General features: G+C 37.4%; 1 protein-coding gene and 1 long non-coding RNA gene across 2 annotated transcripts; one reads left to right on the forward strand and one right to left on the reverse strand.

Annotated features, from left to right (window-relative positions):
* Nucleotides 1–36,284: 36,284 nt before the first annotated feature.
* LOC144999748 (uncharacterized) lies at nt 36,285–44,557 on the reverse strand. Its single transcript, XR_013660989.1, has 4 exons — nt 44,254–44,557; nt 43,581–43,647; nt 41,261–42,442; nt 36,285–36,400 (listed from the first exon to the last, which is right to left on the reverse strand). It is a non-coding gene; the product is annotated as an uncharacterized LOC144999748 (long non-coding RNA).
* Nucleotides 44,558–49,960: 5,403 nt separating this feature from the next.
* Nucleotides 49,961–52,548, forward strand: LOC145002803 (protein FAR1-RELATED SEQUENCE 5-like). The gene is made up of 5 exons (XM_078961997.1): nt 49,961–49,970; nt 51,207–51,299; nt 51,356–51,699; nt 51,799–52,232; nt 52,305–52,548. Exons 1-5 carry the CDS (start codon nt 49,961–49,963, stop codon nt 52,546–52,548), a joined length of 1,125 nt encoding a protein of 374 aa, XP_078818123.1.
* Nucleotides 52,549–72,089: the final 19,541 nt, after the last annotated feature.

The raw sequence follows: 72,089 nt of genomic DNA on the forward strand, positions 1-72,089 counted from the left end.
TATGACAATCAAGTTTGGAACTTGGTTGTCCATGTACCAGGACGTAAAACAGTCGGGTGCAAATGGATCTTCAAGAAGAAGACAGACATGGAAGGAAAAGTGCATACTTATAAGGCTCGACTGGTTGCGAAGGGTTTTACTCAAACTCAAGGTGTTGATTATGATGAAACCTTTTCGCCGGCAGCAAAGATTAAGTCTATTAGGGTTATGTTAGCCATTGCAGCATTTCATGATTATGAAATATGGCAAATGGATGTCAAAACCGCTTTCCTTAATGGAAAGTTGGCTGAGGATGTGTACATGAATCAGCCAGAGGGTTTTGTCAATGCAGAGTACCCTAATAGAGTATGCAAGCTTGAGAAATCCATTTATGGATTAAAACAAGCATCTCGTAGCTGGAATCTTTGTTTTGATGAGAAGGTAAAAGAGTTTGGCTTCTTGAGAAGCGAAGATGAGTCTTGCGTGTATGTCAGAGCTAGTGGGAGTATAGTTAGCTTCTTGGTACTGTATGTGGATGACATACTACTCATAGGAAATGACATCCCAACCTTGCAGGAGGTTAAGTCCTGGCTTGGGAAGTGCTTTGCTATGAAGGACCTAGGGGAGGCTACCTATATCCTAGGGATAAGGATATTAAGAGAAAGGAGTAGAAGACTAATTGGACTTAGTCAGAGTATCTACTTGGATAAGGTGTTGAAAAGGTTCAACATGGAGAATTTCAAGAAAGGAGATTTACCGATCCAAAGCAATACCAAACTGAGTAAGACTCAGAGTCCGAGTACAGAGGAAGAGATAGCTGAGATGAGCCAATTACCATATGCTTCCGCAGTTGGCTCGATCATGTATGCCATGACTTGTACCCGTCCTGATGTGGCATTTGCTTTGAGCATGGTCAGCAGGTTTCAGGGGAACCCTGGCAAGGCTCATTGGACCGCGGTAAAGAACATTCTCAAGTACCTGCGGAGGACTAAGGATTGGATCCTTACCCTTGGTGGCAGTGATGACTTGAGAATATTAGGGTATAGTGATGCTGGTTTTCAAACTGATAGGGATAATTTCCGCTCTCAGTCGGGCTGGATATTTACCTTAAATGGAGGGGCAATTTCTTGGAAGAGTTCCAACCAGGAGACGGTGGCTGATTCGACTTGTGAATCAGAGTATATAGCAGCGAGTGAAGCAGCGAAGGAGGCGATATGGCTAAATAACTTCATCGGAGACCTTGGAGTTGTACCAGCTATTAAGGAACCTATAGAGATTTTCTGTGACAACAATAGTGCGGTTACCTTAGCCAAGGAACCAAAAGATCATGGCAGATCCCGACACATTGACAGAAAATATCACTTCATAAGACACAAGATTGAAGGACTCCTTGTGACAAGGAGGATATCGTCGGATGAGAATCCTACAGATCCCCTTACGAAGGGACTAACGAGGGTTAAGCATTTTCAGCATGCGAGATGCATCGGGCTGAGGGACGATATTAGTTTTACAGATTAGATAGTTTTCCTGAAACTTGTAAAATGTAATCGACGTTTGATGATGAATAAAATTTGTGATTTATTTATGAGTAAAGTGTTACTATCATTGTCAATTATTTACTATTGTTTCAGTTTTGCATGTTTTGACTTCCAGAATAATTAATTTATTCAAACCTCCACAATCGATCATACGTCGGAAGTAGGTATGAATCAAGATTGTCATGAATTGGGTTTGTAGATGCCTTAAAGGTGTTTAGACATGGCAATGGTTTCTGCAACATTCATGAGTACTCATAAGTTATGAGTATTGGTATAAACCCACGCTCACTTGTATCACTTCATGGAATTTATCTCGAGTGATCGTGAGATGATAATATCATATAAATCTTTAAACCTAGAGATATGAGTTGTTACCTATGAGTTGGTTGTGCATTGATTGCACGTAAACGCATCAGTAACTTGATATTATAAAACGTACCTTTATGTACAATTCAATAAGTAGTAGAACAAGCATATCAGTCGAAGTTTATCTGTTCCTTCTAGAAATAGAAGCGATATCTGGGCCCTTCGATGATTTTGTGTTGACCCATGTACCAGGCCTGGTCAGAACTAAACCGATGTGTTCAGTGAAGTTCTTCGTCAAACAAATCGGAAAATTGAGAAACAAATGCTAGACAATAAGCAAGACATAGTTCCATGTGTTTGTCCGGCTGATATCATGAGAACAGAGGATTATGTGATCACTTATCTAAAATGGCGCTTCATAGTTCGACAGAGTCTTCATTGTTCGAGGGAGTTTTCGAGAGCTACGATTGTTGGTTGGTTCCAGAAGTTATAGGCAAATATAGTTATTAGACTTATCCAAGTGGGAGTCTGTTGGATAAGGTGTCTAAGTCCATAACTTATTTGGTATATACTTGACCCGACCGGCATGGTCCATTTGGGTTGCATCTCATCCAAACTATTATGGATAATTTTATGAGAGTTATACACATATGTTTATTAATATATTATGAGTTATAATATATTAATATGAAGTTACGTTATTTAATTAGTTTTAGTCTTAAATTAATTATGAATTAATTTAGAGATTAAAAGGAATACTAATTAAATTATGGGCTATTTGTTTTATATAGTGTGGGCTAATACTCATTTGTTAATGGGGTAGGCTTATGTGGAAGTCCATGGATGATCCATGGAGCTTTTAACCCATGGATCCTTGGAAAAGGAAAAGACATGGGTTATTAGGGTTTCATCCTAACCATGCACACTATATAAGCATGCTTATGGAGCATGAAATGGAGCCTAAGAGAAAACTAGTGAACTAGTGTGTGTGTGCATGTGTGTGGCCGATTTTATACAAAGTGTATACTCTCTCAAAGTTTTCCAAGAGTTTGTGGTGTTTGTGATTCCATTCGAGGCATTCACACTATTGGTGCTTGGCCCTCAAACTCCTTAGAACCAAACTCACCCAAAGGTATGTAATCTCTTCTAACTCTTTTATGTTGAAATGTTCCCCATGCCATGTTAGATAGGTTATAAACCTTGGAAAATTATTATTTTGCATGTATTTAGACAAACATAGATCCAAGGTTTATTAGGGTTGCATGCACATTTAGGAAGTGTTAGATTGCTCAAAACCCAACAACCTTTACTTTTGAATCACCCTTCATTCCAAATTTAGTCAGCAGATTTTTGGTGTATGCTTCTTGGTTTATAAAGATACCTTCTGGTCCCTTTCTAATATTCAAACCAAGGAAAAAGTTAATTGGACCCATTGTGCTCATTTCAAATTTAGTCTCCATCAACTTTCTGAATTCAACGGTTAAGCTAGGATTCGTGGAGCTGAAGATGATGCCATCAACATAAATCTGAACAAGCTTCAAATGTTCGCCTTCCTTCTTTCGAAAGAAGGTTGGGTCAACCGAACCTTGTTTAAACTTGGACAATTTTAAAAAGCGAGTAAGAGTTTCATACCAAGCTCTTGGTGCTTGCTTTAGTCCATAGACAGCTTTATCCAGTACATAGCAATGATCCGGGTACTTTTCATTTACAAAACCAGGTGGTTGATCAACGTAGACAGTTTTTTCAAATTCTCCATTCAAGAACGCACATTTGAAATCCATTTGGAAAACATCGAAGTTCTTGTGAGCGGCATATGCGAGAAAAATTCGAACATATTCTAACCTTTCCACAGGAGCAAAAGTTTCTTCATAATCAATCCCTTCTTCTTGACAATAGCTTTTTACAACCAACTGAGCCTTGTTACGAATGACATTACCTTCTTTGTCCAGCTTATTCCTAAACACCCATTTCAAGCCGACAACAGAGGCATCTTTCGGTGTAGGAATCAATCTCCAAACTCTCTTTCATTTGAATTCATTAAGCTCATCCTGCATTGCTTGAACCCAATCAGAATGGTCTTTTGTCCATTTTACTAGCGGAGGATAGCTTGGATAATATTCTGGATTTAGTTCTGCTTCAACTTCAATTTCAACATCTGACTGATCCCCTTCACCTTTGTTAGTAGAATTATCATTTGTTTTCTCCTTCTCCCCCTCAACTGGCGAAGTGAAGTCTTTGTCTTCAGCAGAATTGGTAGTGGGTTTCTCCCCCTCGATTGGACTATCACTTGTTAATTTCAGTTCAGTTGTTTGAGTATCATTTGAACTATTAGATTTTGGGGCAGAATTGTGATTCTCCCCTTCAATAGGAACTCCAGATGGTTTGAAAGTGGTAGAGTTCTCCCCCTGGAACGTTGAATCGGTGTTTGAAGTACTAGGTGATGGTTTATGAGTAGGTGTTTCGGTTTCCATTGATTTGGCAGCTTCGTCTATTACTTTCTTCAGATTATCTACCTTGTTGTCTGCTGCTGTTGCCTCCGAATGTATTTCCTTTTCTGGTTCATCGAACCAAATGTATTCATCAAACAGATTGGATATTGGAACCGAGACCTGTCCAGATGCTGAAAATATGTCTCCAGAAGCACCTTTTATTCTTTGAACCTTCTTCATGTAATTATCATCAAAGGTGACATAATAAGTCTCTTCTATTTTTTTGGAACGCTTGTTTAACACCTGATATGCTTTTGATGACAGAGAGTAACCCAGAAAGATCCCCTCATCGACTTTAACGTCAAACTTATTTCGGTTTTCTTTAGAATTAAAGATAAAGCACCTGGAAGCGAAAATGTGGAAAAACTTGACATTTGGTGTCCGATTGTTTAAGATCTCATAAGGAGTTATCCAGAATCTCTTATTGAGGAATGACCGGTTCTGAGTATAACAGGCAACAGCAATGGCATCAGCCCAAAAGTATAGAGGTAGAGAGGCATAACTGAGCATGGTTCTAGCTGCTTCGCACAACGATGTGTTTCGTCTTTCAACAATACCGTTTTGCTGTGGTGTATAAGGGGCCGAAAAATTGTGTGTTATCCGCTTATCAGCTAGAAAGTCTTCGAAATCCTTGTTTTTGAATTCCAGCCCATTGTCACCTTTGATCTTTCTCACTGTCTTCTTTAATTGAACTTGCACTTGCTTGATGAACATCTTCAGCTTGGGAGTTGCATCTGATTTCTGTTTAAGAAAGAAAACCCACGTGAACCGTGAAAAATCATCTACAATAAGTAGAATGTACTTACTTCCACCGATACTCTTTATAGCATATGGTCCACACAAATCGATATGTAACAATTCAAGTGCTTCCACGATCTTGGTATTAATGCGTGTAGGGTGGCTTTTTCTACTCTGCTTGCCCATTTCACATGCTGCACATAAATGCTCCTTTTTAAACTTGAGAAGAGGAAGACCTCGAACATGATCACCAATCACTAATTTGTTGATATCTTTGAAGTTCAGGTGTGATAGACATCGATGCCAAAGCCAACTTTCATCAGTGTTTGCCTTTGATAGCAGACAGATAGCTGGTGTCCCTCGAATAGGATTAAGATTTAGAGGATACATTTCTCCTTTTCGTGCAGATTTCAGTAGAACTTTCTTGGTTTGTTTTTCTATTATCTCAGATCCTGTATCATCAAATGATACCTTCAAGCTGTGCCCACAACTAATTGTGAGACACTGATGAGGTTGTGCTGCAATCCCTCTACATAAGCCACCTTTCTGATAGAGAAGTCTCCATTAGTTATCATCCCGTATCCTTTGATTTTTCCATAGGAGTTGTTTCCAAACTTCACAGAACCACCATCCTTTAGAGACCGAAACTCCCTTAATTCCTCCTTTCTTCTTGTCATGTGATGGGAGCAGCCACTGTCTGTACACCATGCGTCGTCAAACTGCTCGTCACTGATTACCTGCAAATTCAAGCGGATTTAGGAACCCAAAGTTTCTTGGGTCCTGGTGAGTTTTTCACAGAGAAAGGAATAACAATAGAAGCATCAACAAAATAAGTTCGTTTAACAAGATTTGTTTGATCTTTTCTTTTGATGGTAAACACCTTGATTTTTGTTTTATCTTCTTTAAATCTTAATGTATCTTCATTAGATGGTTTAGTGTTTTTCGTTTGATTCTTAGGTTTAGGGGAGGATCTCCTATGTTCATCTTGGAACCTGGAGGATCCATGTCTAGAATTAGGATCGAAACTGGTGTTAGGACCGAATCTGGTGTAAGGATCGAATCTGGTGTTAGGATTGAATCTGGTGTTCGGACCGAATCTGGATCGAGAGCCGAATCTAGGTTTAGGACCGAACTTGGGTCGAGGACCGAAACTGGGTTGAGGACCGAAACTGGGTTGATGACCGAAATTGGGTTTAGAACCGAGACTTGACTTTCGGTTTTGGGATTTGGAATAATAGGAATTAGGACTGAAATCTTCCTTTGACATTTCCTTTCCTTTATCCATGGATTCTTTCTAGGAGGCTCACAGTTAGGATTTCGAGAATTCCAATGTCTTTTCCGTTCATTCAGATTCGAGGCATATCGTTGATTTCTAAGTCTTTTCTGTTCAGCTAGCTGCTTCTGATATTTGTGAACATTGAAGCTGGCCTTTGGTTTCTCCTTATGAGTTGCAGCTATCTTGTCTTCCATTCTGGTTTCGGTGCGTTCCTTAGTTTGAACTTCCGGTGCTTCCTATCTCTTGAGTGGACCTTTCGGTTCTTTCCTCTCGATTGGAACATCAGGTTGCATTGATGGTTCTTCAGGAACATCTTTAGTTCTGCTTGTGCTGGGAATATCAAAACTGGAAGGTTTAGATGGGTTCTGGTATGTATCATCCTTTGACTCTCCATGTGGTTTTCTCAGACAGACCCATAGTTTCATTTGCATTGTCAATGGGAGCAGACCAGAAATAGTCTTCACATCCTTCAGCATTATCCTCTTCAACTATTGTCCTTAATTCTGTTGTTTGTCTTTGAGTGACTCCAATCACAACATAAACTTGGTTTGGTACGGTCTGTACCTTCTGATATATCAAGGCTTTTTCTTTGAGTTTCGGTTTTTGTTCCTTTGACAGACGACCAAACTCAACTGAATTTTCTGAAATAAGAGGTTTTTCGCTCTTGGCTTCAATTTTCACAAACTCAGAACAATCAACAACATCCTCTACTAAGATTTCACTCATTTCACTCTCCGTTTCAAATTCCGAAGAATTATCTATGTTTATTTTATTATCCTTGACAATTTTGGCATTTGATTCATCGAATGTTTGTATAGTTTCGGTTTTAATTTTCAGCCTATCATTTTCATCTAAGATATCTTTTAACATACTTTTATGTTCCTTAGAATCGATGAAAGTTTCTATCTTATCTAAACCTAGCCTATATGACATGGATGTTTCTTCAGAGGATACTTTTGATTCACACTCTGCTATAACATCATTTTCCTTAAATTCAAGAAAGGGCAAAATCATTTTATGTTTTTTCTTTCCAATTTCGCAATTAAGTTGTAATTGAGCAATATTTGTATAAAGACACTTAGCAATTAAACCGAAAACATTTCTTTGTTTTAACAATTTCAAATTGTCTCTTTGCAAATAAATACTCTCATCCTTAGCCCTAACTAACTCTGCTTCATTCTGCTCGATCCAGATCCTTCTCTCCTCACTTTTTGAAGACACCATGTCGAGTTGGTCAGTTAGGTTAGAGTTTGCTAAGCGGGTTTGCATGAGGCTACTACTTAGGTTGTTAAATTTAAAGTTTAGTTCATTTAATTTGTCACACCCCAAAACCAAGAACGGCGGAAACGTTCTGGGGCGGAGGACGTCATGTAAGTATCACAACACAGTAAATGTAAATAAGCAAACAACATCATCCATTGCATTAAATATATAATTTTAATACAAGTGTGTTCTGTACATTATAGACACCAAAAATAACGTATATCAAAATAATAAGATGAGTCTTGAATGCGCTCCATTTTCTCAAAAGCTGGCCTCGGTACCTGTCTACTGATGATCTGAGAATACAAGTTATTTTGAAAGAGTTTATCAACATTAAGCTGGTGAGTTCATAAGTATTTTTGTGTCGGTATTTGTCATCCAAATGTTTGAACATGTATAAAGTATAAGTTTGTAAAATGTACGTAAAGATTTGCAATTATTTGTAAAAGTTTGAATGTCTCAGAAAAACCTATATTTTCTATTAAAGTAGCCTTCTACGAAGGCTTAACTGTTTTGTATGCTCATTTGATGTAAAAGTGTGTAATTTCCCAAATGTAACTATCATTTAACAAAATATAGTTTGTACATAAACGTTTAATTGAGGTTATCACTAAAAATATGTAATGGGTAAATTATTGTAGTACTGTAGCCTTGTATTATAAGAACTACTACTGTACTAACTACCTTAAACCGGATTTATATTAAGGCATTACGTGATAAATTGCACCATACTATCGACTAGTAACAACGACAAATGAATGGTCGTAATAACGGAATGACGTTTGGCACGCGCAGACCTGAAGGTCCGGCTGTAGCTAGCAGCAAGGTGTAGGATTGTCAATCCAGTATAGATCTATAGGCAAACTCACGCTCTCCCTTCAAGAGAATTCTGGCTACAACTCGAGCCATGACAGTTAAGTCATGCTCCGATTTAAATCACAATAATAAAGTATTCATGTATATGTACTGTTTCTCGTTCTAGTATATGTATATCTATTGTTTCTAGCATCATTGTACATGTATTGTTTCTAGTATATGTATATGTATTGTTTCTAGCATCATTGTATAAGTATTGTTTCTAGTATATGTATATGTATTGTTTCTAGTATATGTATATGTATTGTTTTTAGCATCATTGTGTATGTATTGTTTCTAGTATATGTATATGTATAAGTATTGTGTTACCCCGATGGTAACTAACTATTGATGTACTGATAAATATGAATATGGAATTACTTTTATGTCTATACATGTATATATGATATATAACTAATGTTGAAACGACCTTCGGATGGTCACCCGAAATCCCACCAGACCACATCTCAGTGCGCGAAAAGGAAATAGGGCGGATGGCCTTCCTAAGCCCTTTAAACATTACTTATATATATACATATATGGGCATGCAATTTATAAGAAGTAAAACAAAGTTTAATAAAAGCATTTGATAAGTAAAAAGAGTTTGTAAAACATTTGAAGTGAAACAGTTTGATAAACAGTTTGAACATTGGTAAAAAAAATCGTTGTTTTCCTAGTTATTAATCACATGTGATTAAATGCAATCACATGCGATTGAAGCAATAACTATAAGTATTTGACTTGTATTCCCCCCATAAAGTATTTAAAACATTTAAAATCATTTCAAAGGTTGATTCAAGGGGTATGAACTCACTTGTGGTGAGTCGTTTAAATTGCAGTGTCGGATACCGTGTTAAGTGTCAAATGGAGACTTGTTCACACGTTCGAGCCTAGTTATCATATAATAAGAATATATGTAACCAATTAGCCACATAATAACTTAAATAAATAAGTTAAGACACTTAGGAAACATGTAAACACTTTTATGAGTGTTTAAGGTTCAAATGGTTGCATCTAAGTTGCTATGGGACAAGGCAAAAGGGTTTGAAACATCAAATGGCCTTGCATAGGAGTTCACCACCCAACAAACCCCACACCTTGGAGTTTACGGCCGTAAACTCATGGGTTTATGGCCGTGAACTCCTCAAAGGGTGGTCTTGGGTGTTTTATGGTGCTATCTTGATCCTAGAACACTCCTAGCTTTGTTGGAATAACACATGAAGTAGTTTAAGGCTCTAGAATACCCCATAGTGGAGTTTTCGGCCTAAAGTCCATTCACCCTAGAGTTTACGGCAGTAAACTCCTATGGGGTGATGGCTTTTAATTGTTTTGAGGCTCTTACACATCAAGGATGGCTTCCATGAATTTATCTAAGGCTAATGGGGACAAGAGGCACACTTTTGTGCTTTCACTTGGAGTTTACGGCCCAAGATATGTTCCTTGGCCGTAAACTCCTTTCAAGGAGTGATTTTTATGTGTTCTACTCTCCATTCTAGTCCCAAGTACTCAAGGTAAATTGTATTAAGGCCTAAGGTGTGCTTGGAATGATTTTTACCCTTAGAAAAGGGGTTTACGGCCCAAGATCCTTCCTTGGCCGTAAACTCCTATAATTCTATCATTTTGAAGTGTTTTGAAGTCCAAACTAAGCACAAGTATTAGTGGTTAAAGTCCTTAGGCTCAAGGAGGCAAGTTAGGGCATGTTTGACCCTTAAAAAGGGGTTTACGGCCCAAGAAAGTTCCTTGGCCGTAAACTCCTCTAACTTGTTGATTTTGGATGCTTTCTAGTCTATAAAGATCATACACAAGGTGCTTTACACGTTGTCTAACACGGAATCGGGACTAGGAAGCCTTAAAGTTCCATTTTGGAGTTTACTCCCCAAGAACATTCTTGGGCAGTAAACTCACGGATCTTGTATTTTGGACATGTAATTGATGTTATAAAGCATATAACAAGTATTAAAACACGTTTAGGAAAGTAGACTCACAATCTGGGATGAAAACCCGAAGATCCGTCAGAGAGAATTGGCTTTTCTCTAGTTAGAATTGTGAATAATGAATTAATTAAATTCAGAAATCTATTTATAGTCCTGGAATATTTTGACAGAAAATATTTTTATTCCAGAAGTCGGACTATAACATTATGAAACTTAAAATGTTCAAGTTTCACAATTACAGGAGCATCCACTCTCCTGATACGTCCAGAAACGTAAACCCTAATGTACACAAACTTGTTCGGACAAGTCTGAAATTTACAGAAATTGGACTAGCTTCTATTGAATAGATAATGTTCGTACAATGGAAATTTCGGGTTGTCACATAATTCTTCTAGATATTCAGTTTTGGGAATTTTAATAGATTCAAGGATAGAATGTACCTTTTTGATGAATCGATTGCAGTCGTTGATCTTCTCACTCATCGGCTTGGCTGCAAAACACTTGTTTTCAGTCATGTTCGGTTCTATGTATGCACTTTCAGTTGATGAACCAGTAGTGACGATAAAGCATTTTCCACCAGAACTTTCATTCTTTCCCACAAACGCCTTTCCATGAGTGGGTCTTCTAACCTCTTCGTCTTCAGAGTCTGTTGACTAGACTTCTACTCCACCGAACTCATCTTCCCCTGCATTTTCTTGTACAATTAGAGCATTCATCGAGCTGTTGGAAGCCTTTTTCTTCTTGACTTCTTCAAGTTTACGCATGTAATACGCTTCATCATCTTCACCCTCTCTCTTCTTATCCATCTTTCTTAACATGCAATCTTTGGCAAAGTGGTTCTTGCCGTGACAGTAGTTGCAGTCGTATCCAGAGTCTCCTGCAAGCTTGTTTTCCTTTTTCTCTTCCACCTTTTGAGAAGAGACTTTTGGTTCCTCTTTTGCTTTCTCATAACTATAGCTTCCCTGCCAATTTCAGTTCTTATTGGTGGGAAATTTTCTTCTTGCGAATTTCTTTGGATTTGTTATCATTAGAGCATACTCCTCACTTGTAAGATCACATTCTGACATGTCTAACTCTTCTTCTTCCTCAACAACACTTTTTCCTTTAGAGACAAGAGCCAGCGATCCCATGCCATAGACCAATTTCAACTCCTTAGTTACAACACTTTCATGTGACTTTAGTATTCCAACTAGTTTCGCCAGTGAGTAGGATTTGAACTGTTCATGCGCCTTCATAGTGGAAACCACAACCATCCATTCTGGTCTGAACCCGTTCGTGAATGTAACTTTCTGTTCGATCAGCTTCCTTTCAATTCCATACTTGATCGTCTTACTTAAAAGATGATTGAACCGATCAAAGGTTTGAATGAGCTTCTCTTCAGGTTTCTGTTCAAAAACTCCAAATTCTGACAACAACAGAGTTTGAATGGAGTATTCCAGATCTTCATCAGTTGAGTAGAGTTCCTTCAACCTATCCCAGATCTCCTTAGCAGTTGTGCATGAACCTACAAGTCGAAAGGTGTCAGATTGTAAGGTAAATCTTATCATTTGCATGGCTTTAACATTACACAAGATCTTGTCCTTCTCATCTTGTGGCATCTTCTGAACATCTGTCACCAACTTGTTCTAATCTTTCTGTGTCTTGACGATCGTGTTTGTTTCCAAATGCACAAACGGTCAAGGAACGATAGCTTCCCAGATCAGATAGCCATTATCTTCAGATCCAACCACGTAATCTTCAAAGTGATGAGCATATACTTCGTAGTCTTGAGTGTAGAGCATGGGAACTCTAGTTGTAGATCCGATGCTATTTGAGATGTTAATTGGGTTTGTGTGCGTATCGTCATGAGACATGGTGAGCTGCTAGAATCTTAAATGTAAACTTGAGATTAGGGTTTTATCAAAAGCTGAGTAGTCGTCGTCAAGAAGACGACGACTTCGATAAAAGCGGAAACCCTAAATATTTGTGAATACAGAAGAAAAGTGTATTGAAGAACACAATCTCCTGCTCTGATACCAATTGTTAGAACGATGTTCTATTAGGACCGTATGATTCTAAGCAAAATATAAATAAGAACGTAATGAAGAACACAAGTATTGCACTGAATATGTCGGATGATTAATGCAAACTACCCCAGAAGAGCTCGATAAAGAACTTCAATCTGTAGAGGTATATTAGGGTTACAAGAATCAACGTAATCGACTATTCTATATATTATATGCATACATGCATGCATATATTTATAACAAAACCCTAACAACTTATCTAGATAAAAGGAAACTATTCTAGATAACTACGGATGGACAAGCCCAATTCGATTACAAATCAAAAATTCCAAGCCGCAACACTAAAATACTCAACAGGTCTGATGGTTCTAGAAGAAATTTATGGATATGTAGGCGATAATAATTGATAGGACCCAAGAATCGACGGGTTTCTATGGGTATCCCTGATGCCGACTAATTCCCTATCGCCTTAGTTGTTGAAAAGTTCACGGGTATGACTGCTTTGCTTAGCTATATGATCAAGGAGAATGATTTGACCGAAAGGGTACCACTACTAACCCGTAGTGATCATATCAATTCTTGGTCACCATCTTGGATACGTCATTCTTACTGAGGTTCGGTTACGAGTTAGTTCCAGAGATTAGGCCGGTGCGAGACTTGGCTGTATGTTCGGAAGGAATTCTTGGAATCCTTTAGGAAGAACATTTAGGGAAAAGAGCTGCAAACTTCTCGTTTTTCGATGATCACAGGAACGAGGGATGCATGGCAATCTTATCGGGAAAATTTTTTGAGCTTTAAAGCATGAAATAATACGAAGGTTTGATGCCGAAGATCACAAGAGTCGGGTCGGGGAAAGATCTAGACGGGCGACCCTTTGGAAACCAAGGATAACAACATGAATGAGATTCTGTCATTTCATGTCAAACATGGCATCAAAGTATTTTGTGAAAAGTTTCCCATTTAATCGAATGGAACAGATTAATCCTCCGGACTGAGAATACAATCTATAGGTACGAAGTTAGTGTTCTCTATCTCGCTGATTAGCCGTCTCGACAGTACACATTTTCGATTACCAGCAAAAGATTAAGTTTAGATAGGTGTTCAAATAGACATATAACAGGTTACCCTTCTGGTACTAGAATCGAAAAGAGTTGCAGGTATAAGAGTTGTCAAAGAGGAGTATACCTGTGGCGACAGTAGCATCAGCAGATGTCTCCTCTCGTCCTATTGTTAGGACTCTTCCGGTGTTGCCCGTTGTTGCTGCTTTAAGGCAATTTCTTTTGAAGTGGCCTACTTCACCACACTTGTAGCAGGCTGGACTAATTCCCGCTCCAGATGATTGGTTTGTTGATTTGGCTGGGTTTCTGCAGGTTCGAGCAAGATGGCCCTTCTTGCCACAGTTGTCACAGATCCTTTCGCGACATGGACCGGGGATACGGTGTTGGTAGCTGCACCTACCACACCAAGGAAGGGTACCGGTGTATCCACTGGTAGAAGTTTCAACCGTGGACCCAACAGCTGAAACAACAACAGGGGTAGTAGCAGCATGGACTGGTATCGTTTGCTGTTTTTTAGAGGAACCTTGCGTACTTTGGGCCTTCCACTTATTCCAGAATTTCTTTTTACTTCCACTTCCACTTGTGACTTGTTCAGGAGTGGTAGCCTCCTCATCAAAGTTGTCTTCGTGATCGATCAGGATTTACGCAAGACACTTAGCGCTGTCGTAGGTGTCTAGCTTCGTAGCCAAGAAATTCCCTTTTGTTGGCTGGGTCAATCCCCAGATGAATCTCTCGATCTTTTTACTCTCTGGGGTAACCATTCCCGGACAGAGTAATGCCAGGTCATCGAATCTTGAAGTATAAGCGGCTATGTCGGAAGGTTCCAGAGTTCGTGTTCTAGCATCTGAATTTCGCCCCGAGGGCAATACTCTGCGAGCAGAAGCTCCTTCATAGCTTCCCAACCCATAGCATTTGCTACAGGTAGAGTTTAGGATTTGACTCGGCCGTTCCACCAAGTCAGGGCTTTGTCAAGGAAGGTGCAGGCGGCGAACTCTACTTTGTCAGACTCGGAACAGGCACATATTTTGAAGATTGATTCGATTTTCTCGAACCATTGAGTTAGGGAAATGACACCTCCAGTGCCATCGAAGGATGTGGGTTTCGCGTTCATGAAGTCTTTATAGGAACCCCCTTTTCAGTGTCCCTGGCTATCTTCTGGATTTTGGGGCTGGGGACCACCTCCTGAGCCACCGGGGTTCATTTGCGACATGGCTGCTACCATTACGGAAGTCAGAACTGTCTGAAGCGATGCGAGATCAAATTGAGGAGGAGGTGGTGGTGGAGGAGGATTGTCGTTGTTCTTCGAGCTGAGTCTCTTTCTTGGAGGCATCATGATCTAAAAAGATCAGGAAAGAGAGGATCATAAGTCCTCTGAATTGAATCAAGAGATATGGAACATGGGATATCTCATCAAGACAGATATAGCATTATTTCAAGCGATAAAGCAGGAAAGAGTTATCAAGGCAGAACATTTTATTGCTAGAGGAATGATCAAGTAACAATGCGTATACAAGGATTTTCTATAAAGGATTGACTCGAGAAATACTCCCATAGTATTTGTTGTCTCGTTGCAACGACGACTCATTGTTTGGGGTATTGGGAAAGTTTTAGGCATGCCGCACACCACAGTCACTCCCAAGCACATGTTGGCCGTGTCTCGAATGAATATAGTTGGCCAGGATATATTGATCCTAGACACGACTACATAACTGCCCAGGTTTAACTATAGTACACAACACCCAATTACTTATGTTCTGTTCTACTTGTGGTTACGGATCACGACGGTTCGGTATACTTGTATACTTTTGAAAATACTTGTAGTTTGAAGATACTTTTAATTCAGAGCACTTAGGCCCTTTAGTGTTTATAGTTTTATAACATGTAAGGTTTGGTTAACTTCATTCACTATAAACAAGGGCTTTGATACCAATCTGTCACACATCGAAAACCAAAGGCGGAAACATTTCCGGGGCGGACTCCACGTTGAGTATCAAATCCAATGCACATAGTAAGTAAAGTAAACAACCATTACATTACATATAGAAATTTACATTTGTTTCAAAAGTAAAGTTGTATAGTGATATACATATGCATCATATTAACAAAAGTAAAGATGAGATCTTCAGTACGCTCCGTCTTCTCCAAAAAGGATTGATGGGTACCTGTCTATCACTAACCTGAGAATACAAGCGGTTTGAAAATCAGCATAAAGGTGGTGATTTCATAAGATGTTTGTTTTCTGAAAATGTACCAGTTTCCTTTAGTTTTCCAAAAAGGTTTGTTATCCAAGAAAATCCCATATTTTCTTAAAAAGGTTTGTTATCGTTTTTCAACATGTAAAGTAAAGTTGCACACTAAAAACATGTTTTCTCTTGTGTAAATGTACAATTAGGTTATCTAGTTTGACATATTGTTCTGGTTATGTACCAACGTATTCCCAGGAAAGTCCCATACTTTCCTGAATGTTGGTTATTACTATAAAAGATGTATCTATAAAATATAGTTATGTTCAATGTTTCCCCAGGAAAGTCCCATACTTTCCTGAATTTAAGACCGGTTGTATATTACGGAGTATAGTTTAATACATGAAACTATATAATGAGAATCATGGGATTACTATCCCGAACTAGATATGAATTAGTTTGAAATATGCGATCTATAGATGGAAAGTAGTTTGAAAACCATGGGACTCACATCCCGTACTAAGTTCAAGACAGTTTAATATACATGAAAACATGGATTGAAAACCATGGGACTACCATCCCGTACTAGATACGGTATAGTTTGATATTCATTGAAATATAGATTGGAAACCATGGGACTTCCGTCCCGTACTAGATATAGATTCAAAACCATGAGATTATCATCTTGTATTAGATATAGTTTTCAAAACCATGGGATTACCATCCCGTACAAGATATAGGTTGAAATCATGGGATTATTATCCTGTACTAGATATAAGTTATAGACCATGGGACTACCATCCTGAATTAGATACATACTCTGAAATCATGGGAATAAGATCCCGCACTGGATACAAAACCAATAGACCAGAAACCGTGGGACTACCATCCCGTACTAGATATAGAAACTATAGATAGAAAGTAGATATGGAGTCGAAACAAAATCTAAACCGAACCCAAAGTGATACCGTGAATAAACTTATATTAATACGTATTGTGAGTCGGGTAACCATGCTGATACGACAATGAGAAATCCTTGACGCTTTTCAGACGTCGAATGGTATCCAGAAATTTGTCACCACAGGCGTGCCCGCCTAACTGTAGCTAGCAGCTAAGGTGTGGGATTGTCAGTCCCAAATAGATCTATTCACAAATTCCTTGCTCTCCCTCCAGGAGACTCTGGTTACACTTCCAGGGAGGATTTACTGATCATCCAAAAAGGGTAGTGACGAACTCACAAGCTAGTACTAAACTATTCATAGGGTTCTCATATGATATCAAACATACAAAAGATTATGAAACATAATACAGTGAATACAGATATATACAATGAAATCATCTGGCAAAACATTCAAAATGAATCGGAGATAAACTGAACCGGACATAGTTTATCTAATAACTTTGTATACATATCGATACGCGATGAAACAAGAACTAAAGAGCCCCAAATTATTCCCATAATAATTTGATTAGTTTGGTTATTTCCTTAACTGAAATTCATGTAGTTGTAGTTGATAAATTATCCATTATGCTCAGCATAATACGTAAGGGGTAAAGATATTTATAAGTTTTCCAGGTATTATTTGAAATACATCAATGTTATGTATTGAAAACATTTATAGTTTGCTTGTATTCCCCCCTAAAAACATTGAAAAACCATTGAAAAAGGGTAGGAGTATGAACTCACCGGACGAGAAATGTGACGATTTTGGATGCTAAACGTTGGATCGGGGCTTGCAAACGTATGAGATTCCTATGTATAATGAAAAGATACACATTTGTATCTAATTAGGACTTAGATTACTTAATTGTTAGGGACATACACATTTAGTCGCGCAAACACCCCATTGCAAGTGTTTGGAAGGATCCGGGTGACATCTATGGACGTGTAATGGCACTAGAAACTTGGAATTTGAGTTTACTCCCCAAGAGTAAACTCATACAAGATTTTTCGGCCCATAACACCCATTCCTCATGAGTTTACAGCCGTAAACTCATGGTGGGGTGATTTATGGTGCAAAATGGCTTCAAACACTCGGGGATAATTGCTAGACTTGGGTTTTTGGCTTTGGAATGGATTATAACACACATAGGGACCATTTATTGGAGTTTACGGCTGTAAACATGGAGTTTACGGCCGTAAACTCCCCCATATATAGAATCCTTAATGTTTTGGTCCTTAAACAATCACATGTGATTCCCATGATTTTTCCCAAGCCTTATATGGATTTTTAGAGGACTTTTGGCATAGATTTAGGAGTTTACAGCCCATGAAGCCCCTCATGGCTGTGAACTCCTTATATGGGGAAATTAATGTGTTTTAAGGTCCAATACTTGTTTGTAAACAATTCTAGAATTTATCCCAAGGCTTTAGGTGTGTTAAAGTGGCATTTTAACACTTTTAGAGGAGTTTACTCTCCATGAACAATGAGTTTACGGCCCAAGCATGTGCCTTGGCCGTAAACTCCCATTTACCCCTCAAAATTTATGTTCAAGGTGTTCCAAGGCCAAATCCATAATTCTACAAGTCGTATCTAAGCCTTGTTGGTGTTTTCGAAGAGTTTAAGGGCATAAAAACCCCATTTATATGTGTTTACGGCCCAAACATGTTCCAGGGCTGTAAACACATGAACAAGGCTCTAAATCATGGTTTAATGCATTCTAAGTCCTTTCCATAAAGTCATCTAGACATATCTAAGGCCCAATTGTGGCTTGGAAGGGTTTTGTTGCTCCAAAAACCCCCATTTAGATGAGTTTGCGGCCCAGGACTGTTCTACGGCCGTAAACTCATGATAATGGTCCTAACCTATGGTTTAAACTCAAATTTGAAGGCTACAGAGGTTGCATAACAAGTTAGGGAAGGTACCTCAAAGATTTGGTGCCTTAAATTGATGATTTAGACCCTTAAACTTGGATTTAGGAGAGAGGTTAGAGAGAGAGTAGAGAGAGGAAGCAAAAGCTTCAAATGAATGTTTAAACACCTTTAAATAGGTCCTAAAACTTGGACATGGTGAAATTCTACCGGATATCGGCATTAAACGGGGCTTTAGGTCGCACCCGATTAAGTTTCCGTAACCCAGCGGGGACATTTCTAAACTTTTTAAATAAACATTTTTGGGCTAATTTCATGAGTTCCTAAGGGGTTTGGACACTCATTAGATTATAATAAATATATAAATTTAAATAATTTAACCCGAAATGAAAACGGAACGAATTAACAAACGGCGAATTTTTACGGGTAGAACGGGTTTTCGACGATGGAAAACTTCGGGTTGTTACAACTTTAAATTATCTTATGGTATTATAACTCTTTTATAGTTATAAATAATGTTTGTAATTTATTTTTATCGGTTTATTGGCATTCTATGTAGTGATTCCGAGATTCAAGCGAAATTGAGGAATCGAGTATACTAGTCCTAGTCTTCAACTTTGACTTAAGTTCCTACGAGACTCGGACCTAATTTATACCACTAGGTCAAGTGCATGATGTGTGTATATGATTCATAAAAAGGTGTTCGATTGAAAGAGCGACCCGAATATGGATAGTCACTACAGTTAAGTAGTTGCTGAATTCACATATCAATGTGAAATCTAAGTACACCATCCATTGTTTCTATCTGTTTCCAAGTTTCTACAAGGTTATAACTTAGATTCTAATTACTAAGTCTAATATGTGTTGTGCCTATATGTGCAACTATGTCTAGTCAAATCTAGAACCGACTCGAATTTTGACGGTTGTCACAGTCTCCCCCGGTTGAAAGAATTTCGTCCCGAAATTCAGTTTGTGACGAATTCTATTAGAACTAAACCGGATGCAATTGTATAATTGGAGAGGTGGTGACTTTGAGAACTCTTTGATTATTTTGGGTTAATTCTACAAGGGAAGAGCCCAGTTCTTTATCTATAATCAAAGTAATGTTTCCTTAATTCGAGTTCTACAGTCTAGATTGCAAGAAATTAGGATCATGGAAATCATGATCCGACCATGGCGACCTAGTTGAAAAGATTATCTAGTTAGATATTATTTGAATTAAGAGAGTGGTATAAGTTTCGATGATGCACCACCTGCACTGAGCGTTAAAATCGCATTAATCTTTAAGATGCATTCTAAATTTGCACTAAGTGTAACTTCGCTGCTTAATAAAGAAAAGATTAAGGACAATTTGTTCAGTTCCGGGTTGGCTACTACATCTGGAAAAGATATATTTTGAAATAAGAAGGGGGTAGCACGAAAGAAAATAAATGATGAAGGGTAAGTTCCTAAAGATACGTACTAAGGGTAGGCAATGAAGTTTTGGTACCTCTTGAATGTAAAGGCTATTTAAGTGTCATCTACAAAATAAATTACGAAATGATTGAGGATCTCCGAGGCTATAATTACTACTACGGTTACTCTTAAAATAATAGAACTATATTCGAAGAGTATATATAATTAGATAGTCATTGTTTCTAATGAAGGCAGTGAAAGTTTATGATAAATTAAATCACATTGTGTAGATAGCACTTTAACTGCTTAGAAGTGATAAAAATCTCACTGTTATCAAAATGTATGTTTAGAAATGATAATTAATCTCACTATTATCAAAATATGTAATAATTCCAAGATAATGAAAATAAATGTGTGGCGATCAAACGAAGTAGTAAAATAATATAAAGATTAATTAAAGTTAAATGTTTAAGTCGTCATTAAGAGATTTTTTTTTTGAAATATTGATATTACACTTTTTGTAAAATTGACTAATTGTCTAAGTCAAAACAAATACAAGTTTAAGACAACTCGGAATACTTACGAAAACAAGTTTGAGAGTTTTAGGAACTCACTGAAAATTGCAAAGTAAAATACTATTTGAAGAAAGGTGTAAAAATGTCAATCTTTGAAAATAGTGCATTCATAGTTTAGTGTTTTTACAAAAACAATCATTTAAAGAATAGATCATCGTAAAATTCAAAACTTTTGATGTATTTAAAGAAAAGAAGAAAATAAGGATACATATCCTTCACATATATTTTTCAGATATAGCAAAATCATAAGCATAAATGTATTCATCTTGTGTATTACTTATAAGGAAAAATACAATGACGATTGCATTTTATATCAAGTTTTTGAATTTAGAACGAAAGAGTAAATGTAAATAAGGATCACTTGTTTATAGTACATTTCAAAATAAAAACAAGATGTATATGGTAAAAGGCATAATTGAATATATAAAAGTTGACTAAAATTAAAGTATGCCTCATGACTATACACGTATTAATCGCTCAAAACGAAAGGGTAAACTTCTAGTCTTTATCTATACGAACATGATACCACAAAAAGCAAAATAAACAGAAACAAAGTTAGACAATGTATTATGTTAATATTATGGTGTGCGAGATCTAAAATCAAAAGGAAAGCGAGAAATAAAGTTTGGGGGAAAGAAAAAGGAAGGTAGCAGCGACAATGATTGTTATTGTTAAAATTATAAGAACAATACCTATAGGTAGATTTAAAACAACGTTGAGATATATTTCAAACTTTAATATTTGATGTATATTTTTGACTAAATAGAAATGTAGAAGTTCTAAAGTGTTTTCTAAGTTTTGCTAAAAATCCACGAGTTATCTATTAAGTTAAACTCCATTTGTGAAAAAGAAGAAACACTAAAACTCGTAATTGAAAATTTGACAGTTTTGATCTTTTGACTGGGTCCAACAATGGTTAAAACGGATAAGGTAAAGACTTAACATATTTAGATGAATAATTGTCCATAGTCAAAAGTACGTCACTGGAAGCTTAAAAGTGAACACTAAGTTTTGCAATGTTGTAAGTTTTATAAACACAAATTATAAAACTAATTTGAAATGAAATAAACAAATCATATGTGTTTTTAAATGTAGGAACCAGTGATGTCTTGTAAACACATTTGGATTAGAAAGTTGTAAAAATATCATGTTGGGTTTCAAGAAAACACATTTAAGTAAAGCATAATGCCCAAATGAGGAAGTGGTCAACCAAAACAAAAGTGGTTTGAAAGACCCAGTGAAGGTTTTACACATAAAATGAACTTCAATGTCATATGTTTAAGTTTTATAGCATAGAGTCTAAACACTTTTATAAAAGAAATTGTTTGTAAGCTTTTCGAAAATGTGTCAAAATGGTAAGCAAGGTTTAAAATGGTTTATATGCCCTTAAAAGCACATCTCCATTGAAATGGATTGAAATGAAATTCAAATAGCAATGTTAAAACAAATATTGGTTAAATTGAGTTTTGAAGAAAAGTGTTAAATTAAAGCAAGTTGTCAAAAGATTTTTAGCGAGAATATGACGTAAATTGTTAGGAAAGGTCTAGTAAGTTGTATAAAGTGGTTATAAAGTATTTTATCGATGATAAAATAAAACCGATGAAGCGAAATAACTTTTTGATGGAAGATTAAGAAATAAGGAATAAGTATGTTAGTGTAGCCGATCGTACCTAAATACTAAGGTGAGTACAAGGCGAGTGCCGATGTCTTTTCCCCCAAGATAAAGGATAAGAAAAATTGTTTGAAAAACATTTTATGGTGTCAATACAGTTTACGACCTTTTATAAAGGTCAAAAGGACATCCTATGTTAAGTTTTAAGCTCAAGGTGGATATAACCTAGAGCTAAATCTTAGCGTAGTAATAGGGTCTCACGTATGCGTTAAACCTCTGTGTGTCCTCGTGAGTCGAATTAGGAATGCTTTCCAATGATATCCAAGTGGCTACTTAGAAACTACTCATCTACCTCCTTACACGATGCTCCATTTTTCATCCATGTCGATATCGGAACGCTTTCCTAGTTGTAACTCTAGTACGAAGACGATGAAGAGGTATTGAGGAATAATTGGTATAGGTTTCGACTTATAATTATTACTAGTGTATATCTAGCTACTAACCTTACATATAAAGTCAATATCTACTGACGAATACCGATTTGTAGTATTATGCGCATTGCTCCTAGAGTGGCTAGTGATATAACCTAAGCGGTTAACCTAGCACTTGATAAGGGACAATAATATTTCTCAATAAAGGCATTGTTACAAAAGTGCACTTAGTTTCTAAGTGTATCTAGATGAATGCCTATAATATGCAATGCCCGTACACACACCGAAAATTTTTGTTTTTCAGAAGTTTAAGTTGAAAATTGTTTTGAACATAATTCTACAATAACCGTTTACAGCCTCACATTAACTTTCCTTAATTAAGCATAGTTGGCCAGGCTATACTTAATTAAAGTCCATTAATGTGTACACGAATTAGTTATACTAGTAGTATGTTCAGTATTTTAAAAACGTTTAGAATTCTTTTTTTGCTATAGTTGTGGTTCTCCAAAGGAAAACCGGTGGCTCTGATACCATTTCTTGTCACACCCAGCTAAAGCGGAAACACAGGGCGTGGCAGTACAAAGGGTTTCATAGCAAAAGTTAAAAGACAACACCAACCATAGTATTAAAAATCATTACAATTTTACAATGGGTTTGAACAACTTTTAAAAGAAATTACAATGTAAATTGAAATACAACACATGCGAATGCTCCTAAAAGTGAAGTGTCCCTAAGTGCCACTTACTCGATGATTCCTGAAAAAGCATGTAAAACGAGCGTCAACTATAAACATATTTGGTAAGTTCACAAGTTTATAAAATCGAGCTTGAAATAATGCTTTTCGTAATTACAAGTACATTGCTATAATGAGAAACAAAGTTGATTGCTATTAATGAATACAATTTTATTGCTATAACGAGAAACGAGTTTATATGTGTATGAGCAAACAATGAGTCTCAACCAAACCTATGATTGAAGCCCTATCGAGATCTATGCTTATCGTTCCATAGATGAATATGGTATCATGCACTCCAGCAAGAGGGTGAGTGAGGAGTTATCAATTCCTAATAGCGCTATCCATAATGACCATTGGCTCAAAGAGTTAATGGTTAGAGATAAGGGAAAGGCCTTAGTACGCTAAGTTCTCATGTTCCGTGTTGCATACACATACATAAAGAGACATATCAATACAATAGCAATCATGTTTGATAATAATCAATTTAAATACAACATGCAAACAGTAGTTTTTTTGGACATGCTTTTCCACCCCAAAACATAAAAACTGAAAATAGGGGAGTGTGTGAATACTCACTATATGCAAAATATAGTAGTTAATTTTATACGAGTCAATTAAATACAACGAACATAAATAGTTTAGGACATGCTTTTCCACCCCAAAACATAAAAACTGAAAACAGGGGAGTACGTGAATACTCACTATATGCAAAATATAGTAGTTAAGTTTATACGAGTCAATTAAATACAACGAACATAAATAGTTTAGGACATGTTTTTCCACCCCAACACATAAAAATCGAAAATAGGGGAGTACGTGAATACTCACAATCAATTGAGATGATGCAAATGGTGCCTTGACTATGTTTCCACGTGTACCACTACCGATTCCTACAATATTGGTATTCACTAGTGAGTCTCTAATCGAAATGTAACACTAGTATACTTACTACTACAATAGAATTATGCCAATACTGAGTCACAATTGAATATTGATAAATTATAAATATTTTTGTGTGGAAATTAAGTTTCAAAGAATCAATTGTTATATAACAATTTAAGCGGAAAACTTCCATTATTGAAATGTTAATATTTAACATTTTAGAGGTGTTCCAATGATTAAATATTCAAAACTAAATCAATTTAGTTCTAAAATTTCCCAAAATTTGCCTTTTAGTTTTAATTGAATTCAAAGACCTTAAGATAAATTTTCTTGAATTTTTGATTTGTCTAACTATTTTTCACCACTTTAGTCTCTCGAATAACCATAAAATTATAAAAAATACTAAACAGTTAATAATAATTACCAAACTTCAGATTTTGGTTCTAAATGTGTTAAAAGACTACTATATAATTTTTCATGGATTACGGATATACATAACTATTTTTCATATATTTAATTCTCTAAATATATAAAATTCATGAAAATAAGAAATCAGTTAAGAAAATGCCCCAAACTTTTTATAGTAATGTCATTACACATACTTAATCTGTGAAAAATATAAAATTGGGTTTCTAAACTTTTTAAAAAAAATTTATGATTTTTATGCATTTATTCTAATAAAAATCGAAATAAATAGAAAACAGATTCCAAAATTACCCAAACTTTTTATTTAACTGTTATTATACATAACTAGGCTTGGAAAAATATAAAAGATATTTTTCAGTGGGTATTTCTATTTTTCCTTGTTTTACAATTTAATAACAATGAAAAATTGTTTTCTTACTTTTGATGTTGAAAACCATGCCTAAAAGCTCAATAAAATTTATAGAGAAAACTTGGTTCTTGTGATTTATGTAAAGATTATTGATGTTACTTTGACAATTTTTGAAACATGTTACAAAGACTTTTGAATCAAGATCTTTTTGTTCCTATTAATACATGATATTAAGAGTTCAAAATAATTTTTGAATGATTTTTAGTGATGAATAAGTCCTTTGAACATGCAACACAAAACAAATGTTCATAAGAAAAGTGCTGTTTGAGCAACAGTTTTGTAAAAATTGGTAAAAATCGAAATATTGGAATTTTCCAATGAGGTCAGATGGGTTTGAAAGCTAACTCTAAATATTATATTTCAGAAAAAGAATAACAAATTTTGGCTAAGAAATGAGTGCAATATGACAGTTTAAAGTTAGCTAAAGAAATCTGGCAGATTGCATGCATGATGATTGGTTAGAAAAGTGAGTTTTCATCATTTCCTTGAGTAAATCTTTTCAAGTATTTTAAATATATCATGATAAACTCATATTCTAGTCATGTTTCCGGAGATCAAAAGATTAAAACTTATCAAAATGTATACATGCATTTATGAACAAAATTTTGTTTCTCAAAAACTCTTAACTTGAGCTTGATGTTTTAATCCTTAAAATCGATTTTTGCACTGAGATCATGAACATGCAACCTTGTTTATCATACATGCATGGTGTTAAAACACATCCATCATGTTGTAAAAACCATTTTCACAAAAATAAAACAAGTTTGAAGAAGATGAAGAAGGAGAAAGTGTAAGAAAAGAGCAAAAGTTGATGGAAAAGTGAAGTAGAAATCGATTTTACCTTCAAGAATACCACAAGATGATGAAGATTTCGAGTTTGAGTGTTCTTGGGTTTGTTTTCTGGAAAATTGATTGGTTCTTAGAGGGAGGAAGAGAGAATGGAGTGTTGTTTGGAGAGAAAAAGTAGAGAGAAGGTAGAGAGAGTTTTCTAGAGAGAGAAAGAAGAGAGATGTGTGTGTGTTAGAGAATGAGAGTGTGAGAGAGATATGGGGAGAGAGGGATCCGATTTTAGGGGAGGAGAGGCTCTCTCTCTCTCTCTTGTTTCTTTTATATAAATTCAAATCTTTTATAAAAATATCCAACTTTTTATAAAATGTGAACCTTAACCTAGTTTTTATGCATAAAACTCTTGATTTTTGACTTATAAATCAAGGGTAAATCTTAATAACTAAATCTTTATTTTTCAGTGGATTGTATTTCATAATAATTATTATGATAAGATACTATTATAATGTTCATAATTGTTTTTATAGGATTTTTAAGGTTAAAGTTTATAAATATGAGTTTTTAGGGCTTTTAGGGTCTTTGAGTTTAATAAACTTTGAATATCAAAATAAATAGAATATTTGAGACTTTAAATTATCTTATGGTATTATAACTCTTTTATAGTTATAAAGCATGTTTGTAATTTATTTTTATCGGTTTATTGGCATTCTATGTAGTGATTCCGAGAGTGAAGTGAAATTGAGGAATCGAGTATACTAGTCCTAGTCTTCAACTTTGACTTAAGTTCCTACGAGACTCAGACCTAATTTATACCACTAGGTCAAGTGCATGATGTGTGTATATGATTCATAAAAAGGTGTTCAATTCAAAGAGCGACCCGAATATGGATAGTCACTACAATTAAGTAGTTGTAGAATTCACATATCAATGTGAAATCTAAGTACACCATCCATTGTTTCTATCTGTTTCCAAGTTTCTACTAGGTTATAACTTAGCTTCTAATTACTAAGTCTAATATGTGTTGTGCCTATATGTGCAACTATGTCTAGTCAAATCTAGAACCGACTCGAATTTTGATGGTTGTCAGATATCTCTTTGAAGTATACTTCTGTAAGCATTTTCTTTAGTGCTTCTCAAGTCTTCTCATAGGCTGAATCAATTGCCTATGATTTTTGTATAGTGGTTTCTCCATGTAAGGTTTGTGCTCTTTAAAAGTGCAGGTGGTAACCCTAAACACGACAATTTCCTGTACATGTACATACATGGAATATTGATTCCATCATTTCAATCTAGAGAGCCAATCCTATAACTCCTTCATTGTTGTGGAAGGATCTGGGTTGGTGGTTAATGAATTCTTTGTGTGTTCATGTCCTCATGGTACTACTATCATTTCTATGGTTTCTGCTTCCAATTCTAATTTGCTTAGAGGCGTTGTTCCTGTTGGATTTGTAAGCGGTCCAGAGCGTTAACTACTTGTTGTACGATCATTATCTTAATCGTAGTTGTGTCAAGAGATTGTGTCGGTGTTGGTCGATCACTCACTGATCTCTTCTGAGACATTACTCTGTCTTATTAGGATTGATTCAAGGAGAATTGAGTCACGTTAAAATATCGATGTGTATATAAGTGTTGGTATTATTATTTTGCTAACCATGTAGAATTGACATGGGTTTACCCGAGATTATCTATACTATGAGTATTAGATATAGCAAACCTTTTATAGTGCTAGCAAGGGTGAAATTGTACACTTGGAACGAGTGAAAAGAAACCACCAAGTATTGGGACAAGTTATGCAAATTTGCGAAGAAAAGGCTACAGAGAAAGTTGACTACTACCCGATGTTTTGACTGTATCTCAAGTTCTAAAGTTTTGATTCATCGGAATCGAGATGTGGAAACTAGATAAGATTCCTAACAATTTTCATGTTTCACGTTTTTATCGAGTCTACTTTATTCTCCTTCAAAAAGGGTCACAAAAGACAATGGGTAGGCGTAGGTATCCTTCTTTTGAACTTGGATGGTTCAATCATAAGTCGGACGGTTCATAGAAGAAACAATTAGATTTATTGAATACCTACAATGAATTAGAAATGATTCGCAAATGTACGTATTTTTCAAGGTATTCGCAAGGTGTCTAACAGAAGTAATCGTAGGATATCCTAGTTGTGTAATTTGAATTCCAAGATAACCTTCGGACCTGATTTATGTTTATGATACTAGTTTGTTATAGCCAATAACTCTCATACCAATCTGTCAGACCCTCGGCTACTGATGGAAACGTAGAGGTGCGCGACGTCAATCAGTAATCACAGTTATTGAAGATACATTGAACAATATAAATATAATTTCTATTATTACCAAAATTGAAATTGCATTGACAATGACTATTGTTAAATCGTGACACATGCCTAACAATCTGGCATTTACAAAGATATGATACAATTAACGGACAATATTCTGAATGAACACTTCCGATCTACTAAATAACCTACGAATACATGCATTTAAAATACGTAAACAAAATTGTTGGTGAGTTCTACAAGTTTTGACGTGAAATATTTTTCATAACCACAGCATTTTAAAAAATTTATCTGGTTGACCACTATTATATATACATACCTTTCTATCAAAAGTACAAGATAATTGAGTTATAAAAAGTATTTGGTCTCATTTAGAAACATCATGCCTTCAAATCCAAAAGTACAAAATCTGGGAAAATACATATAAGTAATTCAAACTTATATAAAAAGTTATACGGTTCTCCTGACTAAAATGATTTTTATATAAAGATTTAGAGTGCCAATTTACATAAAATGAAGTAATAGCACATCTTGTAAAAACATAAATTGGTCAACTTTACTATACAAATGTTGTACAAGCGTTTGTATAGTTTATATGTAAAACTCATAAGTTTCTAATTTATAAACTTTGTAAAATCGTGTCGTGGTATTATTTAAGTATTATATTACTTAATGTGGGAACTGACACATAACCATTGTGTAACAACATGAATTTTCAAAACAATTTTTCATTTTTCAAACAACATAAACCATCATTTAATATTCTCAAATCTCCTGTTTAGCAAATGTCATCATAATAAAAATACATCCCAAGATCATAAAATAAATCTGCTGTCAGTGTGTATAGATCATGCCGGCGCCTTCCCACGGTCCTCGCTAGTACCTGAAACACATAACACAACAACTATAAGTATAAATGCTTAGTGAGTTCCCCAAAATACTACTTACACACATACGCTACATTTTGCCTCTCTTTTTTAACCCTAATTGTGAATAATACATGACTATTTATAGGGAAAAGACAAGTCTTGGGCTTTTAACCTAGAATTCGCCAAAGGGGCCCATTGCCATCATCCATTGAGTGCTTTGAAACCCTACAATATCCCCCTCAAAGTATGGAATGGATGACAATGCTTTAACTTCAAAAACAAGCATCTAGCAAATAAAAAGATCTGCAACGAGGAATATATGAAGCAATCCATGAATCTTGACTCTTCAATAGTCTTTAAACACGGGCTCTAGGATATATAAATCAAGCACTGAAGTAATGTATTTAAACTTCATTTTCGAATGAAATCCCAAAGAATCTTCATGAAAACCAAACCCACCACAAAAACCCATTTCAGAACAAAGAAACCGAATCACTTCATGTCTTTGAAGAGCTCCCCCTCCAAGTCACAATGATCTTCAAATAAGATAATGATATAAGCCATCAAAAAATATCATGTAAAAACCCAAACTTTATGATTCGTAACGCCACTTGATCGAGAAAATACAAGAAGTCGGAGATATAACAAGTCCTTAGTAGAGCTCGATAAAGAACTTCCGCTGTGAAGGATACTTCTCTGTAAAAGCTTTAGCAGAGCTCGATGAAGAACTTCCGCTGTAAAAGCTACCTTCATAATTCTACCATAAGCTTTATCAAAAATCTTCAACTTTGAAAAGTCACAAATCCAATTTCGAATGGCCATACCAAATTCTCCCCCAATTTATAATAAAAAACATGATTATAAAGACTTCAAATGGTCATGAGAATGATCTTGAATGGATAAAAATTACTGTGCTCCCCCGCGATAAAATGATATATACAATGAAGTATAAAATCCGAAAAAGTCGTGAAAATTTGTCGTTATCAGTAAAAACGACTTTCCGAACTGCCAAGGCTTGATGGAATCTTTATTTTTCTGTTCACGAAAAAATATGTGCGTTAAAGAATTCAAAATTGTTCACCAGCCCTTAAATTTGTAAACTTTTTCGAAAAATGAGTTGAAATTGTCACTTGCTGAAATTCAGGGACTGAACTTGTAATTCTGCATCAATACTCCCCTTTATTTGTGACAAAATCTAGAAATGGTCCATAATCACCGAGCTATGTAAACAACAGGGACCAAAAGGGTCAAATCACTTATGTTGAAATGACCAAAAATCTAACATGCGTCATCTTTCCCAATTTAACGTCTGTTACAACTCATTTTCGTATTTGAAGAACACGAATTTAAACAACTCCCATTTAGATGGATGATTAAAAGAACCATAACTCCGTGTAGACTTTCGTTCCAAGCACAAGCTCCATCTATGAGTTGCGAATTCGGAATCACTTTCGCATATGGGAGATGAGTGCGAACCCGATTCCTTGACCTTTCACTCTGAATCAGTCGACCACAGACCCGACGCGAATCACCCGTAACACCGAATCCAAGAAATTACCAACCCCTGAATCACCCTTCGTTCGTTCCAAGCACAAACATAAAACCCAAGTTCGTTCCGAGTCCACCGATTATACCCCCAAAGCGAACGTTCACAGGAAGTACCTTCAAGGCAATTTTGACTTTTCTAATGTGCCTTTTGACTTTTAATTGCGAATAAGCACAAAACTACCTAGATTACACTCCCGATTCTAGTCACGATTCTGATTTCATTCATTCACATGTAACTCATCATTCTTTCGCTTATGACTTACAAGTTTGACTTGGAAATTGCATACATGGCATCAAGATAATTCCGAATGTATTTTCCATTTGCAAAGAATGATTCAGTGCAAGTTCCGATAGATTCCAACTATTTTGATCAATACCACACATGATTTAGGATCCGATTTTTGTTCCAACGAAGTGATTTTGCTGTTCCGATTTCAACATTAAGCCTTTTGATCTGATTCTTGAGTTTCAGTTTTGACCATCCATAACAGTCAACACCAAACAACACAATCAATTTTCTCAACTCAATTTCCAAGCTAAACAGATCGATTATCGAACATGATAGATTAACTTAGTTCAAGCAGATAATCAAAGAACAAAATCAAAATCGATTTTGAGAATATATTTTTCAGAAATCTCAACTCAAGAACAAAACCATTAGCGGATTAAACGGAAATCAAGAATTGTGAAATCCAAAAAAATGCTTAATCGTCATGAAGTTAAACACACAAATCTAATAAGAATATTGACATTCGAGATTCGAATTTTGTGATTTCAAACACCGATGAGCGATAGATGAACAATAAACAACAATTGAAACTATTGGGCATTAAAGAAATAGGATGAACAGTAAAGAATAACTCTTTTGGCTAAATCGAAAGGGATTGATCCACAAAGCAATGTATTAATTTCGGACTAAACAGTTATTTTGATTCCAATAAGCCAAACACTAAAAATCTTCAATAAGTTGCACAGAAAATCATCAAATCATGAACCGATACTTTGAAAATCAATGGATCTTCAAAGACCCGCTCTGATACCACTTGTTGGGATGAAAACCCTAATTGAGATTTGATGAACAAGATGCGGAAAATAAGAACAAACACAAATATGAAGATTAGGTCGAATGATCACTTGATTTATTGAATTGTGATGAACAAATTACACTTAAGAAATAAGAATCTAACTCTACAAAACCTCACAACGTGGCGGCTACATTTTGCCTCTCTCTTTTTAACCCTAAATGTGAATAATACATGACTATTTATAGGGAAAAGACAAGTCTTGGGCTTTTAACCTAGAATTCGCCAAAGGGCCCATTGCCATCATCCATGGAGTGCTTTGAAACCCTACATATATATACATAATGGCATCAAATGGTGATTTAGTCCCAAAAATGGAAACCTAAGTCCAATCACCCCACAAGGACTCTTAAAGCTTAATGGATTGAAGTCTCTGGACCTCTTTGAGTCCAGATCCAAAGCATAGACTCGATAAAGGATCAATTGGTCCACATACACATCCTCAAAAGAGGTTAGAAAACCCTAATCTCTAAGTTCAATACCAAAACTGAAGAAGGTCTGAATGAATACCTCAAGTTGAAGTCTTTCGACTCTGAAACCACTTGAATCACACCTCCTTCAGTCTCCTCTTGCTCTTGATCACCTTCTTTTTGCCAAACTAAGGATTGAAAGATCAATTATGGCTTCTCCTTCCTCCCAAACGATATAGCTCACTAAGGGTGCTCTCAAGGGACTGGTAGCCGCAATGGATGGCTAAAAGTTCCCTCATATAGGCTCCAACCCCGGAGGATTAGGTTTCCATTAAACAGCGTGGACTCGCCGAGTCCAATGTGAACCCGGATGATCAACCACGACCATACTCAGCGAGTCTACGCATCAACTCGCCGAGTTCCTTCACATAATACAAAAATAAATATTAAAATAATATACCTGGCATTCCGGATGTTACAATTCTCCCCCACTAGAATCAGACTTCGCCCTCGAAGTCTCATTCTACGCACAACTCAGGATGCTGCTCACGAATCTCGTGCTCCATCTCCCATGTCAGCTCTGACCCCTTACTATGATGCCACTGCACTTGCACCAAAGGCACTTCCTTGTTCCTCAGAACCTTAACCTTTGGATCCCTAATTGCCACCGGTCTCTCAACATAGTCAGGCCTGCATCCACCTTAATATCCTCTAATGGTACCACTGCCGACTCGTCGGCTATACACTTCCTCAACTGCGACACGTGAAAAGTGTCGTGAATTTGACCCAACTTCGTAGGTAGAACCAAACGGTAGGCTACCCTACCTACCCTCACGATTACTCTGAAAGGTCCAATATCTCGAGGCCCCAACTTGCCCCTATTCCTGAATCGGATCACTCCTTTCCAAGGAGAGACCTTTAAGAGTACGAAGTCACTAACCTAAAATTCGAGTTCGGACTGACGCCTGTCCGCATAACTCTTCTGACGACTCTGAGCGGTCAACAACCTCTGCCTGACCTGCTGTATCTGCTCAGTCGTCTGAAGCACGATCTCCGTACTACCCATTACATGTTGCCCCACCTCTCCCCAGCGAATGGGGGTCCGACACCTCCTCCCATACAATAGCTCAAAGGGTAGCATACCTATGCTCGAATGATGGTTGTTGTTGTACGAAAACTCTGCCAAGGGTAAATATGTGTCCCAACTTCCGCCAAAATCCAAAACACATGCTAGGAGCATATCCTCGAGTGTTTGAATCATCCGCTCACTTTGCCTGTCCGTCTGTGGGTGGTATGCGGTACTGAAATGCAGCCTCGTACCCAACTCCTCGTGAAACTTCTTGCAAAATCTGGAAGTAAATCGTATGTCTCGATCTGAAAAAATCGACATCGGAACCCCATGCTGCGATACCACCTCCCTCACATACAACTCTGCCAACCTCTCAGACGAAGAGATCTCACTGATAGTAATCTGTTCCAACATGAATTTTCAAAACAATTTTTCATTTTTCAAACAACATAAACCATCATTTAATATTCTTAAATCTCCTGTTTAGCAAATGTCATCATAATAAAAATACATCCCAAGATCATAAAATAAATCTTCCGTTAGTGTGTATAGATCATGCCAGCGCCTTCCCACGGTCTTTGCTAGTACCTGAAACACATAACACAACAACTGTAAGCATAAATGCTTAGTGGGTTCCTCAAAATATTACTTACACACATACGCCTTTCCAGGCCATGACCTTCCGGTACATGTGTCTCAGGGGACTTCCGTCCCAACCCGGTAAACCTTCCGGTCCTACCCGTGTCGACCTTCCGGTCCATAACTCCCTGACTTTCCGGTCCACATCATAATGCCTTCCGGCCCACAACATAATGCCTTCCGGCCCATATCAAACATAGCATACATAGCAGATACAAAACGGGTAACTAATCACATACAATGCATATATCGTATAGCATATCAGACCTTTCGGTCACATATAGGTACCCTTCCAGGTACAGTATAGTGAGAAGACTCACCTCTGATATCTCAGTAAATCACTGACTCGGTAGAAATACGATCTAGCCTCCACCTAAACACGTAAAACAAATACTCCTATCAATATAACTATACTCCAACCTTTCTTAACATCCTCAGAAGGATAAAAGACCATTTTACCACTTTTCAGGCTCAAAAGGCCTCACTGCTAACCAAACCCTAAAAGTCAACCAAAGTCAATGGTCAAACTTTGACCCGACTCGGCAAGTGCACTTGGGCAACTCGGCGAGTCCACCTATGTCCACTTAACTCCTTAGTCCCATTTAACACGTCGAGTCCCCCCTTTTACTCGACGAGTCCCCAAGCAAGAATCGCGGGGCTACCCTGACTCAACTCGCCGAGTCACAAGAACAACTCGGCGAGTACATGCCATGCACAAGTTCTATTGACCTCCTGAGGTCATATCTGCTCCCCAGATCTATAGATCTGACTTTCCTAAGCAATATAATCATGTAAAGCTCGAAACTTGATGCTTACATATATATATATATATATATATATATATATATATATATATATATATATACATAATGGCATCAAATGGTGATTTAGTCCCAAAAATGGCAACCTAAGTCCAATTACCCCACAAGGACTCATAAAGCTTAATGGATTGAAGTCTCTGGACCTCTTTGAGTCCAGATCCAAAGCATAGACTCGATAAGGGACCAATTGCTCCACATAAACATCCTCAAAAGAGGTTAGAAAACCCTAATCTCTAAGTTCAATACCAAAACTGAAGAAAGTCTGAATGAATACCTCTAGTTGAAGTCTCTGGACTCTGAAACTACTTGAATCACACCTCCTTCAGTCTCCTCTTGCTCTTGCTCACCTTCTTTTTGCCAAACTAAGGATAGAAAGATCAATTATGGCTTCTCCTTCCTCCCAAACAATATAGCTCACTAAGGGTGCTCTTAAGGGACTGGTAGCCGTAATGGAAGGCTAAGAGTGCCCTTAAATAGGCTCCAACCCTGAAGGATTAGGGTTCCATTAAACAACGTGGACTCGCCGAGTCCACTCATGGACTCGCCGAGTCCAATGCGAACCCGGATGATCAACCATGACCCTACTCGGCGAGTCTAAACATAAACTCGCCGAGTTCCTTCACATAATCCAAAAATAAATATTAAAATAATATACCTGGGATTCCGGATGTTACACATTGGGGCAAACTCCTCTTGCATACATATTGTGTTTTCGTACAAGAACAAAGGGTTTAAATAACTAACTTGTTAGTTGTAAGTTATTTAACCTTAATCAGTCATGTTATGAGATTAATTAAGTGTTATATAACTTAATTTCTAGCATTGAGATTTATCGTTTTGGTTCACAAACTATTCCACAACCTGCAGTCACCTTCAACTAGTATAAGTGAACCAAACAACAATATACACCAAATGTTGATTCTATATGGTAACGAAACAAAACTGGGATTTTATGGTGAACTCATAACTAAACTTATGACACGTACACTTTTTACACTTGCTCCACAGTAGGGCATGCTTAAGTCCTTTACCCCTGTTATAACAAGTGGTAATGTACAATGATACTAACATCAACACCAAAATTCATCTCATCAAACGTAGATGTAGCTAGCAACTCCAGGTGGGCAGTCTGACCGTACAAGATCAATAGTATGACACTTATAACTCTCGTTAGTTGTTATCTGTAGATTAACCTTTATGAAAATAAAGGGTTTTCCACCAAGACACAATTTTACTATACTCAACAACATATCTCAAATGGCTTAGGAAACGAACTTAACTCATATAGCTCTAGAAACAACGTGACACCTACAGGGAGACCTTGGAGTGTTGGATCCTAAGAATGTGTTTAGACATCATAATCCTAAACTTCCCGTTATAAGATTATTGAATATTTATGATTTGTTGTTTAGTAATAATATTTGATTGAAGTCTTTTAGCATTTGAGTTACGTAAGACTTAATGGATTTCAAAAATTCTATTGTCTATTATAACTAAATTTGTGCAGCATAACAACTACATTTATAACATTTTCTAGGTTTCAACAAATGTGAAACCAACAATTTCCATAATATTAATAATTCACGTGATTAATACAATGTAATATTCTGAATAATAACGTCTCTTATGTTCTGAACTCGATCATGTTATTTATTGCAATAAAATCCATAACTTAGTAGAATGAGTTATAATTTTATATTTAAAATAAAATATATTAATAAATTTTACATTCGTATTTAAAAAGTTTATATATATATATATATATATATATATATATATATATATATATATGTAACAACGTAAAATTTCCAATTTAATTTTTCATTTTTAAATCACAAAATGTATATTATATCATAATTTCAATGCCATAACAACAGTGTTTTCAAACAAATCCCAAGATCTCTCTAACATAAACTCCATCGGTGTGGGTGTGTACAAGTCAAGCCTTCTCCTTCCCACGGTCCTCGCTGGTACCTGAGATATCAAACACAACAACTGTAAGCATAATTGCTTAGTGAGTTCCCCAAAATACCACATATCACAAATACGCCACTCAAGGCTAAACCCGACCCTCCGGTCAAGATGTCTCAGCGGGACCCTCTAGTCTCACAGCTCGTCGGACCCTCCGATCCAGTCATAGCTCGTTGGGCCCTCTGGCTCGGTCAGTATCGTTGGGCCCTCCGGCCCGGTCTATATAATCATGCAGCATACAAATAACACATAGCACGAAATCTCTAAGACAACACATAAACTAATACATAGAACATAATACCCTCTGGTCAACTCGAAATACCTACTCAAGGTAATGTATAGTGAGAAGACTCACCTCGCGTATCTCGGTAACTCGTAAATCTCGTAACTACTAGTGCTCGATCTCCCGATCTATCGTCCTCCTACAACACAAGGATAAATCTACTTAATACCACCTTGAATCTGGCTAATTAACACCATAAAGTCAAACTAGTCAACCCTGGTCAACGGTCAACGGTTGACCCGACTCGCCGAGTCTGGCGTGGACTCGCCGAGTCCCTACGGGAACCCGATCCCTCTGAATCTCTTCCGACTCACAGAGTCACTCACCCGACTCGGTTACTCAGTCCCTGGTTCGTAATCACTGAATAACCCGCACCAACTCACCGAGTCTGGGATTGGACTCGGCGAGTGCATTCCATGCACAACCTCAAACGACCCTTTAAGGTAAGATCCACTCTAGTAACTCATAGATTCAGTCCCCTTAAGCTTATTGACCACGTAAAGTCCAAGTCTTGGTGCTCATTAAGCATCAAATAGCTCATTAATGGAGTTTTAGCCTCAACTACATTGATCCCAACCCAAAACCTCCATGGATGCACATAAAGCTTCGGCAAGGAGGTGCTCTGGACCTTTATGGGTCCAGATTCAGAGCCATAACTCGCCAACGGACTATGAGGATACTAGATATAGCCACAAATGGGTTCAAAAACCCGAAATCTATATGAACATCACAATAACAAGGAAGAATTCGAATGGTACCTCAGTTGTGATGTCCTGGACCTTAGTTCTTCAAGAATCCACCCCTCTCTTGCTTCCTCTCTGCTAGATCTTCTCTTCCCTTACTAGACAACAACTCCAAGATCAACAATGGCTCCTTCTCTCACTTGAATCACTCAAATGCTCTAGGGTTTCACTCTGGGGACTAATGAGCGAAAATGACGGCCATAAGGCCATTTAAATAGGCCTCAAACCTGAGAAATTAGGGTTTCATTAAACAGCGCAGACTCGGCGAGTCCACCAAGGTGACTCGCCGAGTCCGGGCATCAATCCGGGTGAAAAACCGTGTCTCAAATCAGCGAGTCTACGCACCAACTCGCCGAGTCCTTCCACAAAACTCAAAATAAAAAGAATAATTAATATACCTGAAATCCCGGATGTTACAATTCTCCCCCACTAGAATCCAACTTTGCCCTCGAAATCTCATTCCTGAAATAACTCTAGATGCTGCTCCCGCATCTCCCGCTCCGATTCCCAAGTCAACTCGGATCCCTTCCGGTGCTGCCACTGAACCTGTACCAGAGGCACTTCCTTGTTCCTCAGAACCTTGATTTTCCGATCCACAATCGGAACTGGTCTCTTCGCGTAGTTCAGGCTCGCATCCACCTGAATATCCTCTAACGGCACCACTGCCGACTCGTCGGCAATATATTTCCTCAAGTTCGAGACATGAAAGGTATCATGGATCTTCCCCAACTCAGCAGGTAGATCCAACCGGTAGGCTACCCTACCTACCCTAGCAATTACCCTGCAGCGTCCAATATACTGGGGTCCCAACTTACCCCTCTTCCTGAATCGTATCACTCCTTTCCAAGGAGAGACCTTTAGGAGCACAAGGTCACCAACCTGAAACTCGAGCTCGGACCGACGCCTGTCCGCATAACACTTCTGGCGCCTCTGTGCAGTCAACAACCTCTGCCTGACCTGCTGAATCTGCTCGGTCGTCTGGAGTACAATCTCCGTGCTACCCATCACCCGCTACCCCACCTCTCCTCAGCAGATGGGGGTGCGACACCTCCGCCCATACAACAACTCAAAGGGTGGCATACCATTGCTCGAATGATGGCTGTTGTTGTACGAAAACTCTGCTAAAGGTAGATAGGTGTCCCAGCTCCCTCCAAAATGCAAAACACATGCTCGGAGCATATCCTCAAGCGTCTGAATCGTCCGCTCGCTCCGTCCGTCCGTCTGCGGGTGGTATGCGGTACTGAAATGCAGTCTCGTACCCAACTCCTCATGAAACTTCTTCCAAAACCTGGAAGTAAAATGCACATCCCGATTTGAAACAATTGACATTGGAACCCTATGCCGCGATACCACCTCTCTCACATATAATTCGGCCAAATTCTCCGCAGAAGAGCTCTCGCTGATGGCTAGAAAATGAGCGCTCTTCGTCAGTCTATCCACGATCACCCAAATCGCATCAACTCCCCTCGCAGTCCGTGGCAATTTGGTGATAAAGTCCATGGTAATATGTTCCTACTTCCATTCAGGAATCTCCAGCGGCTGCAATTTACCGTGCGAACGCTGGTGCTCGGCCTTAACCTGACAACAGGTCAGGCACCTCTCGATGAACCATGCAACATCCCTCTTCATACAAGGCCACCAATATTCTTTCCTTAGGTCCAAATACATCTTAGTAGCCCCGGGATGAATCTAGAATTTCGATCGATGCGCTTCCTCCATCAAGATAGTACGCGCGCCGCTCACAAACGGTACCCAAATCCGACCCTGAAAAGTCATAAGTCCCCGACCATCCGTAATGAATTCCGATACCTGACCAACTACCCGCTCCTTTTTTCTAATTTTCTGATCTCACAGCCTTAGCCTGAGCCCCTCGGATGGTGTCCAAAGTCGGGGTCATCACCGTCAACCTCAAACAAATATCTCGCATCGGGGCACCCTCTGTCCTACGACTCAGGGCGTCAGCTACCACATTAGCCTTGCCCGTGTGGTACAGGATCTCGCAATCATAATCCTTTACCACATCCAACCATCTCCTCTGACACATATTCAGATTTGGCTGAACCATCAAGTACTTCAGGCTCTTGTGGTCCGTGTATATCGTACACCGAACCCCATATAGATAGTGACGCCAGATCTTGAGGGCGAAAACCACAGCCCCCAACTCCAGATCATGGGTGGGATATCTCATCTCATGAGGCTTTAGCTGCCTCGACGCATACGCGATCACATGCCCTCTCTACATCAACACCGCTCCCAACCCCGATATCGATGCATCACAATACACCACGAAATCCTCCATCCCTTCTGGTAATGCAAGCACGGGAGCTTCACACAATCTCTGGCGAATGGTCTCAAATGAGGTATGCTGCTCCGGACCCCTTGAGAAAGTAACACCCTTCCGGGTTAACTTGGTAAGTGGCACAACAATTTTGGAGAAGTCCCTGATAAATCTCTAATAGTAGCCTGCCAACCCTAAGAAGCTCCGGATCTCCGTAGGTGACCTCGGCACCTCCCAACTCATCACAGCCTCGATCTTGGCCGGGTCAACCAATATCTCATTCTGGTTAACGAGATGCCCTAAGAACTGGACCTCCCGTAACCAAAAATCACACTTGGAGAATTTGGCGAATAGCCTCTCCGATCTTATAACTTCGAGGAGCTCTCTCAAATGCTCCACGTGCTGCTCTCTGGTCCTCGAATACACCAGGATGCCATCAATGAATACAATTACCGATCGATCCAACATCGGCCTACACACCCTGTTCATGAGGTCCATGAATGTCGCGGGTGCGTTGGTGAGCCCAAATGGCATCACCACGAACTCGTAATGCCCGTAACGAGTCCTAAATGCCGTCTTCTGGATATCCTCATCCCGAACTCTCATCTGGTGATATCCCGACCTCAGGTCTATCTTGGAGAACCAAGACGTCCCCCCTGCAACTGATCAAATAGATCATCGATCCTCGGTAGTGGATAACGGTTCTTGACTGTCAACTTGTTCAGCTCCCAGTAATCAATGCACATTCGGTGTGAACCATCCTTTTTCTTGACAAAAAGGATCGGCGCTCCCAAGGGAGAGCTACTGGGATGGATGAATCCTTTCCCCAACAGCTCCTGCAGCTGTGAAGATAACTCTTGCATCTCTGGTGGCGCTAGGCGATATGGCGCCTTAGCAATAGGCGTGGCCCTGGGAATCAAATCGATATGAAACTCCACTTTTCTCTCGGGAGGTACGCCCGGCAACTCCTCGGGCAACACCTCCCGGAACTCACGTACTATCGCCACATCATCCACTAAACTTGGCCTCTCAACAGCCTCTCGTACATCCGTCACATAGGCCACGAATCCCTTGCAGCCCTGCTGCAAGCTCCGCCTCGCTCTGGCAGCCGAACAGAATATCGAACCACCACGAGTCCCCTCGCCATAAACTGTCAACACTCCCCCACTAGGATCTCGGATCATCACCAACTGACGCTCGCAATCTATGACAGCCCTGAAACAGCTCAACCAATCCATGCCCACTATAACACAAACATCCCTCATGGCAATCGGTATCAAGTCAATCGGAAACTCCACTCCGAAGATCTCCAGTACGCATCCACGTATCACCTCGGTAGCACATACCTCACGCTCATCGGCTATGGAAACCTGTAGAGGTTGACTCAACGCCTCCCTCGGAATACTAATGTGCTGACTAAAAGTCACAGATACGAACGACCGACTCACACCCGAGTCAAACAACACTAATGCAAGTACATAATTCACAAGAAAAGTACCTACGCATAACATATAATCATCACAATATAAACTCAACATAAATAAATAAAGAATATGTACCTGCCACGACGTCAGGTGCTACGCGGACCTCTTCCGCTGTCAACTGAAAGGCTCTCCCCTAGCCTTCGGTGCTTCGGCCTTTGCTGGCCGGGTCTCAGTAGCTCGAACTGCAGGTACGGATCCCTACACTGTCCTCTGAAGCTGGGGGCACTCGGCCTTCCTATGGCCGATTTGGTTGCAATGGAAGTAAACCGAGAACCCCTTAGGATAATCCCTCGCGAAATGCCCTTCCTTCCCACACTTGTAGCATACCCCAGACTTGCATGACCCATCATGGCTCTTTCCGCACTTCCCACAAGTACGACCCCTCAAACTACTCGTCCTCGAATCAGTAGGCTTTGCCCACTTGGCGACTGCCTGTGACTGTGCCAGTCGTTGATCACCCCTCTGAGACTCGGCTTCCTCCCTCGCCTGCGTCTCAAGCTCAATCTCCCTCTTCCGGGCATTTGCCTGGAGCTCGGCAAATGTCTGGTAAGTCTAGTTTGCCACAAACTCACGAATGTCCCTCCTCAGTATACTCAGATATCGGTTCATGCGAGCCTGCTCAGTGGACACCTGTTCCAGGCAAACCAATGCCCGCTCATGAAACATCCTCGTAATCACTGTCACCGACTCAGTCCCCTGCTTGAGGGTCAGAAACTCCTGGGCTAAGCATTCCCTCTCCACTCAGGGAACATACTCATCACGAAACATTGCAGTAAACCTCTCCCAGGTCACTGCAGTCAGCTCGGCTGTCGAATAGCTCGCTGTCACAAACTTCCACCAGTCCTTTACCCCCAAGCGAAGCTGGTTGAGGGCAAACCGCACCCTCAAGTGCTCCGGACACGAGCACGTATAGAAACACCCCTCTATGTCTGAGATCCACCTCATGGAGGCGATCGGATCCTGTGTACCATCGAACTCCGGTGGTTTCGTGTTGCTGAACTCTCGGTACAACAACGAATCACCACCCTGGGGTCTCGTAGCAGCAACAACTTCTGTGGCTGCAGCAACAGCAGCATCAATCAAAGTAGTGTAACGCTCGTCAAACGTCTCGATCAGTGTGCTCTTAATAGACCCAAACATCTCCAGAATCTCGGCTTTGATGTCAGCAGCCACCTCATCATGGATGATTTGACGGATCTCCTCATCACTCATCCCACTGCCCTCGATGGTATGGCGTGTCCTGACCATGATCAATCTCTGAAATACAACATCAGAACTATTAGGGACACTTTCGAGCATACTCACACTCGACAAATTAATCATCCTCAACTTCTGGTACCCCAAGGATTCTTACTTGGACTGCGCACCAATCCGGTGTCTTCAATAGTACGGGCCCAATACTATTTTCCACACCGAATCAGTATACAACCCAAGTCCTCCTCCTAGAATCCCAAGTCATATATACTCTACTCTTGCTATGTATAGGCTACCCTCAGTAGACCTTTCACGAGCTCCTCACTACTACCTACTCACTCTCAAAGTATCTCATAGTAGCAGCAATCTCCTAGGCTAAAGCATCACAAATCAAGCTACTCTAGTCCTAATAGGAATACCTAGCCTCTCTAGCATGCACAACATAATATCTCATAACTCATAACATATAATGTAAGGGTATTTTGGGGATTCACCGTTCCAGCACTGGCTGACCGTACACACCTCCCACTCTGCTTGGTTCCAAAACCTTTTTTTCTTTTTAGAAAATTTTAGTTCTGTTTGAAAATTTCTAAAATCCTTGGTTTGAGTTCAAATACGCCCGATGGTGCATCCGAATCCCTCAAACCAAGGCTCTGATACCAACTTGTAACAACGTAAAATTTCCAATTTAATTTTTCATTTTTAAATCACAAAATATATATTATATCATAATTTCAAAGCCATAACAACAGTGTTTTCAAACAAATCCCAAGATCTCTCTAACATAAACTCCATCGGTGTGGGTGTGTACAAGTCAAGCCTTCGCCTTCCCACGGTCCTCGTTGGTACCTGAGACATCAAACACAACAACTGTAAGCATAATTTCTTAGTGAGTTCCCCAAAATACCACATATCACAAATACGCCACTCAAGGCTAAACCTGACCCTCCGGTCAAGATGTCTCAGCGGGACCTTCTAGTCTTGCAGCTCGTCGGAGCCTCTGATCTAGTCATAGCTCGTTGGGCCCTCCGTCCCGGTCAATAACGTTGGGCCCTCCGGCTCGGTCTATATAATCATGCAGCATACAAATAACACATAGCACGAAATCTCTAAGACAACACATAAACTCATACATAGCACATGAGACCCTCTGGTCAACTCGAAATACCTACTCAAGGTAATGTATAGTGAGAAGACTCACCTCGCGTATCTCGGTAACTCGTAAATCTCGTAACTACTAGTGCTCCATCTCCCGAGCTATCGTCCTCCTACAACACAAGCATAACTCTACTTAATACCACCTTGTCTCTGGATGACTAACACTATAAAGTCAAACTAGTAAACCCTGGTCAACGGTCAACGGTCAACGGTTGACCCGACTCGCCGAGTCCCTACGGGAACCCGATCCCTTTGAATCTCTTCCGACTGACAGAGTTACTCACCCGACTCGGTTACTCAGTCCCTGGTTCGTAATCACTGAACAACCCGCACCAACTCGTCGAGTCTGGGATTGGACTCGACGAGTGCATTCCATGCACAACCTCAAACGACCCTTTAAGGTTAGATCCACTCTAGTAACTCATAGATTCAGTCCCCTTAAGCTTATTGACCACGTAAAGTCCAAGTCTTGGTACTCATTAAGCATCAAATAACTCATTAATGGAGTTTTAGCCTCAACTACATTGATCCCAACCCAAAACCTCCATGGATGCACATAAAGCTTGGGCAAGGAGGTGCTCTGGACCTTTATGGGTCCAGATTCAGAGCCATAACTCGCCAAGGGACTATGAGGATACTAGATCTAGCCACAAATGGGTTCAAAAACCCTAAATCTATATGAACATCACAATAACAAGGAAGAATTCGAATGGTACCTCAGTTGTGATGTCCTGGACCTTAGTTCTTCAAGAATCCACCCCTCTCTTGCTTCCTCTCTGCTAGATCTCCTCTTCCCTTGCTATACAACAACTCCAAGATCAACAACGGCTCCTTCTCTCATTTGAATCACTCAAATGCTCTAGGGTTTCACTCTGGGGACTAATGAGCGCAAATGACAGCCATAAGGCCATTTAAATAGCCCTCAAACCCGAGAAATTAGGGTTTCATTAAACAGCACAGACTCGCCGAGTCCACCAAGTCGACTCGCCGAGTCCTTCCACAAAACTCAAAATAAAAAGAATAATTAATATACCTGAAATCCCGGATGTTACAATATATACATATATATATATATATATATATATATATATATATATATATATATATATATATATATATATACATACATATTAAAAGATATCTTTCAATAATTTTAACTATTAATTATATATTTTCATCATCCTGGTCATGCCATCAAATATGACATTGTACTTTCATTTTATACTCGAATAATATTTTTGGTCATTTTTATATGTTTCCATGCATCCATGAGATAGTTTAACTTATACATTATAAAATCATCATTTTTATTACTTATAACATCAACTTGTGTTATTATAGCAATCTACTTATAATCTTGTAATTTTTCTTAATTATTATATTCATATTTCACATAAGCTATAAATATATCATCTTTTAACAAACTACTTTAACTTAATAGATTTACTGGTGATTTATCACATTTTTAGATTGTTATTTCACAAACGTTTAACAAAAAATAAAGTATGGTGCTATTTTGTATATAAAACTTGAACACCATCAAACTTTTATAGGCACACATACATTCTCCCCTGGATATTTAAAACTGTAAAAGAGGGTCGTAGGAACTTGCATTCGATGCATGACCTCGATCTAGGTTCGTTTTGGTGAAACTTGATGTGTGAAACCGTAATTTACACCTTCTCGAGTTTAAAACGAAACCGTAATTTACACCTTCTCGAGTTTAAAACGAAACCGTAATTTACACATTCTCGAGTTTAAAACAAACTACCGAGACTAGTTTGATTAAAATAAAGAGAAATAGGGTTGATTTGTAATCTAATTGACCAAAATGGATAGTTTTAGTTAATCAAAACAAATGAGAGGGATTGGTTTTGGTATAATTTAACACATGTAGGGCTATTTTCGAAATAACTTAACAAATGGAGGGATGTTTAGTAAATTAATTAACCAAAAGTGACCATTTTTTTTATCAGTTTTTACAAACAAGGGTTGTTCTGGTATTACTCAACATTTGTAGGGGCTGAATCGGTCAAGAGGTTCAACCAAAAAGAATTGGGGCTTTTTGTGCCCTCTTCTGATCGATCATAAGGAAAGAAAGACGAAAAAAACACATGAGTACCTCTGATGATTCAGCTGTCGAGCAAGGAAAGAAGAAAACGGGGAGAAGCGACAGGGAAGGCTCGGTGGTGTTTGAACCTTCGTGAAAAGGAAAGAGGAAGTGGATGTCGATTTTTCGGCAACCCTTTTTTGGGTTTTATCTTTGCCTGATCGGGAAGGGGAAATATTGAACGCGACGATTGGGGGGTGGGGGGTTTGCTGCTGTGGAGCCACCGAGAAACACAGGGAAACGTGAAAGGGTTGATGGCCTCTTGATCGCCGGCAAACCCCTCCTCCGGTGGAGGTGTTTGCGAGTGCAATTGAAGGAGAAGGAGGGAGGCAGAAACAACATGAATAGGGAGTGCTTAGGGTCTGCTATTCATCGAGGGTGGAGGATAAAACAGGAGGATGGAAACGGGACAACAGCTCCGGCTATTTCCTTCTTTTTCCCGTGATCAGGTGACAAATGAGAGAGAGTGATCGAAAGAGAGAAAGGAGGGTGTTATACTTTGAATGAATTTCAGCAAAGGATAGATATTTGATCATGTTTCTCTATGATTTCTTTGTACAATTGTGAATCAATTGCAAGATATAAGAGTACAGTTGCAATAATTTCAAGATATCATGCATGTGTAGAAATGTGTGTGTGTATGGCGTGAGAGATGGAGTAGAAAGTGGGAAAAGTGATGAATTGGGGTAATCGTCTGTGTTATTTATACATATTCTTGAAGATTTTTGATGAGAATACTAGTACTATGTAATCTAAGAATGATTTCAGAGGTACAAGTGCTATCACTCCGTGTGTGCATCTAATGGTTATGTGTGTGTGATATGCACAAAAATGAGAACTTGAGAAAGGAGTAGGAACTGTTTACTTTTATAGGACCTATCCTCGTAAGTTTCCATTATGTGATACTTCTATTAGTAATCTCGAAAGTCATGATACATACAAATAATACATAATTGATTTATTATTGTTTTCATAAATATCTACTTTTTTTGTATGCATATAGCAAGATCGTGTATGGCTAGATATGTGTTCCAAGTTTTTGTTTTTCCCTATATGTTTTTAGGTTATGGAACCATACATGACTTATACATATAAACATGTGCAATAAGATAACCAAGGATTTTGTGTACATCTAGACAAGCACAACTATTATTATCACTTTTATTTTATTTAGTCATTGGCAACCATACTTAGTATATATATATATATATATATATATATATATATATATATATATATATATATATATATATATATATATATATATATATATATATATATATATACATACACACTAATAGTAGGGGAATCCTCGCGGGTTGCGCCAGAATAGAATTATATAGTTAAAATAATAACTTTTACCAAATTATTATTTAATATTTCTACTTTGAAACAAAATGTTAGTAGTAAAGCAAACATATAGTTAATATATTAGTTTTATTAAACATTATAGTTTAACTTTTAAGTCATTGTGATATATACAATTATTTGATAATTTTATAAACCGTTTAAAATTGTGTAAATTATATATCAAATAAATGATAATGTAACGGGTAACGAAACGTACGAAAAAAAATATGAACTGCAATGTTTAGTAACATAAAAATAGAAAAACATATATTTATAAAATTTGTATTAAAAAAAATATATAGACAACGAATAATATAAAAAATAAAAAATAAACACTATAACATTTAATAACATAAAAACACTAAAACATATATTATAATAATTATATTGACTCTTCATATTTAAATCATAAATCTGTTCAAATACATTAATGTTTTTAATGAGCAAAACTTTACAACCTTATAAAAGAAAGTAAAATAAAAAGTTATTAGTGATTACTAATTAATAATCATAAGTTAAAAACTCTTGAGTTTTAACTAATAAATATACATAAATTAGAAAACTCTTGAGTTGTAGTGTGAGTTTCAAATAAACGTGATACTTGGAAATGTTTATTTTTTATTATTATTATTATTATTATTATTATTATTATTATTATTATTATTATTATTATATTCTTCAAAATAATTGGTTCTGATGCATCATTTTAATCCCTTCAATTATTAAACATAAAGATCTTTAATTATAAAATTATAACATACATAAGTGCATATACATGTTAAACAAATCACATATAATATATATATATATATATATATATATATATATATATATATATATATATATATATATATATATATATATATATATTCGTAAATGTCATATGTAATTCTTGTGGTAGTAATATGGATAAATTACTTTCATATGAAGAATATATAATGATACGTCTATCATAATTACATATCAAATGTTCAAAATTATGTTATCTTTTAAATATTGACTTTTAAATATGTTGTGTTGGATAACCTAACAAAAAAAATAATATAAAATAAACATATTCAAAATAAAAAATCTAAAATCCAATAAATAAGAGCATTGGGTGGTTGTATATATAAATAAAGACGTTACATAAACATACATTTAAATCAAAAGAAAAAACTAACATTCGTCAACTTTGATCAAACAAAAAAACCTATATCCATTTGATGAATCTTCTTTCTTCATTTAACACCATTCAACTATAGAAACTTGATGACAATTCGTCACTAATCTGCATTCAAAATATTTTTCTTGAAATAGAAGAATCAGAAAGATATTCTAAGTGAAACATTGATCTTTGGAGAGTCACATTCAAGATTGAGTAATACACACAAATCACATATAAATATTAAATAAGAAACTGAATATAAAGAAAGAATAGAAAAGTTTCATTTGTTTTGGTTGAAAGAAAAAAATCATGTTACAATTACCATCGATGTGATATAACCCATTTCTTCAAATCATCATATTTAGATCGTGAATGCTTCAACTATATGAAAACTTTTGAATCACAATATCTTCAAATCCTTCTTACATGTAAGATTTTATATAACACAAAAGACACAAAAGATTAGCCTTTTTATAGTAGACTTTTTACTAACTGCTAATTAAACATAATATAAGTTATAAAAATTTGAGTGTTAAATCATAATTAAGAAAACTTTTGAGTTGCATGAGTTAAAAAAGGGGGTTTCAAATGAATGTGGTTTGAGAAAGTTAAAAAAGAGGGTTTCAAATGCATGGGATTCAAGAAAAAATGCTAGCTTTATAAGTATGTATAAACATGGGCAATAGGATAACCAAGGATTTTGTGTACATGTAGACAAGCAAAACTATTATTATCACTTTTATTTTATTTAGTCATTGGCAACCATACTTGGTATATATATATATATATATATATATATATATATATATATATATATATATATATATATATATATATATATCTTTAGTATCATATATAAGAAATCTCACTATTTCTAAAAGTAGATTGAATATAATAATATTATTTTTTTAAGACGTTCAAATCATTAAGCTAATAGTAAAAGTAGTTATCAATAAAATAATATTAAATTGTAACCTGTGTTTTAAATCCTTATATTTCTCAACAAAGTCTATCTCCTTCCCTGGATTTCGGATAATTTAAAATTTGAAACCATCATAAAATACATGTTGATTCAAATATCCCTCCTGAAGATGGCTCTTTCTTAATAGGTTTTTATTTTAATCCTTACTTATAATTGATTTCATTATTTTTAACTTTTTGTATTTTTATCTTATAAATATATTGGATGAAGGGTTTATTATATCAGGTTTGTTCCTAGAAAGGTTTTTACTATGTTTCTTTAATGTGTTAGATTTGCAGGTTCAAAGAACTCAACCAAGAGGGCCAGTTAGAGCATTGTATTATCATTAGTTTGTATATTTTGGCATCTTACTTTTGCAATAAAGAACGATTAAGCACAAGATTTGACATGATTAAGGTAGTTTGTATATTTTTCATCTTGTTTAGTCTAAAAATGAAACCTTTTTCATCATTGGTCCTTATAATATCAAGTGTCATCACATAGATTTCCTGATTACGGTGATTATTATCCTTATTATAAGGTTCTATATAGATTTTGTTCAATATTTTAAGTTTTCGAGAACCTAAATCAATATGAATTCTTGAATTATATACCATCATTGAAAATGTTTTAATTTGTGACCACACTTGGTTTAAAATCACAATGAACAAGTTGACACCTGAGTATTTTGGTCTTCTCGAAGGCCTATTTATCGACTTTTGAATCACAACACCTGATATCCTTATAAACTATTATTTATATATTTTAGCATTTTACTTAGTAGGACATTAAATTAATAAAGGAATTAAGGAAAACGAAAAAAAGAGAACGATAAACAGTACAACTGGTTTGGGTATGTATAAATGTAAGTAATAACAATTTAGGGGGTGTTTGGCAAAAAAGCTTATTGCTTATTAGTTTATTAGCTTATAAGTTAATAAGTAAGTGTAGGGTAACTTATGAGAAAATGACGTATTAGAGATTCCTTACCCGAATAAGTTATTTTAATCCAAACACTTTTTTAACTTATAGTGATGTGGAACCTAATAAGTTGTTTTAAAAAAGCTTAGCCAAACACCCCCTTAATATGGTATGGTAATACTCTTGAAAAATAGATGTCATTTAATATTCATTTCTCGAAGTGAACACAAAATGGTTTTAACTTTAAAGAGATCAAATTATTCGCCGCCCGCCGCTTTGCGCGGGTAGACGGCTAGTGTATATATATATATAGGGAAAAGTTCATTAGAGAGCCAATATGGATCAAAGAACCAAGGAACCCATCTTAACCATCTATTTTCTTTTAATCATGGCCATTAATCCTTAATTAACCAAAAAGAACACAGAGGGGCATTTTGGTATGTTCAACGTTTAATCTAATGTTGTTGTTTGTCTCCGTTAGCGTCTTCTGTCACTGTCCTTCATCGATTAATCCGAAATCTCGGTTGTTCTTCGAAATCAACCTTTTTTATCCAATTTACTAATAGTTTTTTCAGATCTCAGCTGATAATCAGGTATTTTTAATACATACTCATCTTTCGTTTATGATTATTAGGTCAATTCCGATGCATTGTTTATCAACTTATTTTTATTGTTATTGTAATCGTCTATTGTCAAATTATGTTGATTTTACCGTTTAATCTTCAAATTGTTATGTTTTTATTGCTAATTTGATATTTGTATACCGTACGTTGAATTTGCGTTTGATGTTACTGTTTTTCATTTGGCCGTTTTTGTAATCATTCGTCTGTAATGCATATTCGACATTTAGATAATCAATTATATCTTGTGCATCTTCTAATATTTAAGTTTTTTCCAAACCTTTAGTGATTTTGAGATTCTTATCTTATCTTGTGCATATATTTTAAAGTTTTGTGATTATCTTGTTTATTTGTTTCCTTTTTTGTATAATTATCAATTCTAAATTTCTAATCTGTATATAAACTCCAGGTTACCGACGATTTATTATGAGTTCTTGTTCAGATTTGCATTCAACTATTAATTAAAAATCACATAAGTTTTTTTTCTTAATATAAATTTCATGTATTCTATATAATGTAAAAAAATATATGGTTTTTTTTTTTTTTTTTTGGTTTTGCAGTTCATGATCAGTCATCTTCAAATATGAATATTGATCATTCAAATAAAAGTAATTCTTGTTCAGATTTGCATTCAATTATTAATGCACAATCACGTAAGTTTTTTTTGTTAATATGAATTTCACATTTTATATATAATGTAATGAAATAGATGTTATGTTTGGTTTTGCAGTTCATGATCAATCATCTTCAACTATGAATATTGATCATCCTAATAGTAGTAATTCTCGTTATAGTTTTGATTTTGAGCTCTACAATACTGAAAGTTTTAAGCTTGTTCCGTATGATAAGTTGATACATAAGAAGCCATTCAAAGGATTGTTGTTTGATTCATTGGACATTGGTCTTGAATTTTACAAGACTTATGGTCAAGATTGTGGTTTTTACGTGAATATGTCAAGTCAAAAAAGATACAATGATGGCACAATTCATATTAGATATTCGACATGTAGTAGATCTGGTTTCATGGAGTCATTCAAGAATGAAAATGTTAATGTAAAATTTTCAGATGTTAAGAGAAGGAGAACTTCTTCTAAGAACGGATGCCTTGCTGTTTCAAAGTTCAAAAATCTCTGATGTTCTTTAATGTTCTAGATTTATGTGTTTGTTGAAGATCACAACTATGGACTTGTTGCTCAAGATCAGTTGCACTTATTAAGGATTGATAGGACAATGGATTTTCTTGATGAATCCTTTATACATAAGGTTGGTACTTGTAACATTGGTGCTTCAAAAGCTTATAACTTGGTGAGTAGTATGAAGGGTGGCTTTGATTCTAGGGGAGGGACTATAGTTGACTTTAAAAATTTTCATAAAGATTTGAATTGTAAAATTGGTGTCAAAGATTCCCAAATGGTTGTGGATATATTGACAAACATAAAATTGTGTTTCTCTAAATTTTCATTTGAGGTTCAAAAAGATGTTAATGATCATCTTACTGGACTTTTTTGGGCTGATGATACTTCGAAAGCCAACTATAAGGAATTTGGAGATGTAGTATCTTTTGATGCTACTTATCAAACAAACAAGTAACTCCTAATCCTTATTTGTTCTTTTTATGGTATTTGTTCTTTTTAATAATACCTATAAAAAAAATCCAGGTATTCTATGGTATTTGTTCTTTTTACTGGAGTTGACTACCACAAGCGTTGCGTTACTTTTGCTACTGGTTTACTAGCTCGTGAGACAGCAGATGCATATGTGTGCTTGCTTGAAGTGTTTCATAAATCATTTGTCAAGCCTACCATGATGATTGTAACAAATCAGGATTCATCAATGAAGAAAGCTGTTAATTTTGTTTTTCCTGAATCGAAGCATAGGCTATGCATGTGGCACATCACTTAAAAACTTGAGGAAAAGGTATATTTTTTGTTTCTTGAAATTTATATATGTTTATAACCATATAGATCATAAAGCATATAGTGAATTGACAATGTAAATTTTCATATGATGAAATGAACAAATCTAAATCATAAATCACACTGTGAATTCATAATGTGAACCAAATGTTATGTTAATATGAATTACATCAAATATTCAACACATGTAATGATTCCATATGTTTCTTTTTTTTAGATTCCTATCGATGTTTATAACCATCCAGACTTCCAGAAGAAATTTTTGGATATTTTATGGAATCTTCAATGTTCTCCACAAGATTTTAAAAATTCATGGTCAACAGTGTTAGATAAGTTTCATCTAAAAGAAAATGACTGGTTAAGGTCTGTTTTTAAAATAAGGGATGTTTGGATTCCAACTTTTATGAGAGATCTTGAACTTTCTAGTTTGATGCGAAATACTTCAAGATTAGAGAGTTTGAATAATGCTTTCTTATATTTTTTTTGCATCATAAATCAAATTTGGTGAATTTCATGATGTCGTTTGATAGTGCAATGGAGAAGCAAAGGCATCATTAATATTTATTAGATTATCAGTCAACAACTACTACCCCCAAGCTAAGGACTCCTTTGGCTATTGAAAAGTATGCATCGGAAATTTATACACATAATATTTTCTTGGACATTCAGAAAGAGTTATATAAATTCGTGTTTTATTGTGTTCAAGAATCTATAGTTACTGAAGATGAAAGTGAAGTTTATGTTTTGAGAAATAAGAAGGAAAAAAAAAGTTGATTGATAAAAATCTGAATGAGGATGAAGAATCTGATGACTTTTATAGAAATAGTCTTCCTTCTCATTGTCATAATACTCATTACAAGGTATGTCTCTTTGTCCTAATACTGTTTATTAAATATAAAATGTAGTTTCAAAATTCACACTGTGAATGTAGGATGTTTTGCTAAGTAATAGTGTGAATTTTTATAGAGTTATAAATTGGTTTGTACTTTTCATTAGATTAGTATGGAATATGTTTTGTTTTTTTTTTTTTTTGTAAATTTGATTTGAAGTACATAGTTATGTTATAGTATTATGATTTCTACTGTCTTGTTGGTTCATAATGTGAATTGATGTTAATTTGTATAATTTTTGTCAAATGGTATGAGATAGAATTTCTTATTCACATATTAATTTGTTTATTAATGATAATTTTATAGGTTTTATTTAGTAGAAGGGGTGATAGCATTAACATCAGTTGTAGCTGCATGCTTTTTGTCCAGGAAGGATTGTTATGTCGTCATACGTTTTTCATATCAAATATGAAAGAGTATGATGAAATTCCATCAAATTTCATTTTGACGAGATGGGGAAAAGATATCATAGCTGATGGATTGTTGAGACACAAATGTGTCCTAAATGACATATATTGGCACATATAGGCATGTAATTAGTGTTTTAGACAGCTAACATGCAAGGAAACCACCTTATGGACTAGGATACACTTGAAATGAAGTGTTGAAATCACATGGGATTGATCAAAGGGGAGTGTACGTGTGACAACCCAAGTGTTTCCGTTACATTTTCCCCGTTACCATTAACGGAATATTCCACTGTATAAAAGTTCCGTTACTTAGAGGGCGTCAATTTAGTAAACATTCCATTTGGTTGCAATAAGCATGTCGTTAAGTCGTGATGAAAGGAAATAAAAACACAGGACACACAATTCCATTTATTTGGAAAATGTCAAGTTTTATTATTACGACCACTAAATCGGGTGCGACCAAAAGCCCTGTTTAACGGCAGTATCGGGTAAAATCCCACTGAGCCCTGACTCAAAACCCTATATAAGGGTGAGTGGAGTCTATTGGAGACTTTTTACACTCTCTCTCTCTATACTCTCTCTCTAGACCCGTTTTCGCCCCGAAACCGCAACCAAACGCTTCCAAATTGTAAGTCCGCTTACCCTAGCTTATTCTAAACATATTGATTCATGTTCATAGCCCAAAAATCGGACTTAGAAGCAATTGAAAAGGAGTTTACAGCCTAATCACCTCCTTAGGCCGTGAACACCCAAAACAAGGTCAAAATGACCCAAACTTGTCCCTAATAACTTGGAAATAAATAGGGGAATTAGCCTGGGGGTGTTTAAACACTAAAATGCATGGATTTAGGACTCAAAAAAGAGTTTACGGCCCAAGCACATGCTTAGGCCGTAAACTCCCCAAGTCATGGTCCCAAATGCACTCCAAACTCATCCTAGGGCTTCATACATAATTTAGAAATTTATCCTCTTGAGTTTAGACCCTTGAAACACTCCAAAATGAATTATTAAAGGGAGTTTACGGCTAGACAAGGGTCAAGGCCGTAAACACCCTTAAACATGCCCAAAATAATTGTTTTGTCCCCCAAATAGCCTCATACATTTACCATGAAATACTAGAAAGGGATTTAAAGGCTTAAACACAAGGAAATGAGGCATGACTTGGAGTTTACGGCCCAAGCATTTATCTAGGCTGTAAACTCCCCAAAACCCACTTAAATGATGGTTTTAATCCTCCAAAATAGCATCATACTTCACTAGAAATCACTAGAAAGGCATTAGGGGCTTTAAACTTCCCAAAACTCTAAGGATTAGAGTTTACGGCCGTAAACTCCTTAAGGAGTGGTCCCTTGGCTGTAAACTCATAGATCATGCCCTTAGAGGCCTCAAACCCACTCATGCCTTTTTGGAAAAGTGCTTAGAATAAATCAATGAGCAAGCTAGAAGCATAAAACACCCAAGAATATGACCTTGGGAGTTTACGGCCGTAAACTCCCTTGACTTAGGTCGTAAACTACAAATTGGTCCATGTTAATTCTTGAAACCCATTCATACACTTGATATTTGAGTTTAGAAAAGTTCCACAACTGATAGGAGACCCTTAGCACCCTTAAACGCTACCCGGGACCCTAAACACTTAACCAAAGGTGTTTTCTGCTCCTTTGAGCGCGTATATTTGTGTAATTAGCATTAAATATAATAATTGTATGTAAACATATGTTATCATATGTTAAATAGGTCATTGAGTGTGTTCGAGTCCTTACGTGGCACCGAACGCCCAAACAACACTCTCGTTGGACCTACTTACACCAGGTGAGTTCATACCCCTGAATGAACCTTTTTAAATGCTTTTAAATGCTTTTATAGGGGGGGTTACAAGTTATACATGCCAGTTATCATATCAATCACATGTGATTGATAACACGCATGCACAAGATTTTGCCACTATACACTGTTTTTACCGAGTAGGACGCTTTAACACTTTTCAATTGTTTTAAAACTCTTACTTATACCTCTTTAACTAAATTCATTTTAAACTGGTTCGTGAAGGATTTTCCAAGATTTTCAAACATATTTTACAAAAGAATACAACTTGTGAAATTTCCTGTTCATAAAGGTTTTTCATTAGAGATTCCCTTTTGACGTATATTTTTACTTTAAATTTATGCTGATTCGCTTATACTTATTTCATACTCCTACTCTGTAATGCTTCCACCCATACTGATAGACGCTTATACTTATCCACACTCTTACTTAGAAATACAAATCTACTTCACTAATACTTGATATCGACTCTACTTCACTTATACTTGAAACGCCCTCGTTTAAATTATTGTCGTCTCTGCTTCGTGATACGCTTATACCTATTCGACACTTCTGCTTCACTTGCGACTGCTTTTACTTCACTTGTATAGACGCTACTACTTCACAAGGATCATTTCTACTTGATTTACACACCTAGCTGTAGTTAGATGTATGTCTGTGCTTACATGGATACATATACGGGATTGACAACCCCGCACCCTGACTGCTAGCTATAGTCCCGGCCTACCAAGCCAATGGGTGACAAATGTCACATTATATAGATGCTTGTAGGGCATCTAGAACTCTAGTCAGTATGGTTACAAGTATCCTGGGTTGCCTTATAATTCATGGCTTTAAGGTAACGGTATTTCGTCAGCAATTTACACTGTAAGCTGATGTCCATTTTCAGAGTCACACTGTTTCGACCGTGGTAGACGTATCTTTCATTTGATAATGTCTGCGGTCTGTTATCACTGTTTTGACCGTGCTAGACGTATCTTTCAATTGATACTGTTTGTGGTCTGTAGCCTTTGTTTTGACCTTGCGAGATGTACCTTTCATTTGGTATCGTCTTCGGTTTATATTCACTGTTTTGGACCTTACCAGCTGTACCTTTCAATTGGCACCTCATGGAGTCTGTGTCTCCGTTTGTTAGACTGAACCAGGCGTGTCGTTAGTTCGATACTCTCCTGGAATCTATGATTCTTTAGCCTTAGACAGCAGTCCTCACTGCTGAGGCATATGTTATTTCCCTGATGTCTCCTGCTTCTTTAAATCAAATTCAACATTTGAAAATAATAGCAATTAAGGGAAAACTACATCTTACCACATTTCACTGACCAGCCTTGGTAGAAGGCTGCTTTTATTAAAGAAAATATAGGATTTTCTGGAAAGAACACTAATGCACTGAAAACACTTAACCTACTACTTTATAAAGTTATTTGACAAAATGACACTTAATACTTATGAACACACCAACATTTGTAAAAATGCTGATACTCGCTTTTCAAATAACTTGTAATCTCAGGTCAGCAATTAGACAGGTACATCCCCAGAGCTGTTGATGAAGATGGTTTTGTACCTTGCTACACTTTATATATATTTGCTTGTATTACTTTAATTCTATGTAATGTAACCATGTAAAATTATTACTGTTAATGAAATGTTTTGTTGTACTTTGATTACTATAATCATGTGTTGTGATACTTGACATGACGTCATCCACCCTAGAACGTTTCCGCCGTTCCGGTTTTGGGGTGTGACAGTACGGCCAAGGGATGTGTGTTCACGGCCACACTTGAGTATACAACCACACCATGTGTTTACGACCATAAACTCATGGAAAATCATGCAAAATGGGTGTTTGATCCATGGGAAAACTAATGTCTCTTGAGGTGCAACAAGAAGATGAACAAAACTCTCATTTGGAAGAACTTGAGGTGTGTACGGCCATACTAAGTGTGTGCGGCCGTAAACCCTCCAGATGGATGCATTTTGGGTCTTGATTCAAGGGTTCAAGAGTTCTATTGGATAACACACATCTATAAGTGTTTGAGGCTCAAGATATAACCAAAACAAGGGTTTATGGCCATAACAAATAGTTTACGACTTTAAACTCTTGGAGTTTATGTAGTTAGATGTTGTTTAAAGGCTAGGAAATCAAGTGTTACACATGCTAAACTGAATGATAGAAGAGGTACTCACACTTTGAAGGTCTTTGCGGAGTTTACGACCCAAATGGATGAGTGGTTCACGGATCCGCTTGAAGAATACTGGAAGATCTTTTTGTTATGGTTAGTGTTTGAAGATCCTAAGTTGTATTCTAAGGAGATACAAAGGAAAGAGGGTGAAAAGAGTGGAATTGGTGTTCTTGAATTTATGATACTTGAGAGAGAATGGAAGTTTCTTGAGGTGAATGTGTGAAAAATTAAGAAAAGCGAAAGAATATCCTATATATAGGGCATGAGTTCACGGCCTCTTGGAGTGTACAGCCATACACTCATCTTTTTGGCCGTACACACCACTTGATGGTGATTTTGGCTCAAATGCAACATGATGAACTTAATTTAACTCATCCCTAAACCTAAATATTGAATGCCCTATGCTTAGAACTTATTAGAATAACCCTTAACAAGACTAAAAAACAATAGAATTTAGTCTAACTTTTGGTTGACTGAGTTGACTTTATCCGATAAAAATTTTCGGTTTGCCACATCATCCCCCTGTTAGATGGAATTTCATCCCGAAATTGGCTTTCCTAGCTGTACTACTAGGGTTGTGCTTTTCTGAATGGCAGAATCGCCACTCGTAGACCTGGGCAACTTTGCCCTGCTATTTATGATATGATTCATACCTTATCCATCAATCATTACCTCGTGTGTACAAGTCATATAAAATTAAGATTAGTAACACATTCAGATGTGCAACACTGTCCCATGTCCACAACCAAACAAGGAACACGAGATAGGGTGGAAGCACAAACACTAAATGCACATAATCATAATTATATACCACCCTCGCGTATACACTCAGTAGTGATAGGTGGGTTGTGTTCGTACTTAGCCTCTGTGCTGTTGGGCGAGTGGTAGTTCGGGAAGGTCTGCAGAGTATATGGTGGCAAGTTTTTGGAGGGAAAAGTACACCTTACATGAGTACTTCGGGGTTTAGAATACAAGGTAGACGATTTCAAGGTCTGGGTCGGGTTGTCGTTATGAATGAATAAGGTTTCATGAATTTGATGGTCAAGGCGATGGAAACATATGAACTTAGTATGGTGCGGACCACGCCAATTCATGATGAATGATGTCAACAGAATCTTTACAGAAACAAAAGCTAGGCTGATTTGAAAGAAGCGTTTGTTATACGATGGTGTATCCCTAGTGTGCTCAACAATGTACTCTGTGTAGACTTTCTATTACTTTTAGTTTTCTCTTGATATTACCACTATCACAAACCATACCGCGATAAGCGAGTACTAATAGTGAAAGTAATTTTATAACTAGTATCGATACACTATATTATGATCCTCCTCGGTACCTCTATGATCGCATGGCATATACAAGTTATGTATAATTAAGACGGATAAGACGGTCAACTGAGTGGCTCTGCCCTAAATCTACAACCAAAAAAGGAACATGAATTAATTTGGAATCACTCACTCTAAGCCTGCAACATCTTAGCTAGACACAACCCTGATGTACATATTAAGCCATCATAACATACCTATACGGATCTGTTAGTTCTCTTATGAATGTTGTGACTTGTTCAGACGAGTGAGTTATTATAAATACTTTTAAAATTTCCCCATGTTTTAATCTTTTATAAATATAAAATAAAATTTTAAAGCAATTCTTAATTCGAAGATGTACCGCTGGTCGTTGGGGACTCCGGGGTAGTTTATCGTGCGGTGATCATCAGAATCCGTCCATCTGCACCTGAATTCTTCATTATCGAACAGTCCCTCTTATAATGCCCTGACTCACCACATCCATAGCAGACCTGGTATATTTCTACTTCGGGGACTTAGGAGATCGGTTGTGCTGGTGCCCTGCAGAATCAGGTAGTGTGCCCCTTCCTGTGGCAATTCAGGCACTGCATTTCGTGACATACTCCGATCTGGTGCTAGTTACACTTTCCACACTTCGGGAGAGTTCCAGCATATCGATTGGCAGGTGTTGGAATAGCAGGTGTTGTGGCGGTGTATATAGTACTCCTTTGTTGCTCCTATGGGGTTTCCTAAGTTGTTCGCTCCTTCCATTTTCCCCCCGACTTTCGTTTATAGTATCCTCTCTTCGATGGCTTGGGAACATGGACCACTATGCCATGGCGAACTCCATGGTCAATGAGTCGATGTGCCAGGCATTTGGCTCTATCGAATGTAGTTGGTTTAGAAGACAATACATATCCCTGAATCAAGGTAAATAAACCCCAGATGTATCTTTCTGTTTTCTTACTCTCCGGTGTAACCATCTCAGGGCATAGTGCTACCAGTTCGCTAAACCTGTTAGTGTAGGTCACTATGTCTGAGTCGACCATGGTATGCTCCCATAGTTATTGTTCTAGCTTTGGTACCTCTCCCTTTGGGCGGTATTCTTCTAACATTATGTCCTTTAGGTTCTCCCAACTTATTGATTTAGCCACTGATAGGGTCAATGACTTAACATGGCTATTCCACCATGTCAGGACTATGTCCGAGAAGGTTCATGCAACAAACTTAACTTTGCTCCCTTATGGGCATGAATAGATTGAAAAGACCGAATCTGTTTTCTCAAACCATCGTATCAGATCAATGACTCCTCCATTAACATTAAAGGATTTGGGTTTGAAGTTTATGAATTCCTTGTACGATCACTCTCGTGGGTGTCCGTGGTTTACTTCGGGGTCTGATAGGTGGGTATCGCTACCAGTTCCTTTGGTACCACCTTTAGTGATGTGAGCTAGAGCAGCTGATACTATGACTGATATCACTGCTTGGAGAGCGGCAGGATCAAATTGTGGTGGTGTATTCTCTATTTTGTTATTGAATCTACACCCTATAGGTCTACCACGAGGTATCTTTTGCTAAAAAGAATACAAAGATATGATGGAATAAGTCTATAACATAGGTTATAAGCCGGAAGCTGAATGACAATGTTATCGTAGTCCTAAATGTATCTGGTCCTAACTTTGACAGGGTTCTAGAAACAATTCATAACGGGAGTCTATGCAAAATATACTTATGAATCAGATGTGGCTATCCTCGAATGAATTCCTATGAATTGAATAACTGGTACTGGCTGCATGAAAACAACTAATCCTATCATATTGTGTGAGTAGTGTATTCACTAGCTCACTAAGTCATTCACAAGTATTATTTATTAGTGTGACGTATTAAGACATTTTAGTTTTCTCCGGTTGATCACTTATTGGAAAGCTCTTGTTGAATCTCTTCTTGCTTCTTCTTGACTCCTCTGCTGACTGCCATGATCGAGTGGTTACATCTATCAGGGTTTGTCGTATGAGAATGGAAGTGTCTAAAGAATCTATGAGATTAAGGGTAACATTGTGGGGTGATCCTTACTTGGTCCTCCTAAGTTGTATATAATTTAAGATTAAATGGACATTCGAATAAGTAATCCTACTCCAAAACCACAACCAAACAAGGAACAAGAAGTGGAGCATAGATCACAAATTCTAAGTCTATAAAATCTCAATTATATAAAACCTTGGGTGTATACAATCCGAAATTATAGACCTACCAGAAGGGTCTTCTAAGTTCTCAATCCCGAATTATAGACCTACCAGAAGGGTATTTTAAGTTCTCACATAAATTATTTATAGTGCCTAAAATACTCCTATAGTATTTTAACTTTTTGTTCTGATCTAGAAATCCCTTGAATAGTGTTAGGTAAGTTTTAATACTATTGCAACACCACATCATTCCCAAACACATGTCGGTCACATATCAAATGAATATAGTTGATCATGCCATATTGATCCCAGATATGATTACATAATTGTCCAGGTTTGACCGCAGTGTTCAAATTTTAAATACTTATGTTCTGTTCTTCTTGTGACACTTGCTCTAGTATGTATATGTGTTATAAGCATGTATGTATACTTTTATAAAGTATTGTCATATTCTTAAAATACATTATTATTTAGAGCAGTTCGTCCCCATTGTATTTATAGTTGTATATATTTTATAGGTTGATATAGTTAGTTCACTATAAATAATGATCTGATACCAATCTATCACACCCCCACACCGGAACGACGGTAACGTTCGGGGGTGAAGGACGTCATGTTTAGTATCACAACACATGCATCATAGTAAAGTGTCAAGTTTACGGTTCTGACGTCAAGTCTCTCGAAATTAACCGATAAATCCTACATTAAAGTGAGTGTTACAACCCTTTTTTTATATTTTCACATGATTTGGGGGACTATACGTATGCTTAATTGTGCTAGTTTATCCAAAAATGCACATAAAATATCATTATTTTATATGAAAAGTATAACTAGTTATTAAATATTTGTTTGACATTTATATGATATAAACACATAAACTAGTATTAAACGTCAATATTTTTATATGTTATGTTAATAAAATGATAAAACTAATAAAAATAGCGTATGCCTTTTTACTACAAAACTCTATGATTTTATGTGACATTGTATAAACTCAATACATTTCATTATGCCTGGTAACTTATCCAATTATAAGTTAGGGATGAGAGTTATTCATATACCTTAGTTAAGGGCTTTTTATTAAGACTATATTCATTAGCTAATTCCAAACGCTTATCATATCAACATCACTGTACCCGGGGGGGGGGGGGGGGTGACATCTGTAACAACCCGAAATTTCCGTATCATTTATTGTAACTCTTTCGTAGTACAATTCGCGCAACCAATCGTCATTCCAAATTCGATTTCCGATCTTCCGCATAATTAAGTCATTAATTAGTACACATTTAAAATGACTTAATGGGTGTCTTAATACATTTAGAAAACATTTTAACACCCAATTTTAGTGATCGGAATAATTCTAAAATTTACCATATCGGGTTACGCAACTCAATCGGGTACGACCAAAAGCCTCGTCTAACGCCGGTATCGGGTAGAATTCCTCCGTGTCCAAAACTTAAACACTATATAAACGTGTTTAAGACTCCATTTGAAGCCTTTGGTCAATTTACCATTAAACACTTCCAACCTCTCTCCTCATCCAAGTTTAAGGGATCAAAACTCAAAGTTAAGGCTTCAAATATTTAAGGTAGTTTCCCTAGCTTGTATTGTAACCTTCCTAGCCTTCAAATTCGAGTTCAAAGCATGATTTAAGACTATATTCATGAGTTTACGGCCATGGAACCTTCATGGGCCGTAAACTCATATAACAAGGGTTTTTAAGCCCTAAAACCCCTCCTAAGCAATGTTAGACATTAGTAATGGCTTAATGAGTTAATGGAAGGGACTTACAACAATTAAGACATTGATTTTAAGGGACAAACGTGAGTTTACGGCCAAGACACATTCTTGGGCCGTAAACTCATATTCAAGGGGTTTTTGAGCCAATTAACCCTTCCAAATCATAGTTGGTACTTGGATATGACTTGTGGGACATTGGTTTTAGCATCTAAACACCTTAAACATGATTTTTGGGGGACAAAAGAGAGTTTACGGCCAAGACATATTCTTGGGCCGTAAACTCCTCTTAATTGGGGATTTAAAGCCTTAAAACATGTCCAAATGCCTTGAAACACAACCAATGGCCTTGTGGTAAAATCTAGATGCATCTAAAAATGGTTTAAAGGTTTGAAACACAACAAAAATGTCACTTATAAGCCTAATCACGATTACATCTTTTACATCTTTAACATCGTTTACATTAGGAACCAACATGCATGAAATCATGGGGCTTTCCTGGGTAACACTTACATAACTATAAAGAGTAACAAACTGGATAACAATACATCTTTTACAATTTGCAATATACAATAAGGAAAGTATGGGACTTTCCTGGTAACACATGATAAGTAAACATGTTTTCAGTGTATAAACTTACTATATTTTACATTGTGAAACAATAACCAAACATTAAGAAAATATGGGATTTTCTTGGTGCATATAACATTTCAGAAACAGAAAGGAAACTCGAAACATTTTCACAAACAAAAACCGCTTATGAACTCACTAGCTTTATGCTGATTTTTCAGACCGCTTGCGTTCTTAGGTCAGCGTTAGAACAGGTACTCGAAGATCCTTTTTGCTTGAAGACGGTGTACATGAAGATCCGTTTCTTTTGTTTATATATATATATATATATATATATATATATATATATATATATTGTATCACAGCTGTACAAACTTTACTTTTGAAACAACTGTAAAACTTTTATTATGTAATGTAATGGTTGTTTTACTTTACTTACTATGTGCATTGGATTTGATACTCAACGTGGTAGTCAACCCCGGAAATGTTTTCCGCCTTCGGTTTTCGGGGTGTGACAGATTGGTATCAGAGCCCTTGTTTATAGTGAATGAAGTATACCAAACCTTACATGGTATAAAACTATAAACACTAAAGGCACTTAGTGCTCTGAATTTAAAGTATCTTCAAACTACAAGTATTTTTCAAAAGTATACAAGTATACCGAACCGTCGTCATCCGTAACCACAAGTGATACAGAACATAAGTAATTGGGTGTTGTGTACTATGGTTAAACCTAAGCAGTTATGTAGTCGTGTCTAGGGTCAATATAGCCTGGCCAACTATATTCATTCGAGACACGGCCAACATGTGCTTGGGAGTGACTGTGGTATGCAGCATCCCTAAAAGTTACCCTAATATCCCAAACATCGAATCATGATCGTAAACAATTCTTGAAATACTATGGGAGTATTTCTCAATTCCGATCCTCTGTAGTAATCCTTATTCGAGTGGCTTTCTGTGATTATTCTTAGCGATAAATTATTTGTTTGTTAACTCTTTCCTGCTTTATCGCTTATTTGAATCATATAACTACCATCTCTATCGATTCAATATAGAGGGCTTACCATCCTCTCTTTCTTGATCTTATTAGATCAAAATGCCTCCCCGAAAGAGACCCAGTTCAAAGAACAACAACAATCCTTCCTCGCTGCCACCTCCTCCTCAGTTCGATTTAGCATCGCTCCAGACGATGATGATAGCTGCGATGGTAGCAGCTATGTCACAAATGAACCCTAGTGGTTCAGGTGGTGGTCCTCAATCTCAAAACCCCGAGGTTAACCAGGGACACCAAAGAGGGGGTTCCTACAAGGATTTCATGAACGCAAAACCAACATCCTTTAATGGCGCTGGAGGTGTCATTTCCTTATCTTGATGGTTCGAGAAAATAGAGTCCATCTTTGAAATCTGTGCTTGTGCGGAGTCCGATAAAGTCAAGTTCGCAGCCTATAACTTCGTTGATAAAGCCTTGACTTGGTGGAATGGCCGAGTCAAATCTTTAACCTTACCCGTAGCCAATTCCATGGGCTGGGAGGCCATGAAAGAACTTCTCATTGCCGAGTACTGCCCCCGTGGTGAAATGCAGAAATTAGAGCACGAGCTTTGGAACCTGAAGATGAAAGGTTCCGACATTGTTGCATATACTTCCCGATTTGATGATCTCACACTTCTTTGCCCGGGACTAGTCACTCCTGAAAACAAAAAGATCGAAAGGTTTGTTTGGGGGTTATCTCAACCAACAAAGAGTCACGTTTTGGCTGCTCGTCTGGATACCTATGATAGTGCCAAGACTTTAGCTCAGATTCTGTTTGATCACAGCGACGATGTTAAGGAAATCACTACCACTTCTGAGCCGACTCAAAGGAGTGGTGAAAAGAGAAAATTCTGGAAGAAGAAGAAGGGTCAATCTTCTCAAGGATCTTCCAAGAAACAGCAGACGGTAGCAGTCCATGCTGCTACTACCACCCCTGTTGCTGTTGCTTCTGTCATGGGATCCACAGCTCCAACTCCTACCAATAAATATGCTAGAAATCTTCTTCTTTGTGACAAGTGCAAATACCATCATCATCCTGGTCCTTGCCGAGAACTATCCTGTACCAACTGTGGTAAGAAGGGGCACACAGTTCGATTCTGCAGAACTCCTACCCAATCAGCCAACCAATCATCTGGAGCAGGTGTTAGTCAAGCCTGCTACAACTGTGGAGAAGTTGGACACTTTAAAAGGAACTGTCCCAAGAAGTCAACTGCTGATAACACTGGGAGGATTCTAACCATGGGACGGGAGGAAGCAGTTGCTGATCCCACTGTTGTTTCAGGTACATTCCTTCTCGACAACTCATATGCTAGTATTCTTTTCGATTCGGGTGCTGAAAGGAGTTTTGTTAGTCATGCATTCAAACATAATCTAAAACCTAATCCTCAACCCCTAACCGAAATGTTTACCGTCGAGATGGCTAATGGTGAGAAAGAAAGCGCTAACGATGTATTCATAGGTTGTACGCTTACCTTAAATGATCACTCATTTCCTATAAGTCTCATGCCCGTCTCCATTAAGAGCTTTGATATTATCATTGGCGTGGATTGGTTGAGTCCCAATCATGCTGACATTCTTTGTTACAAAAAAGCTATCCGTCTCAATCTTCTTTCGGATCAAACTCTCGTAATCTATGGCGATAAACCCAGTTCCAACCCTCACATCATTTCTTGCATCAAAGCTCAAAAACTCCTACGAAAGGAGTGCGTTGCATTCTTAGGTCATGTGATCAACGAGAAACAAGAGGTTAGAGACCTCGTGATTATCCCTGAAGTTTGTAACTTTCCAGATGTGTTTCCCGAAGAACTTCCAGGAATTCCTCCCAAACATCAGGTCGAGTTCCGTATTGACCTAATTCCTGGAGCTACTCCCGTAGCAAAATCTCCGTATCGCTTAGCTCCGACAGAAATGCAGGAGTTATCCAGTCAACTCAATGAGTTGCTCAGTAAAGGATTCATTAGACCGAGTTCCTCACCCTGGGGAGCTCCGGTTCTGTTTGTCAAGAAGAAAGATGGATCCTTTCGGATGTGTATCGACTATCGTGAACTGAACAAGATAACCGTTAAGAACCGATATCCTCTTCCAAGAATAGACGACCTCTTTGATCAACTTCAGGGAGCTAGCTACTTTTCAAAAAGAGACCTTCGGTCATGGTACCATCAGTTACGAGTCAAGGAATATGATGTTCCCAAAACAGCTTTTAGGACTCGGTATGGACACTACGTGTTCGTAGTGATGCCCTTCGGTCAAACTACTGCACCGGCTGTGTTCATGGAACTGATGAACAGGGTGTGCCGTCCTTTCTTACACAAATTCGTCATCGTGTTCATTGACGATATTCTCGTCTACTCCTGAAGCGAAGCAGACCACAAACAACACTTGAGATTAGTGTTGGAGACTCTTAGATCCGAAAAATTATACGCGAAATTTTCCAAATGTGAATTTTGGATACGGAAGGTAACTTTCCTCGGTCACGTGGTAAGCGAGGAGGGTATTCATGTAGATCCTTCCAAGATTAAAGCAATAGAGAATTGGTGGGCACCGAAAACACCCACAGAAATTCGTCAATTCTTGGGTCTCACCGGCTACTATCGACGATTCATTCAGAATTTTTCCAAAATCTCCAAACCTTTAACCACTCTAACACAGAAAGGTGTACCCTTTTTTTTGAGTGATAAACAAGAAACTGCATTCCAAACATTGAAGAGAGCCTTATGCAGCGCGCCTGTTCTGTCTCTGCCTGAAGGGACAGAGGACTTCGTTGTCTACTGCGATGCGTCTAACCAAGGTTTAGGCTGTGTGCTTACGCAAAGAGGAAAGGTGATTGCCTACGCCTCAAGACAGCTGAAAGCACACGAAGTCAACTATACCACACATGACTTGGAATTAGGAGCCATATTCTTTGCATTGAAGATTTGGAGATATTATCTCTACGGAACCAAGTGCACAATCTTCACTAATCACAAGAGCCTGCAGCACATCTTTAATCAGAAAGACTTAAACATGAGGCAATGACGATGGGTAGAATTACTCAGTGATTATGAGTGTGAAATCCGTTACCACCCCAGCAAGGCCAATGTGGTAGCAGATGCCCTTAGCCGAAAGGATAGTGCAGGCCACAAAGTGAAGAACCAGACGATGACCATCCATTCCAACTTACCCATACAAATCCGAGAAGCTCAGTTAACAGCCCTCAAACCCGAGAACATGTCAGATGAAACCTTGAGAGGGATGGAAAAGAAACTTGAGATCAGAGGTGACGGAGTTCGCTGTTTCATGAATCGAATCTGGATTCCCAAATCCGGTGGATTCAGGGAAATAGTCATGGAGGAAGCACACAGAACAAAATACTCTGTTCACCCGGGTTTGGACAAGATGTACCTGGATCTCAAGAAACAATACTGGTGGCCAAACATGAAAGCTGAGATAGCAACATTCGTGGGCAAGTGTTTGACTTGTGCCAAAGTCAAAGTCGAACATCAGAAACCCTCAGGTCTGCTCCAACAACCCGAGATCCCCGAGTGGAAATGGGAGATGATTACCATGGACTTCATCACCAAACTACTCAAGTGCTCTAGTGGGTACGATACCATTTGGGTAATTGTCGATCGTTTAACAAAATCCGCTCACTTCATTTCAATCAAAGAATCATACAAGATGGAAAGACTCACACGAATCTACATTCAGGTGGTAGTACGTCTACACGGTGTACCTGTATCCATTATCTCTGATCGAGATAGCAGGTTTACCTCCAGATTCTGGCAGTCCCTCCAGAAAGCCCTTGGAACTAAACTAGATATGAGCACGACGTATCATCCTCAGACCGATGGACAGAGTGAGAGAACAATCCAAACCCTGGAGGACATGCTTAGAGCATGTGTCATTGACTTTGGAAAGTCGTGGGACACACATCTATCCTTAATCGAATTCTCATACAACAACAGTTACCACACCATCATTAGGGCTGCTCCGTTTGAAGCCCTATACGGTCGTAAGTGCAGATCTCCTCTGTGTTGGGCCGAGGTGGGGGATACACAGTTAGCCAGGAGTCGAGTCCCTGACAGTGCTCTCACTGGTCCTGAAATCATCCGCGAAACCAATGAAAAGATCGTTCAAATCCATAACCGATTGAAAGCCTCACGTGATTGTCAAAAGTGTTATGCTGATAATCGTCGGAAACCACTAGAATTCCAGGTTGGAGACCGTGTCCTGTTAAAAGTCTCGCCCTGGTAAGGCACTGTACGTTTTGGTAAGCGTGGGAAACTTAATCCAAGGTACATTGGACCCTTTGAGATCCTCTCCAGGATCGGTCCAGTTGCCTATAAACTTCATTTACCTCACGAACTCAGTAACATTCATCCTGTCTTCCATGTTTCAAATCTCAAAAAGTGCCTATCCGATGAAACCCTAACAATTCTTTTAGACGAAATCGAGATCAATGAAAACCTCAACTTTGTGGAGGAACCGATCGAAATCATGGATCAAGAAGTCAAACATACAAAACAAAGTCGCATCGCGTTAGTGAAGGTTCACTGGAATGCCAAGCGGGGACCGGAATTCACATCGTAATGGGAAGATTCAATGAAACAGAAGTATCCACAAGTCTTTTCTAATCCATGATTTGTATCTTGTCTTATGTTCTAAACTTTGAATTTTAGGACGAAATTCCCTTTAACGGGGGGGGGGGGGGGGGGGGGGGGGGATAATGTAACAACCCGAAATTTCCGTATCATTTATTGTAATTCTTTCGTAGTACAATTCATGCAACCAATCGTCATTCCAAATTCGATTTCCGATCTTCCGTATAATTAAGTCATTAATTAGTACACATTTAAAATGACTTAATGGGTGTCTTAATACATTTAGAAAACATTTAACACCCAATTTTAGTGATCGGAATAATTCTAAAATTTACCATATCGGGTTACGACAACTCAATCGGGTACGACCAAAAGCCTCGTCTAACGCCGGTATCCGGTAGAATTCCTCCGTGTCCAAAACTTAAACACTATATAAATGTGTTTAAGACTCCATTTGAAGCCTTTGGTCAATTTACCATTAAACACTTCCAACCTCTCTCCTCATCCAAGTTTAAGGGATCAAAACTCAAAGTTAAGGCTTCAAATCTTTAAGGTACTTTCCCTAGCTTGTATTGTAACCTTCTTACCCTTCAAATTCGAGTTCAAAGCATGATTTAAGACTATATTCATGAGTTTACGGCCATGGAACCTTCATGGGCCGTAAACTCATATAACAAGGGTTTTTAAGCCCTAAACCCCTCCTAAGCAATGTTAGACATTAGTAACGACTTAATGACTTAATGGAAGGGACTTACAACAATTAAGAAATTGATTTTAAGGGACAAAAGTGAGTTTACGGACAAGACACATTCTTGGGTCGTAAACTCATATTCAAGGGGTTTTTGAGCCAATTAACCCTTCCAAATCATAGTTGGGACTTGGATATGATTTGTGGGACATTGGTTTTAGCATCTAAACACCTTAAACATGATTTTTGGGGGACAAAAGAGAGTTTATGGCCAAGACATATTCTTGGGCTGTAAACTCCTCTTAATTGGGGATTTAAAGCCTTAAAACATGTCCAAATGCCTTGAAACACAACCAATGGCCTTATGGTAAAATCTAGATGCATCTAAAAATGGTTTAAAGGTTTGAAACATAACAAAAATGTCACTTATAAGAGTTTATGGCCTAGGAGCATACCCTTGGCCGTAAACTCATAAAACTTTGTCAAATGATGCATTAAACCACCCCAAATGGCTTGTTCAAATTTCTAGAATCACATGTGATTGTTTTAAACATCAAAAACTAACTTTTCTTGGGTATAATAGAGTTTACGGCCTTAGAACATGCCTCTAGGCCATAAACTCCAAAATGTATGCAAAATGATGTTTAAATTCATGACAAAGCTTGGAAAATTAACTAGAATCACATGTGATTGTCACTTGTAGCTCAAAATCAATTTTTCATTGGCCATAGGTGAGTTTATGGCCGTAAACTCCTATGGAATGCCCGTAAAATCCATTTTAAGTGTTATAATTTCATTCAATTAATTCCAAGGCATTTTAGAAATCCATTCCGACAATCCCCATGTCCATTTAAGCCATTAAACACCCAAAATCACACCCACATGAGTTTACGGCCGTAAACTCATGTATGAGTGTGTTCAATGGATGTAAACTCCTTAAAATGTTTACTCTTGGGGAGTAAACTCAACTCCCAAGTCCTTAGTGCCATTACACGTTCGAAGATATCACCCGGGTCACCCCAAACGCTCATTTTGAGTTATTTAACCTCATTGGAGTGTAATGTTCCATACGATTAGTGAATGTATATCTAATTGTATATATATGAACATTATATCATTTTACATAGGGACATCGCGAGTAATCAAACGCCGAACCAACATCTAGTATTAAAAATCGACGCATTTCCGAGTCTGGTGAGTTCATACCCGTACCCTTTTTCACTGTTTTCACTGTTTTCAGGGGGGAACACAAGCAAAGTACAAGGGAATTCTTGTACTCAAAACATGTTTTCAAATGTGTGTTTCATATTTCATATGCTTTCATAACTGATTTCCTCAACTGATAACAGATTGAACATACAAATCACATAACTTGTATTTGTGAAATAGGCCTTTAAACTTTTATGTTTTACATATATTTCACAAATGGTTTTCCACATTTTACCAGTTAAAAGCATAACATTAGACATTTGAACATAATACCTGTACACTGTTTTGTCAGCGGTAACACTCCACACACATACACGAGTGGGGGACTATCTTATTATTACTAGTAAACTTGTTAATCTTGTATGATTGGAGACGCGTCCTCGGAGAACACTCCACCGAGATACGCGAGTGGAGGACTACACCCATAACCAGAATCTCTGGTATTTAGAGAGCGTGACTTGAGTGTATAGATCTATACAGGGCTGAATACCCCACACCTGGCTGCTAGCTACAGCCGAACCGAAATGGTTCAAGGGTGACGAAAGTCATAAGTATGTGGACGACTTATTGCCACATGTGGACTACTTATTGCCACAGGTTTTCAGTCTATTGTATGGTTATGGAACTCGCAATTAGGATAACAGAGATTTACTTATAGTAATAATGAACCGCTTTATACATCTTTTACATCTTTCACGTACTGTAACTAACATTTAGGAAAGTACGGGACTCTCCTGGGGAAAACATGGAACCTAATCACGATTACATCTTTTACATATTTAACATCGTTTACATTAGAAACCAACATGTAGGAAAGCATGGGGCTATCCTGGGTAACACTTACATAACTATACAGAGTAACAAACTGGATAACAATACATCTTTTACAATTTGCAACATACAATAAGGAAAGTATGGGACTTTCCTGGTAACACATGAT

The sequence above is a fragment of the Lactuca saligna genome, chromosome 6 (genome assembly GCF_052625555.1).
Source record: "Lactuca saligna cultivar CGN05327 chromosome 6, ASM5262555v1, whole genome shotgun sequence".
Classification (NCBI taxonomy): domain Eukaryota; kingdom Viridiplantae; phylum Streptophyta; class Magnoliopsida; order Asterales; family Asteraceae; genus Lactuca; species Lactuca saligna.

Coding starts and splice junctions, on each gene's coding strand:
- LOC145002803 (XM_078961997.1), top strand. Junction 51,700..51,798: donor TCAAGAATGAAAATGTTAAT/GTAAAATTTTCA, acceptor TTAATGTTCTAG/ATTTATGTGTTTGTTGAAGA. Junction 52,233..52,304: donor GCTACTTATCAAACAAACAA/GTAACTCCTAAT, acceptor AAAAAAATCCAG/GTATTCTATGGTATTTGTTC.